This window comes from Thermobia domestica, chromosome 6 (genome assembly GCF_964235325.1).
Source record: "Thermobia domestica chromosome 6, izTheDome1.hap1.1, whole genome shotgun sequence".
NCBI classification, from domain to species: domain Eukaryota; kingdom Metazoa; phylum Arthropoda; class Insecta; order Zygentoma; family Lepismatidae; genus Thermobia; species Thermobia domestica.
This window is the reverse complement of record NC_137459.1, coordinates 290727623-290799711: the sequence shown is the minus strand read 5'-3', so window position 1 is coordinate 290799711 and position 72089 is coordinate 290727623. Positions and strand designations below refer to the sequence as shown.

The window sequence follows — 72089 nt, the reverse complement described above, 5'->3', positions numbered from 1 at the left end:
TTCTCGGGGTTATCCAGTTTCCTCCCACTTTCTTCATTTAACCATTTCACTTATTTCCCATTATCACGGTCTCATTTAGCCTAATCGGCATCATTGTGGGACGTTAAACTTAAGGATTTCATTTCATATTTTTCTTACTTTCTGGACTTAACGGGTTTTTGCCCCAATGTTTGCAAAGTCTTCAAATGTAGAGCTTATACACTATTCACTTGCGTAGTTTAGTATATTACTCAAGGTAGCATACGCGTGCTATCAGAAGAAATGTATATATATATATATATATATATATATATATATATATATATATATATATATATATATATATATATATATATATAAAGTTTGATGGCTGTTAGTTTGGCATATTGCTCAATATGTCGAATTTCAGGAAATTAAAAGAAAAGCTTGCATGCACACCACAAAATATGTCTTTAGGAACCTGTTAGGATTGCGTGAGTGTCTTAACAAAGCATCTTTTTATTGTAGTCCCATGTTATGCTTTTAGAGGATCGATAATCCATTAAAGTATATCAGAAGTTTACAGGCTTACGTGAGCCACTCTTCATGATCGGCGACAAGGCTCTTACATCAATTGAAAGTGTCTCTTAACTACCATTAATAATAGCACATTGAAAATATGTTTGCGGAACAACCGTTTCGTTGAGCATCTTCCACTTGAATTGTATAGATTCTCAGGGGCGAAAGAGTTGCAGTAGTTGGAAGTTGTTTATGTTTTTTTATGACATAATGAACGTTATTGATTTTTCTTCTCTCTATTTGGACAATTCTGCTGATCAAGTTGACATACACCTTCTATTTTGCAATAAAGTTTAAGAATTCAGTCAGTGTAACAAATATAACAGTAGATACACTAATATACGCCAACCCTGAATGCAAACACAGAAGATGTTTCACCAAATACAAGAAACGTAAATTTGATAATACAGTAATATCATCATGAAATTATATTAATTTGATATAATTATCAAATTTTGTGATCACATTTTTATTGCATCCCATTCATTCAATCGATCTGAAACTTTGTGAACACATGCATGCCAAATAACAATTTATAAGTCAGTAAAGTAATGATCACTTATTAGTCTTATGCAGGTGCATACTGTAAGATCGAAGAGTATGGAGCTCCTTAAATAGAATGAATTACTTAAATCCAAGACCCTTTTCAGCACCGAGACTATACGATAATATACATCTTGCAGTAAGTCTTAGTTGAACCGGTACTTGGGCTTTTATTTGAGCACTGAGAGAAGATGAACTTTTCACACTATTAATGTAAAATTTGGCACTGTTATTGAGAAAGATCTAAATTTTTCAAATTTTTAAACGAAATAGGAGAAAATTGCTGTTTAGTCCCCCTTTTGGGGCTGTAAACACAAAAATGCATTTTCTTTCAGGGAGATTCAATGTTAAATTTTGGAAGCAGTTTTCTCCAATAATTATTCGTAAAGATTTTGGGACAAATGAGTTGTATTTGTTACAAAATGCAAAAACACTCATTCACAAAGCTGTAAAGCCGTCTCAAACATTATTTTGGAGGGACCCCTTTTGGGGGGCAAGGGGCGTAAAAAGGTGGTGGGTGATGTGTTACTAAAATCCCAAAATTTATTTTCGGAGTGCCAGTAAACGTCAGATTAATCACGAATGTCACAGAATTAGGGCTCCAATCCTCCTAACATGTAAGAGTGACTGATAATGGGGCTACAGCCCTCTTTCAAAAATAAGAAAACCACCATAAATATCCTTTGTAGGTACATATGAGAAGACGGTATTGTTTGTAATTAATGTGAAATTTTGCGTCATTGTTGCAAAAGAGTACGCGTTTTTGAAATCTGGAATGCTATTTTGGTAACGCACCGCCTTAGGGGGCACAGGGGGCGAAGCATTAGATGATGGGTCTTTATAAAAAATCAAATTTTTGTTCCGGAAATGCCAGCGAGCGTCAGCTTTTTCACAAATGTCACATAATTAATATTCTAATGTTCCTTGCATGGTCAATGACTTATATGGGGCTACAGCCCCCTTTCAAAAATAAAAAAAATCACCATTAATATCCCTAGTAGGGACATGCGAGAAAAGGGTATTTTTTTCAATTAATTTGAAATTTGGCGTCGTTGTAGCAAAAAAAAGTATGCGTTTTTTTATATCTGGAATGCTATTTTGGTAACCACCGCGTTAGGGGGCACAGGGGGCGAAGCATTAGATGATGGATCATAATAAAAATTCAAAATTGTGTTCCGAAAATGCCAGTGAGCGTCAGATTATTCGCAAATGTCACCGAATTAATATTCTAATGCTCCTTGCATGTGACAGTGACTTATATGGGGCTATAGCCTTCTTTCAAAAGTTTTAAAAAATCACCATAAATATCCTTAGTATTGACACACGGGAAGAATGTTTTTTTTTCTCAATTAATGTAAAACTCGGCGTTGGGTTAGCAAAAAGTTATGCATTTATGAAATCTGGAATATTATTTTGGTAATGTACCGCCTTAGGGGGGCAGAGTGGGTAAAACATAAGTTATTTGATCTTTATAAAATTTCAAATTTTATTTTGGAAAACCCAATGTGTGTCACATTGATCACAAATAATGCAAAACTAATATTCTGATGCTCCTTGCATTTGCCAGTGACTGATATTGAGCTACAGCCCCCATTTCAACAATTACATTAAAAATGTAAGATAAATATATGTTAAATATCCTTAGCAGAGACATACGGAAGCAGCTATATTTTGTCAATTAATGTGAAATTAAGCGTTGTGATAGTAAAAATCTGGAATATTATTTTGGCAATAGGAGGCACAGGGCACAAACGGTAATTTGGTACCTTAGGGGGTCATAGGGGGAGGAATGATAGAAATTCCAAATTTTATTTTGGGAGTGCTCATGAATATTCAAATTGCAAGATGCACAGAATTCATATTCCATACTGCTTTTATGTACCAGTGACTAATGTGTTACTACAGCTATCTTTGAAAAGCATCATAAATTCAATATGATTATTCTTACGCAAAGACCTACTGGTAGAAACATTTCTTTACAATGTGAAATTTGGCATTATTCTAGAAAAAAAAATTGTGACCGAAATATAATACCCATATGTGGATTTCTTTTTGCGGCGTGGACTCAGAATTTATTTTGTTTAATGGTAGTGTCACATGGGTAAATTTGCATGTTTAATTAGAAAATACAATAACACTCTTTCGCTTGTACCTATGATGGTGCATGCGTCTGGAATTTTATTACCGCCATTCCTCCTTATTTGACAACATAAAACAAATAATTGTCCAGAGCGTAGTCATCCAGATATGTTGGAGAAGGTGTTCACACTGGCTCTAGTAAATCGCATTAATTCATTCATGTCTTGCTCGTTCACGAGGGTATGCTGAATAAAAGTAAGTTCATTTTATTTGTCTTATACTTAGATTAATGAAATCTTTAAACAATTTAGTTAATGACAACTGAACTAAAAGAAAAGTGTTGTTTTTAGAAAGGAATAATATGTTTTCTTGGGTTTATAGTATAGCCTTACTCAACCTGATCCAAATTCCTCCCGAGACATTTGTTTTTACTACAACCATGTGTCCATAGTATACGATTTCCTAACGTGCTTACATGTGCAGTATATGAGTAGGCTACTGCGTGGAAAGTGGGATCATAAAGTTATTGTGGAAGAAGTAGGGAAAAAATACGCTTTTTCTATGAATAAAGAAAACAATATTCTATTTTTTAAAATATCACTTCTCATTAAGATTTTTTTTTAAATATTACTTCTCATTAAGATTTTTTTGTTCGCATTTTCCATTGTCATTTTGTGTTTTATTTCGAGCTGGTTTGCTTAGGTGTGCAGAGAATATGCTGGTGACTTTATCTGTGATTTTATGCTATAAGAAGAGTCGAATTTGGTCTTTAAAAACGCATTTTTTTTTATTATATTCCAGTAATGTCAAGAAACGAAGCTATATCCCAGGCCTGCCCATGAATTGGCTCCCGGAGCCGAAGCGTGAGCGACAACGAGCGGAGATAAGAACAGGTGAGCACAGGTGTTGGTAGCTCCGCCCCTTCCACTGCATCCGATAAGTGTTGCCAACCACACATGATGGAAAAAACCTACGGCCAAGCCTGGTCACAAATTCGCACGATGTTGAAGCATTGAGCAGACGCAAGCGTGAAATGTGCAGGTGTGCTCTCCCCCTCCCCATTTCGAAAGCAGTGACGCGAAAACACTGAAGGAAATAAAATTGGTACGTTTTTTGATCTAGGAAGACGCATGATAGAGGTTACAGTTAGCGTTGAAGTAACTAACAAATGAAAAAGAAAGAAAGAAACTAATATTAAACATGTCAGCTTACAGACGTAAAAACGACTGCAAAAATCGGAAACGAATTGTTTCAGGCCTTTTTTTAGCTTGCTTACACAATTCGTGACATTGTATTACATTAGCACTCGGTCTGTAACTTGTCACTCGCTTCACGTTTGCTAAGTTGTGAACGCCTTTCGTTGCTAGATTGATAGCAGAACGACGGGAGGTTGAAAATAATAATAATAATAATAATAATAATAATAATAATAATAATAATAATAATAATAATAATAATAATAATAATAATAATAATAATAATAATAATAATGCGTATTATTATTATTATTATTATTATTATTATTATTAGTAGTAGTAGTAGTAGTAGTAGTAGTAGTAGTATTCGGACCAAAGACGGATAAAAATGGGGATTGGAGGAAATTCATAACGAGGAATTGCATAGTTTATACCGCTCACTTAACATTGTTAGGGTCATTAAGTGTAGAAGGCTCAGGTGGCCATTCCGTGTAGCCAGAATGGAAGAAATTAGAAACACTTTCATAATTTTAACTGAAAACCCAATTGGAAGAAGACCACTAGGAAGACCTAGACGTAGATGGGAAGACAATATTAAGATGGATCTTGCAGAAATAAGAGTACAGAGTAGAAACTGGATCCAGTTGGCTAAGGATAGAAGTTAGTGGAAATATGTTGTAGACGCCGCATTGAACCTTCGGGTTCCATAGGCCATAGAGTTAGTTAGATATTATTATCTAAAAGAAATGTTCAAATGTTGTTAAGATACAATTACACAGAAGAACTGAGTTCCGACCAAACACTAATTTGCCGGAAGGAAATTCCAGTGCAGTTCAGTCCACTTTAAGCGTTATCCGTGCAATCCACGTTTCATGTTCAAGACATTGGGAATAATTGTTCGTATCATTCAGTTGGAACGTTCCCTTCCAAGTTTACGCTGTTACAGTAGGCCTACAACATCGTGACTTTCAAAACCAGTCAGTAACTATCGAAGGAAGACAAGCATGTAGCTTCAGTCGTTGATATGATTTAACATTCTTTTTCACTTTTAACAAGCCACCGGCAAGCAACCAGCCAGGGACAATATATTTTTCCTTATTAAAAGACACTCCTTGTTAAAAAAAAAAAAAAAACCTAATGGTACCCACTAATGGTCACTCTTAAAAATGGAAAATCTCTTTGGCTCTCTTAATATTTTGTTTGATTCTTTGCGATCAAAGTAACATTAAAAGTGGAAAAAATGAAAAGAAATCTTTGGGTTTTACGTCCCACGGTTATACCGGTTAGGCTAAAGGAGACGGTGATGATGAGTAATGACTGAAATGATAGAACGAAGAAAGTGGGAGGAAATGGGAACCCCGAGAAAACCCATGCATACGGTGTTTGTCCACCGCAAAGTTCACTTGGCGGGGGCTGGGATCGAACCCGGGACCCCAAGCACCAGATGTGAACGTTCTACCACTGAGCCACCGCGGCCCCACTTTAAAAGTGGAGTAAGAAATACTATTCTTCCTATTGATAGTGTAATAGTGGCTTCTAATCTCCACAACCAACCCCTTGCTAAGCCTATTCGTACACACATACATGCATAAGCTAATTTTCTGGAGATAATACTTAGATAATTACAAACAAGTGCTACAATGTTTTTTTTTTCGTATCAACAGATTATCTCTTTTCCTAAAAAGCGAAACAACATACCCACACTCGGATTAAGAACTTGATAATATATATATATATATATATATATATATATATATATATATATATATATTGAAAACTGGTTTTCCATTGGGCAAACTGGCAAATTTTTATAAATGTAAGCGATGGTTTGGTTCCACCACATCCTTCTTTAACAAAAGGAAAGAAAAAAGAAGAAAAGGAACGTACATAGTTTATCATTTGATTGCTGTTACCAGTTTGTGTTGTCTATAGTTAACGGTTACCACATTGTAAAAAACACTATACACTAAATGGCAATCAGTTACCATACATACTTTTTTTTATTTGGTAAGCTAGTGATTACCGCCAAGGTTGACAACACTTCCGCTCCTCTAAGGACAAAACCCGAAGATTCACGAAGCACGAACAACGGTATTTGCTCGTAGAATGCTCGTGAGCGTTCACGAGGAGAGTTTCCACTATCTGCTCGCCGTGGCCAGGGCTGCTATATCCTCATTCTGTTACTCTGACAGACGATATTCATTTACCTAGATTCAAAATTTTTAAAAAATCAAAACACCTACAATAATGGCAAATTGCAAATTAATTATAAAGCATATTTACCTACTTCCCGTACGTCATTGCTAAGGATATTTACCGTATATTATATGATTTTTGGAAGGGTGGCTGTAGCCCAATATCAGTCACTGGCACATGCAAAGAGCATCGGAATATTAATTTTGCATTATTTGTGATCAGTCTGACACTCACATTGGATTATCCAAAATAAAATTTGAAATGTTTATAAATATCAAATAAATTATTCTTCACCCCCCAATGCCCCTCTAAGGCAGTACATTACCAAAATAATATTCCAGATTTGATAAATGTATAACTTTTTGCTAACACGACGCCGAGTTTCACATCAATTGAGTAAAAAATCATTCCTCCCGTATGTGAATACTAAGGATATTTACGGTGATTTTTTTTTAAATTTTGAAAGGGGGCTATAGCCCCATATAAGTCATTGACCATGCAAGGAACATTAGAATATTAATTCGGTGACATTTGTGAAAAATCTGACGCACACTGGCATTTCCGGAACAAAATTTTGATTTTTTATAAAGATTCATCATCTGATGCTTCGCCCCTTGTGCTCCTCTAAGGCGGTGCGTTACCAAAGTAACATTCCAGATTTGAAAAACGCACACTCTTTTGCTACATCGATGCCAAATTTCACATTAATTGACAAAAAAAAATACCTTCTTCTCGTATGTCTCTACTAAGGATCTTTATGGTATTTTTTTATTTTTGAAAGTGGGCTGTAGCTCCATTATCAGTCACTCTTACATGTAAGGAGGATCGGAGAATTAATTCTGTGACATTCGTGATTAATCTGACGTTTACTGGCACTCCGAAAATAAATTTTGGGATTTTAGTAGCACATCACCCACCACCTTTTTACGCCCCTTGCCCCCCAAAGGGGGCCTTCCCAAAATAATGCTTGAGATGGATTTACTAGATTTGTGAATGAGTGTTTTTGCATTTTGTAACAAATACAACTCATTTGTCCCAAAATCTTTACGAATAATTATTGGAGAAAACTGCTTCCAAAATTTAACATTGAATCTCTCATAAGTAAAGTGCATTTTTGTGTTTACATCCCCAAAAGAGGGGCTAAACAGCAATTTTCTCCTATTTCGTTTAGAAATTCGAAAAATTCAGATATTTCTCAAGAAGAGTGCCAAATTTTACATTAATAGTGTAAAAAGTTCATCTTCTCCCAGTGCTGTAGAAAATTACACGAATTATGGAACAGTCCGTATTCATATATCATCGGTAGTAGAGCTTGAAACGGGAGCAGGTCAAAACTGCCACACTCAGAAAATGTCAAAACCTCCACACAAGACTTCGTAACTCCCACACAAATAGACACATCTCTTAAATGCACGAATGGTCAAAACACCCTTGAACTTCTTTTTATTATTTTCAGCGTGTGGAACTTACAAGACGCGCAACCAAGATCATTTAAAAGTGTGGGAGATTTGTACGATTGTGTGGGCGTTTGACATTTCTTGAGTGTGGGGGTTTTGGCTGTGGGAGTTATGACCGTTCGTGCATTTGGGAGATTTGTCCGTTTGTGTGGGAGTTTTGACCGATTGTGTGGGCGTTTTGACATTTCTTGAGTGTGGGCATTTTGGCTGTGGGAGTTTTGACTTAGACCCCTTGAAACCATGAACTTGAGATGTATGCATGTTATTTTTTTGGCCGCAAAAAAGGCAAATAAACTGAATGAAATCAAAATTTTAAAAAAAGCAAAGTGTATAGGCATTTCACGAATAGTGAGATATGAGCAATAACGAACTTGGGGGCCGGTTTTGAATATGCAATTTGGATTTTGATTACAAAAATAAAATTATCCAGCAACAATGGATCTAATGGATAATGGGCAACGTCTAATGAACAATGAATCCGACGAATTGGCAATATTTCCACAAAGTCAATGGTCACTCTTTATATTTTAGTATAGTTTACACAATATGAACAAAATCACGCATAATGCAGGATTTTAGACTGTGTAAGTCCTTAGAGTAAGCTACTCGCAGATGCATGTAATATATACTGTCATAACGTATATGTCAAACGCTCACCTTCGTTTTCAATTTGTTTCATACAAATTTAGGAAACAGAGCACTAATGTATGATTCTTATTATTGTAGCTTATGAATAATCCTATGCTGAAAACTCTATCGCCAAATTTGAGGCAATTATATGTATTTGCAAAATAGTATATTACTGTTAAGAAAAACGTATTTCAAGAAAAAAAAGATATTTAGTATAGCAATTTAAGACTAATATATATATATATATATATATATATATATATATATATATATATATATATATATATCATACTTACATTAGTAGTAGAACTAGTAAATGTCCTTATAGCAGAAAAAAGTAGTCTTTTTTTTTTTTTACTTTTAGCCCTTTGGGTATCTCTTGGTACAATTTTTACCATACGGGGTGTTTCATGGTACATTGCGTTATAACTCTCCTATTTGAGCTTTTTCGTCCCTTTTTTTTGTTTTGTTGTTTTGATTTTCAAGTCTAGAGGCATTGCAGAAGACAAGTATATTTTCGTGTAATATTTTTGGGGGGGGGTATGTAAAGTATTTTTGGCGGGCTTATTTTTGCACGTAGAAGATTGAAATTTTGCACAAACATGCAGTCCACCGAGTAGTATTTACCAGATTTTTCTTCATATTTCTGCGTTAAAACAGGGAGGGGGGCCAGAAAGTCAAAAAGTTGAAAAAAGAGATTTTTTTTACCCAAAAATCCCGTTTTTTTCATTTTCCCGCCTTAGATACATGATGGAGACAAGTGAATGGTACCGCCTGAAAGGCAGTTCTATTCTGAAGAGAATGATGTGCGCCACATGGCCCTAGGGTAATTAGGGAAGTGCCAGGGTATTTTTTATAAAAATATACTTCTATATAGGGGAATTTTGGACATTTTCGGTACTATTGTTGTGCTGGCTTATTTTTGCACCTAGAAGATTGAAATTGTGCACAAACGTTCAGTCCACCGAGTAGTATTTACTAGATTTTTCTTTTCAGATTTCTGCGTTAAAACAGGGGGGGTACAGAGGGGCTAAACGTTGAAAAAAAGAATGTTTACCAAAAAATCCCTTTCACGGGATTTTACCGCCATAGATACATAATGGGGACAAGTGAATGGTACCGCCTGAAAGGCAGTTCTATTCTGAAGGGAATGATGGGCGAAACATGACCCTACGGTAATTAGGGATGTCTCAGGGAATGCTTAAAAATTTCCCTCTGTATACGGGAATATGGGACATTGTCGGTATATATATATATATATATATATATATATATATATATATATATATATATATATATATATATATATATATATATATATTGGCGGGCTTACTTTTGCACCTGGAAAATTGGAATTGTGCATAAACATTCAGCCCACCGAGTAGTATTTACCAGATTTTTTTTTCAGATCTCTGCGTTAAAACAGGGGGTCCAGGGGGGCTAAAATTTGGAAAAAAGGATATTTAGACCCAAAAAATCCCGTTTTTCCTCATTTTCCCGCCTTAAATACACGATGGAGATACGTGAGTCATACCGCCTGAAAGGCAGTTCTATTCTGAAGAGAATGATGGGCGAAACGAGACCCTAGGGTAATTAGGGATGTCTCAGGAAATTTTTTTGCCTGAGATCATGGTGCTTTACGGTAATTTGGGGCATGGTGGAAATTCCTGATAAAATTTCTCCCGCCCTTGGTATTCAAGATAGAAACTTGAAATTTGGCACACACATTCACTATACCAAGTACTATTTATCAGATTTTTTTTTAGATGGCTACTGATTTGACTCTTGATTTATGGCTATAAAACTTGGAATTTCGACTCAAGTAAATCTAAACCCCAACTTAGATGGAAACTAACTCGGGGACCAAAAATTTGCGGAACATAATATTTCGTATGCGTACTAAACTTATGAAGGTCTACAACCATGCTAATTTTGGGTCAATGTTGGATAAGTTTCATCATTCGTTTTGTGAAATTTCTTGCTTTCGCTGACAAGGAAAGTACTTGCGCTCGAACGGGTGAATACGAACGAAAAAGAAAGCATGTGTAATGTTAGCAGTCCGCAAGCAAAAAGTGATGTCTGTTTTTCTGCAAGATGCTGTGAACGTCCGCAAGAGCAGGGCAAAGTAGAGCATGTTGCATAATTACAGGGCGTTAGCTTCCATAGCTCGCACTTCAAACTTTGCTATGGTGCCCTGCTTGATTGTCTTTAACTGTAACGTACGATTTCCCTTGAACGCAATCGTGTTTTGCTGATTCGTTGCTACATATTGAAACACGCATTTAATATTGCTTTTTGTCTTCAGTTTCTGGTATCGCTGCAGGAGTTATTTTTATGAATTGAATCTGAGCACATGATAATCCACGAATATTTTCTCTAGTGGGCATCAGTACACTGTTTGATCACACTGTCGACATTACACCTTTTCAGCGACGGTTCGTGTTCACTTTTACTACTTTCATTGTCCCTTGCAGGACTTACAGTGTCATACGTTTTCACTTCTTCCTCTTCATTCTCTACAGAATCTTTACTACTGCGCTCTAACGTTCGGAGACTTTCGGTTTCTAACTGATTATCATATTTTTTCATAACTAATTCTTCCAAAAAACATGCAAATATCTCTTTTTCCAGACCAATTCCTGCCTAATGACGTACCTTGCAACGCATTTTCACAGCAACCGATCGCACTACATTCATTGGATTGATCACTACTCTCCTCACCATTTGGCGTCTCACTACACATTCAACTTTTCCTCATGGGAACAACTAGCGTTTGCAGCTTCACTGTTGGAAGTAGTGTAGCGGTAGGCATGAGGTGCCCCTGCGTAGCGCCATCTATTGGTGCAATTTTGCACCACCTTGCAGACAAACTGACATCACCTATCGCTTTAGGGGTACTAACACTATTCATACTCTTATTTCTATGTGTATTTTTTGGTCAAGTTCACGTACTTTCCTTGGTCAAATACGCACAAATATGAAATCATGTTTAATGTTAGCATCCCTGAAGCAAACACTAATATCCGTTTTTTTCTGCAAGCTGGTGTAAACGTCTACAAGAGCACGTGCATGCTGACAGAGCATGTATAAATTCTGATCCCGGGTCATTTCTGCGGAAATGTTTGCGTGGATGGAAACATCGGCACACACGTATTCCACTATTATTTGAAGCACACATGTTGAATGAAAACGTATTGTCCCAGGGACCTCCGAGGGTCCAAAACAGGGTTCACCTCACAATTTTCAAATGGTAAGTCGGTGAATTAGTATATCCTTTGAAAAGTATTGTGAAAAGAAACAATCTGCATCAAATATGCGCACCCTATGCAAAATGGTGGTCATAGACTCTTTCATGGCAACCATAGATTCTATTTTGACTGTCTACCATTCTCTACAGGGTGAGCGTAAAGATTCGGGACTTGCTTTACCTTGTTTCTTTTCACAATTCCTTTCCAATGATATACTACTTGAGCCCCAGTACCATTTGAAAATTTTGGTTGGACCCTGTTTGGGACCCTTCGGGTGACCCTGGGAAACTATTTTTTCATTCAAAAAGTGTACATCTAAAAACAGTGGGATACGTGTTCGCCTATTTTTCCATTTACTCAACCTTTTGCTGCAGAAAATGGCCCGAAGTCAGGCAGCATCAACCTGTAATTATGGTGCGTGCTCTATTTTGCCCTGCTCTTGTGGACGCTTACAGAATCTTGCAGAAAAACGGACATCACTGTTTGCTTCCGGGGTGCTACCATTACACTTGCTTTCCCTTTTGTGCGTATTCATCTGTTCGAGTACAGGTACGTTCCTTGTGAGTTGAAACTAAACTTCATTGGTCAATTAGTTGATGTTTCACACTATGCTAAAATATGTACAAAAGTCGTCCACTTTTTTGCCATGCTAAGTTTGGCCAAGATCGGATGGGCTTGTCGATCGTGCTTTACTGAAATTTGTGCATTTCACTAAGTTCAAACACAAATTCGGTGGTCATAGCTGAAGCACAAATTACCTGCATATCATAATACTTCATGAACGAACTAAGCGGCACACGTTCTACGACTTGATTTGAAACTGGTAGTCAGCCTGAATGTTTTTTATCTGCTCAGACATGCAACCTTCATTAGCAAAAGTTTTGTACCACTTCAAAAATGATTTGTTTGTAGGTAGACTTACATTAAATTTGAGCTTGAAAGTGCGCTGCATTAACATGATATTTTTTTTTGTTTATTGAATTAAATTGTAATAAATAGCAGCTGTGTTGCTGTCGTGCGAACGCCATCTTGAAGTTGATGTCACTGTCCTATAGCTGGACAAAGACTGCAAATAAACAAGAAACGCATGTTCTGAATACACGGATTCGCTGAAAGTGTACTTCAACTTGCTCCAACAAGTTTTGATTTTTTAAAACAATTTCAAATCAGGGAATGTTTTGTGAGCACACAACTCGTGCGCGTGATTATAAAAGTTGCCACAAAACTGTATGTCTCACTTGAAGTGTGCATTTGTGTTAATGCATCGCCGCAATTGAGCGGTTCGTGGAAACCTAATAATATACCACAACATATTGCCTAACTTTCAAGTAAACTGGGAAAGAAGGTTATACATCCTCACGCAATTCAATGTAATGACGCATAGCGACATAGGTCCTACCAAACAAGCTTCCTCTGCCATCTGTAACTACATCTCTGAAACTAAACTCCATACATACTGTTCTATGTTTCAATCCCAACTTATTCCACGTAATAACTCAATTTCAGCGGAAGTGGCTCTTCTATTATGTTCGCTGAAATCCCTCAGCTTATTCGATTTCTGCTCTACTTTGCATATGCAATTAAACAAACTTAATTTAATGTTTTAACCATTAGTATATTATATTATTATTATTATTATTATTATTATTAATAATAATAATAATAATAATAATAATAATAATAATAATAATAATAATAATAATAATAATAATAATAATAATAATAATAATGACAATTTTCGAAAATTGCAATCTAACGTTATTTTTCATCTTTTTTGAGTAGGGCAGAGTGTGCACACTGGTGAATGAATTAGTACTCACTGTAGCCTTATAGAGGCTATGGGAAGGATATACATTTCTTCGCGTATAATATAAATTATATGTGTAGCGTATAGAAACAAATATAGATTGACAATCAAAGGTTCGTAAAATTAGAATGTTATAGAAGCGTGGTTTTCTCTCCTTTCTCCATATAAATATTGTTCTTATGTTCATGTTTGTTTCTATGAGTATTTTTACTAATTTAAAGTTCCAAACCGGAAGCTTTCTTTCAATCCCTTTTGTTTTACACTTACTTTATATTCTGATTTTCAGGAAAGACCCTTCGTGTATCAACTTAGCACATCTGTTGTCATTGAATTGTAATATATCTACTAGTCAGTTTCCCTCAGTTTCAACTGCTTTCGATAAGAATAAAAAAAAAGTTTTATTATTTTTTTTACAACTTTTAAAGAACTATAACGCAGGAAATTAGGGGGAGACGAGTATATATAATAGCAAATCCAAAACGACTATCATGGGGATATTAAGGAAAGCAAATGCAACGAATCCAATTTCATAAATATTCAAATGCAAAGCGATAAGTAATGAAGCATAACCACCCTCTTTCGCCAGAAGCAGAACAATCAAAAAGATCTCGGGGGGACGTAAATAATATAGAGCTTTTAATTGACTAGAAATTTACTATTATCAGTTGATAAGAATGTAAGAGTTTAAATTTTAAATATTGTTTTTCATTTTATGAAAATAACAATAATAGATAATAGACCATGGAGATACAATTGATGACCACATATAAGGTAAAAACCTGAAGGGTTAAATGTTTAATATATATTTCGTAGTGATAATACATGTCCTCCTAATGCAACGTATATTGCTCTACTTCTACGTTAAGGCTTTTACGCATATCTCAATTAAATTTGCATTGTTTACAACGCCAAAATTATTCTAGAATCTCTCTCTCTCTCTCTATATATATATATATATATCTCTCTCTATATATATCTCTCTCTATATATATCTCTCTCTATATATATACACGAGGGTCATTGCAAAAGTTATAGAAACTATTAATTTTCTCGAAAATGGTAATGAATAGAAAATTCTGAAATGTGCAAGTGAAAGGTTAATTCATATGGAAACATTGCATGTAGGGAGATGAATGAACATACACACTACCATAAAGATATAGCACGAGAAAAAAAAGCGAAAAAAATTGCCGTCTCAAACGTGTTTTACTGTCAATTGCAACAGTATACAATAGTACAAGGTAAACAATCTGTGTGTGTGTGTGTGTGTGTGTGGATGTATGCATGTATAAAAGCGACGTTCAAAATGTTTATGAAGAAAAAAATGCTGTAGAGGATCAGGGAGGAGCAGAGCTGTCTTCAACATTGGGAGGCGGGCAGATTTGAAGCTTGTTCTGGGGGGGACATCAATTTAATCTCACTTTCCTTTATGGTAATCGAGCAAAAATCATCGCATTTCTTGTCAAAAAACACATTTCAAATCGGATTATTGGGAGGACAGTCCCACCAAGTTCCAAGATTGGAAGGGGCAGGTCTCCCTCATCCCCCCGGGGGCGAAAGTGTGCACATACCTTTGTATAATGTAATTTAATGAAAGTCAGAGACATGTTCATACGCGCTAAAATTATAATTCTCGAAATTTATTAAGGCACTCCGAGTTGATATAAGTTGCGTATCTTCTAAGTGTGACATTTGCTTGATTACATTTTCTTAAGTACATTATGTTTTATGCAAAAGTAGTATTCTAAAAAAATCGCGTTCTTTAGGTGGACACATATTGATTGTTTTATTCCTGGATTTTATGCAGACTAACCGCTATCACTTACATAAACCAAGCCTCTTCATAATTCTGCTTGTCCGCGAAAAGTTGAGTCGATTTGCTCATGCGGGTAGCATTCATAAGTCCTAAACGGCACCAGACCTAAACGGCATAAGTCCTAAAATATAGGCACTAGTCATAAATTTTAGGTCTTCTGCCTTTTAAGACTAGTGCCGTTTAGGTCTTTTGCCGTTCAGATCTTGTGCATTTTTCATTCACCTGCTTTAGTTCTGAAATTCGCCAACACCACACAACATTGTGACGATGCAGTAACTAGTTGGCAATAATGTTACGAATGTAGCTAATTCCAACGATAACAGCAATATTTGCACTACTAAAATTATTATTATCTGTTCTTGAGTTATACATGAATTATATTATATAACCTAATTCATTCTAAGAATTAATTATATAATTGGTTAAGAAATTCCTTTCTTTGAAATTGAGATACGAAAATACCATAACAAATTTCTAATAATAATAATAATAATAATAATAATAATAATAAAGAAGAAGAAGAAGAAGAAGAATGTTTAAACAACATATTTTACCAGACTTTCTGAAACTAAGCAAGCATTCAAAATTGAAAATATATAATTTGTGGAGTGTATTTTATTAAGAGTAGGGCAAAAGCACATTCTAACTTTCCAAAGTTAGGCCAAAAGCCCATCACTGTTTGCTTAATTAGGGCAAAGTTGACATTAAATACCGACTATATACAATAAAAGCGCAAACAGTTACTATATTTAACAGTGTTTTTTGATAGAGTTAATACGTATAAGCAAGAAAAAAATCAACAAATAACGCTAAATTACTAACGTAATACGCAATACAATACGATTGAAGAAACCAATACATAGTCATATAGGGGTGTAGCCTTCTAACTTTTCCAGGGGAGCAGGTTTTTTTATATAAAAAGTAAATCAAAAGTATATTTCCAAATTACCAAAGCTTCAATAACATAACAAATATATACATATTGAACATGTACGTAAATATATAAATGATGATGATGATGATGATGATTATTATTATTATTATTAGTATTATTATTATTATTATTATTATTATTATTATTATTATTATTATTATTATTATTATTATTATTATTATTATTATTATTATATTTTCAGTTTGTTACCTTTTTTTGAAACCTGGGTCTTAACAGTGCGTGAATTTAAAACTACAGCTTGTGGGAAATTTACGAATAAGAAATCGGAAACTGTTCAGGAAATTCCATTTGGTTGAATGCTTTCATCCTCTGTACTCTTATATAAAAGAGTTAACTGACTTTCTGGGTATACTACTACAAGTAGAGTCCTTAAATTTTAATTTAAAAAATCATTTTTATAAACTTTCCACTGTAAAACGAAGAAACAAATAAAAAAATGAAAATTCAACATATAAAAGAGAAAGAACAATGGGTGCACTTTTTAATGTTCAAATTCCCCATTATTTATTCAGAAAATATTTATAAAGAACGATTTGCTTAAGCTGGATGCGGAAACTCGGTATTTTAAGTTTCAACTAAAAGTAATAAAACATACGTCTTAGCGTCTTGAAAATTGTATTTGTAAAATGGAAGGACTGTCAATTTCTATAATATTAAAATTTCCCACTGGTTATGAGATTTGAGCAGAAAACTTTTCCTTTAGGTCTGTGTTCGTCCAGTTAAGCAAATGAGAGTACAAAGTGGATTATTAATTAGGTTCTTTTAAGTATTTTAACATGTTGACACATTTTTTTAATGTTTCTTTCACATTATATTATAAACATTATTAATTTGCTGTAATTATTGAACACAGGCTAACCCTTATTCGGGATGCCGAGAGTTTGTTTTGGGTGTTAAGCCATCATTTGCTGTCCGAGACATAACATTTGATTTTAACTTCACGTACAATCAAAGCTCAGGTCTCAAAAATGTAACATATTTGAATTATTATTATTATTATTATTATTATTATTATTATTATTATTATTATTATTATTATTATTATTATTATTATTATTATTATTATTATTATTTTTTTATTATTATTATTATTATTATTAATCGTTAATTTGAACCTTAATAGCTATGTTAGTAATACTAAAACTATTGTTAATGATGGTAACGATTAAAGAGTAGTTAATTACGAGTATGACAACTATTTGCTTCGGAAAGAGTTGAATATGATAAATAAATGCGTAAAAATAATTTACTTCAATCAACACAAAGAAAGCAAAATTATGACGTATATAACTAAAACACAGCATTATGTTACTAATACGAAGTCAATGGTGTGGAAATAGAAAAAAATAAATAATAAAAAAAACATACATTATGATAGATCCGGGAATCACATTTGATAGGTAGTTAAAATATTGTCACCACACAAATGCTATCATGCAAACTGCAAGAAAGAACAATAGGCTTAATTTATTATTATTATTTTATTGCAGAACGATAGAATATGTATTTATACAAATTGTTGCTAGAGAACTATGCTAGAATCCGGTTTTGTAATATGAAACCGTATATCTAAAACGGGTAAAATTCATAAGTCCTAAACGACACAAGACCTAAAACGTCATAAGTCCTAAAAAAATAGGCACTAGTCCTAAATTTTAGGTCTTGTGCCTTTTAGGACTAGTGCCGTTTATGTCTTCTGACACGAAATGATTTTTAGGTTCTGTGCCGTTTAGGACTTCTGTTGTTTAAGACTAGTGCCGCGAAATGATTTAAAGGTATTGTGCCATTTAGGTCTTGTGCCTTTTTCATTCGCCTCCTTTAGTTCTGAAATTCGCCACCACCACGCAAAATTGCGACGATGCAGTAACTAGTTGGCAATAATGTTACGAACGTAGCTAATTCGAATGGTAACAGCTATATTTTACTACTAAAATTATTATTATCTGTTCTGGAGTTATACGTGAATTGCATTATATAACCTATTTCATTCTAAGAATTAATTATATAATTGGTTAAGAAATTCCTTTCTTTGAAATGGAAATATGAGAATCTCATAACAAATTTCTATATAATAATAATAATAATAATAATAATAATAATAATAATAATAATAATAATAATAATAATAATAATATTTAAGCAGCATATTTTACCAGACTTTTCTGAAAACGGGCAAGCATTCAGAATTGCAATATATATACACTGTGTATTTTATTAAAAATAGGACAAAAACAAACCAAAGTTTGCTTAATTAGGGCAAAGGTCCACTATGTCAGTGGTTCTCAAACTTTTCGATAACGCGGACCCCCTGTTGATTCGGAAAATGATCTGTAGTCCCCCTGCAATGCTATCTGAAATTCACATGGTATTAAAAAATATATACTAATTAGAATTACCACTGACAAGACAGAGACCAAGAAAAATAATGGAAGAAATAATTTATTCTAAAGCTAAGATAATTTATACGGACTGATTGCCAAGGGTGCTGACTGCCACAACCAATTATTGGTGCTGATTGCCACGACTGTCGCTGATTGCAAATATGAAGGTGCTGACTGCCACGACGGCGTGCTGACTGCCACGAGTCTGGGATAAACTGTATTTGCAGAGAGGAATTAATCCCTCGTACTAAATTTATGATTACTAATTAATTTAGTAGGGATTAATTAGAGATAAATTTAGTAATCATCACAGCAAATCTATGTGACATCCTATAAGTTACAAAGTTGCTCACTAAGTGGGACGACATACACTTGGATATTTATAAAGAGATTGTATTTTCTGTTATATGCACAATTTGCACATTTCATTGTTTATATTATTTGTTTTATTGTATTATTTAATTGATATGATGGTCTGAAGCCAGCTGACAAGGGAAGTTCGGGAGAAAGCACTCGCCTGCAGAGAAATAAGCATGCCATTTGAAGGACCAATTCATGCTAATTACAACAGGTAATAAAACTCCTGTACGTTGAGGACTGTTCGAGATATTCAGTTTGGAAATTTATATGAGAAAATGAGTGGATGCACGTTTCAACGTGTTAAGTATTCTCTTCTATGGCGAAGCCTGATAGTTTGATCTTGCTATTGCTTGATCACTGGGGTCCATTCACAGACAAATTGTCCATTACAAGTTGCATGATGGATGGCAAAGGCGTAATGGTTGAGAATATACCAAAGAATTGCACACGATTTGTGCAACCATTTGATGTGTTTTGATTCCGATCAATCAAAGATTATGGCAGGAGATTTGTACATAATATGAAACTTCTTCATCCGGACGTTATAATGTACCAACGAAACAATCAAATAAAGTTCGTGTCCATACGAATCACTTCCGATCACCGCGATACATTGGATTGTTTCAGTTTGCGTTCTACATGGCAGGATACGAACAAATTATAGGCCTATAGCTTTTGAATCACTTGTCGAATTTGAATTTTGCTTTGGTTCTGCGAACTGTTCCCTTGACGGATGCAACGCAATTGCATATATAAAATGTTCATGATGCAAGGGAGTCTTTTGTCTGCGTCATTTCTTCATAAAACAGGACAACAATGATCAATTTTCATCTCTAACCTATGATTATTGTGAACAATGTAACGAATAATTGTATCTAACAAACCCGTTAGTTATTGTGAAACACTTTTTTTCTGTTACTTCCGATAGCTTTCAATTCGTATGTCAATATTCGTTACTAATTATGTTGTACTTAATGCGTATAAATGCGTATATCCTCATTTTCTCATATAAACTTCCAAGTTGAATATCTCGAACCGTTCTCAACCGTACAGGAATTTTATTAGTTTGTTGTAATCGTCATGAATTGGAGCTTCAAATGACATCCTTAGTTTCTCTGCAGCCGAGTGCTTTCTCCTGAACTTCCCTTGTGAGGGACATCCCAGCCAGCAGTGCTTTTTGATGGAACTTTCAGGAGCAGATCGAAACAATTTGCGCAGCTGTACACAGTTCATGCTGACATAGGGAGTTCAAGTGAGAATACATAAATCGTACCAATTTTGTACGCACCGCTCCCTGACAAAACTGAAAGTACACTCATGTCCAAAATTATTGTCGCATATCTAAAACTGTCTTCTTGTTCGAATATAATTTGATAATGATTTTGCAGAGTACTTTTAATACCGATACTATGTGTATAATCAGGAAATGGATATTTGTGGTAAATTTCATAGGAAAAGAATTATAAATACGAAAATCATAATGAGTAAAATAAAATGTAACTAAATGGACAAGATAATTTTCTTTTCTTTTCATTGTTCTTATTTACTGCTCCTTTGACATTAAATTTACCACACACTTGTCTTTGCCGATTATACACATACTAACATTATAAGAAATACAGGGCGAATTCATTATCAAATAATATTACTAGAACAACATATTTATAGTCATGCGACAATAATCTTGGACATTAGTGTACACCAGATACCTGTTTACCTTTGTTAGGAGTTGATCTGAACAGCACGATTATAAGGTTAATCACGTTTCTTTCATACTTCTTGGTGTCCGGTTATGTTACGTCTAGCAAAATTCTCTCAGGGTCGTGGCAGTCAGCACGCCATCGTGGCAATCAGCACATTGATATTGACATTCAGCGCCAGTTGTGGCAATCAGCACCAATAATTGGCTGTGGCAGTCAGCACCCCATCATTTATTCTAGATGATTGTTTCCTACAGATCGAAATTTTAATTGAAAATATAATAACTTTCAAGACTGAAAATCATTTTTGTTTAAATAAAGGAAATCCACTCAATAAACTACGTTCTCAGGTGTGGAGTCCCTAATGTGAGGAATTAAATAATTTGTATTTTTTTCCATAATTGCATTGAAATCTGAAATAAGTTTTGTCTCCGTCAATCTTACGTCCGATTTCACATTAAGATGATTTCTCTTTAAGATTTTAATACTGCAAAGAGCAGAAAATGACTGATTACATAAGTAAGGGTTAGGGAAAGACATCAAATGTTGCAATGCCTTTTGAGATAGCTCTTCATATTCACAGCGCACACGCAACCAGAAGCTACAAAGTTCATTTTCTTTGAAAACATTTTTCCATAAAGTATCCCAGTATAGTTCTAATAGCTGTTCTTGTTCTATGTTAGAGAGATTTATACCTTGTATGTCATGGATTTCTATATTTGTGAAAGGAAATCCAATCCAAGCATTACCAGGTTGTGGAACAGGGAAATATTCTCAATAACTTGCAGTGAATGCTTTCAAGTGTCCTACAAATGTTTTGTGCATTTCAGCAGATAATTTTTAACCTGAAGCATCAATTAAGGGGGGATGTCCGTGTTTTGGCGACTTACAAGAAATTTTTCAGCCCGCGCTTTGCTATTGCTTACAGAAGTTTATTTATTTATTTATTTATTTATTTATTTATTTGTCAGTAGATGCATATAGAAATTCAGCAAACCTGTGTTAACTTTCTTCCCTCTATCTTGCCTTTCACTTACATTACATGGGGTTAAATTTTTAGCCCAGCTGTAAAAGTGTTTCTACCTTTTTCTTGAAAACGACTGAAGGGATTTTTTTTTATTTTTTATACCACAGATAATACACTAGATGGTAATGCTACTGAACTAGGATCATTTTTCTAAGTTACACAGAAAGACGATAATTATATTTTCCTAAAAATTCGAAGAATTTTATTAATGTCATTTTTTTTATGTTCACCAAAAAGTAATTGAGAGAAATAAAGAAACTATGCTATAGTTCTAGTTCAGTAAATAGAGATACATATAAGTAAGTTTTGTGCGAAATTTGACTACTTTAACATTAATTGTTTGTGAGAAATTGGTACATTTATGTCCAAAAATGCAATTTTCAGAATTTAATAAATTAGTTTAAAATTTACAAATGGATTTTCATTAATAGCATTCAGTAAGCACCAAAACCATATTCTTCGTCTTCGTATATCTTCTTCATCGTTTCCACACATTCTTTTCTTTATTCTTCGTTTCTTGGTAAGCTTCAGGATTCCCAACTGAGATTTTGTTATACTCTTGCTGTCCATATCTCGCAGTAATTTGTAGGTAATTACAGGCAGGTACCGCTTGTAATTTCCATCTTTTCCATCTTCAGTTCCAGTTATTGCTTCACGGTCGCTATTAAAACAGTGAACAGCATCACACACTGCAATTTGTAGAATTTTAGAATATGCAAATGTAGTTTTTGCATATCGTTGCCATACTAGTGCATTGACTCTCTATTTTTTTTGTGTGTGTGTGTGTGCTTTCCCATGCAAACATTTTCCCAAAAGGGTACGATCCGTAAGAGCTCTGTAGATAGGTATGATAGCATCTATCATTAGAGCAGGCAAACAATGCTTATGTTACCAGTACTCACATCCCATTTCATATGCAGCCTGTTTTTCTTTAGGTCATTACCAGTTGCCAAGCTTTTTGAAATATTATAGGCAAATTATGGCTGGAGACGGAAAAACATATTAAGAAGCAAATTTTCATTTTAACACGTTCCATGGCCTCCCCTTATACTCCACAGAAAGAAATCCCCAAAATCCCACGTGGACAGCCATCTGAAATGACGTCATCAATATGTCGGCCACGCAACTACGACTACTTATGCCTATGCGGTAATATCTCATAACAAAACTGAGATGCAAACTTCATTCTCGTGTCAAATTAAACATAAAGCATTTTTAAGTGATTTCATTTAATATCGTTCTTAAGTGTGGTCTCCAGTTTTAAATATGGCGGTTTTTGTCTTAAAAAACATAATTTTCTCCGTTTCATTTTATTTGCTTTATAATAGATTACTATGAAACTATCAGATATACGGAAAAACACCCTGAAGTAAACATTATAGAGTAGTGTCTCACCTTTCTAGAGATATCAATATTATTACTGTATCTTAACAATTAAGCGAATTAGTAAATTTTGTGTAGCGCAAGGTGTTGAATTTTCAGCACTTAGTTTACGTTAAAAGTGTGAGAATATTTTTACAATCAAAGGCGGAAAAACGTTTGGAAAACAAAATTTTAAAGCATTTTTTAAACCGCTGAGACTTCTGAGAAAATCGCAAAAAAAAATAGTACATGGGCAGCCACCTCAATTGATGTCATCAATATGACGGCAATGCGAATGCATTAATTTATGCGTATACGAAAATATCTCATCACATAACTGAGATAGGAAGGCCGTTCTGGCGCCAAGTTAAAGGTTCATGATTCAAATTATTTAAGTTAATATCGTTTTCATGCGTCACCGCCATTTTTAAATATGCCGGGTTTTATCTTTTAAAAAAAATGTTATCCATTTCATTTCATTTGTTTCAAATCAGATTAATGTGAAATTACAAATACATACATACATACATTTTTTTAGCATTAAAGTAATATTGATACCGCTAATTTACTTGGCTTTGTAATGGCAAGAAAGTCTACATTTTGCATTATGACGTTATCAAACAAATATATTATTTACAATAGCAAATGTTAAACATTTTACTGTTATAAAGTAACATATATTTAAAATTTTGTTTAACAACATAACACATATATTTAATCAAAATTTAGAAATCATTTACTGCATTACAAATTACATAACCTAATTCTCTACAATTGCATTTTAACTGTTTTATTCATTAATGTTTCTAAGTCGTTTAGAAGATGTTTTTGAAGCTTGTGATGAAGGGTAGACATCCCCTTAAGCGTTAGTTTCGTAATGTTGGGGACGCGAGATCGATTCCGGGTGTGGCAATTCAATATTTGTTTTTTACAGTCTACAAAAGTGATACTTCTGATTTATACTAACATGAAACATATTCAATTTCTCTGGGTCTAAGAGTTGAGACAACTTCCTTTACAGCTGAAACTTAAATGACACAGAATTACGTCATCTGTATCAACCTTCGTAACTGTTTGGCAAGTAACATGTTTGGACAAGAATTGATGAACGCATAAGGGCTAATCACGTCCTTACTGCTTTAGAATGGCCAAAACTGAATTCCAAGGAATTGTTCCTAGCTGTGCACAAATTGCTAATAGTGATTGAACTTATAATAGGGATCGCTAGTCTCGAGAAAGATCTTATTTCAGATGCCACCCATCCTTTCTACTTAGAAGAAGGGCGAAACAAAATGCATGACTCTCATCAGCTAACAAATCTTTATATTCCACTTCTTGTCATAAAATGATAATTCTACACTCTACCCCAAAACCACAAGTATCTCCACTTTGGATAAGAATTGATGACCGATGGTTCCCAGCCTCTAATCTGTCCATCGTACGCAGGGTAACGCCTTTGTTATTAATCTGGGCTTTCCGCTGTCTTCCATCAATGCTTGGAGCAGCCACCAAGCGAGAAGATTACCCAGTATCTGTCAACTAACATAATCTAGTGCTGTGTTTGTGTTTTGCACTTCACCACACCATATTATCCCCTCTCATGTTCACCTCATGATTGTGACCTAATGATCACAATGTCCAACCTACCAATGTTTGAAATAAATAAATAAAATAAAGAAGAACCTCTCTATAATTGCCCTACGCCTTCCTCATTTTATATACCTCTCTGCTAACTCAGTAAGACAAATATCGCATTGACCAGTCGCAACTACTCATTTTCTTCCCCTTACGCCGACACCCACCTCCCAATAGACGGTGTAACCCTGGATTGTTAAAAAAAAACATACTTCTAAAATCCCTTTGGGGAGAAATGTTTAATGAATACTTAAAACTAGAGTTACGGAATATAATCCGTAACCCAATAACGTGGTTGCGACCGTTTGTATTGTATGTGTTCTGTTTAAAAGTACAATATATATATTTTATTGTTATAATATAGTCATCTGGTAACCCTCAGTTTATGAGTCAATTTTGTTTAAATCTTCACGATTATGATATAAGATAAATCAAACATAACAATACCGAGGCAAACAACACCAAAATCGAGTCGTCGCAAACGACACCCTGGCAAACAACACATAATATCGTGTACTTTATTCCTCGGTAACTATTGCGCAGACCTGAACGGAACTTGATGGATGATAGTAGTCCATCACATGATTGATAATTACTGCTATATTTAGTGGCCGAGTTTGACAAGGAACAGGTTCTACTTGCAAACAGATGCTGTGTTCCACATCTTCGCACGCCAGGAGCTTTAGAGATCAGTTTACCTTGGCTTGCTAAATTATTTTGTTTTATTAGTTATTAAAAGCATCTATTTATAATGCTCCCAATAGTAAAACTGTCCGACCAATTAAGATATAATTTCGTGACACACTTTAAAATTTGTATTCCTCGAAGTCTATAATGATATAGTATTAAAAAGAAAACAAATCAAATAAAATATTAAAAAAAAAAATCCTTCCGGATTATAACATCTTACTGCGCCAATGGAGACCTTAAGCTAAATTGAACATATAGGGTTTAAGATGCTCTTAGGAAAAGAAATCAAATTAAACTTAATTTTGAATTGACATTTGTTTGATCTATGTATGAGTTATAATATTAAAATTGATTCAATATTAGACATGGCATTTAATATCATGCTTCTGAAAATTATCTGTATGCAGGAATCATTGATTATTCTTTGTACCGTATACATATAACTAATTACGGAAAACTTAAATTGAACGAGACATTATCTAAATAATAATGACAATAAAAATGATAATTCTATTTAACTATTCTAAACCTACATGACTTCTTCAAACTTTGAAGTTTAATCCAACTAATCATGTTCCGCTACGAGTTGTTATTACGGTTGAATTAGTATTGTAGTTTTGGACTGTTGTTTTGGACAGTAAACAAAGTTTAATATAATCAAATTAAGAAATAGTTTCATTTGTAAAGGGCTTTATTCTTTTTTCTTTTCGTATTTTCAATGTGAATCAAGGAGTACGAAGGGAAAATTTGCGTTCAGTATATACAATTTCTCATGCACGACTGGAAATCAATACTATATTATCTGTCATTGTTAAGTTGTAATTATACTATATAACTAATTAAAACATTTCTTTTTCTGTCCTTCAAATTAAATTGTGTGGTTTCAACTAAATGACAGGTGTTGAATTCATTGATGAAAACCGAAAAATCCCATCAGTATCTCTCTCTTTTTTTTTCCGACATACCACTACACATTATAGTAATGTACACTCACGTCCAAAATTATTGTTGCATGTATATAAATATGATGTTGGTGAAATATAATTTGCTAACGAATTTGCCCGGTATTTCTCACTATGTTAGTATGTGTATAAGCGAAAAAGACATACAGGGGGTAGACAACAATCTAAAAACACTTCATACAGGACACGTTAGTTTGGCCCTCCACTGTACAACACGTGTTGCAGGTGCCGATATTTTTTTCCTTCAATGTGTCATGTGGACCTTCCTCTTACTGGTCAGCAGTAACCAGTTCACCTGTGAGTGTCGTGGTGTGAAAGTAGTGCGGTAAAAAAAGGCGACCTGACATACTTCAAAAGAGGCATAATCGTTGGTGCCCGTCTGGTTGGAGCTTCAGTGACAACAGTGGCGAACATTGTGGGCGTATCGAAAGGCACTGTGTCCAATGTCATGAGGGCATACACAATTCATGGGCAAACGACATCTGTAAAGCACAACAGTGATCGAAAAACAATCCTGTCAGATATGGAACGGAGGGCATTTAAAGGGATTGTAGCAGCTAAAAAGAAGAACACTGCCATGAAAACTACGTCTGTACTAAACTTCGACCTACAGAACACGGTTTCATCGAAAACAGTGTGACGGGAACTTTATAAAATGAAAATTCATGGCAGGGCCGCTATCGCCAAACCCTCGGTCACAATAGTAAATGCGAAAAGGGGTATCCAGTGGTGCAAGGACCACAAGGCGTGGACTCATGAGCAGTAGAAACACATAATGTGGTCCGATGAATCGACCTTCAACTTGTTTCCAACAACCGGTCGTGTTTACGTATGGAAAACACCGTCGCAGGCCTATGATACAGACTGTCTGCTCCCAACTGTAAAGCATGGGGGTGGTTCTGTTACAGTATTGGCAGTGGTATCGTGGTTTTCCCATCATAGCCCTGCATGGAATGATGAATGCTAAGGCGTATGAGGCCATTTTTGGGGACCAGGTTCTTCCCATGGCCCAATTATTGTTCCCTGATGGTGATGGTACCTACCAAGATGATTTGGCACTCTGTCACGCTGCAAAAAACGGTGAAATCATGGGTTGAGGAGCATGACCAGGAGCTATCACACCTCCCCTGGGTCCCACAATCACCAGATCTGAACATCATTGAGTTATTGTGGTCTCAGTTAGAAAGGCGTGTTCGTTCTTAATACCCTCCACCAGCATCCCTTAAGAAATTGGAGCATGGTTTGGAGTAACAATGGTACAAAATAACACATACTACAATTCAGGAGCTGTATACGTCCATTCCACATCGGATCCAAGCTGTTTTTGACGCAAAAGGAGACCCCACTCCATACTAGATATGATTTTCACACTTCTGCGAACGTTTTAGATTTTTTTTTTTTTTTTGTTCAACCTTTGTATATGTGGCAAATTTCATGTCAAAAGAGCAGTAAATAAGAACAATAAGACGAAAATAGAACTTTCGTGTCTATTTAGCAACATTTTGTTTTACTCATTCTAATTTTCGTATTTATAATTATTTTCCTATGAAATTTACAACAAATATATATTTTCCGATTATACACATAGTATCAGTATTAAAAGTACCCAGCAAAATCATTATCAAGTTATATTCTTACAAGAAAAGAGTTATAGATATGAGACAATCATTTTGGGCATGAGAGTACATGTGTATATGCATTTACTACCTACTTAAATGCAACCTAGCGGCAAATATAATACCAATAGGTCTACTCACTTTTGTAGAATCATAGTTCACAACACTTTACTTGGTAATTTGAGTTTGCTGGTATCTTCTAGTTTATTTTGGACAACAGATACACAATACTCAGCAATTATATTTTGAATTCGTTTTACATTAAAACACTCTTCACATCTGACATTGTTCTGGCGAAACCGCTCTCCGTGTTCATCTCTTAGTGCGCCAAGATTTTCAGAGAAAAGCACTGTTATAGATGTGGGTAAAAAATGTGTAATTTAGTGTCATCTTGCATCCCATGAGTTTGAAACTTTGCACCATGTCACTAAAAATGACTTCATAATGTTCAATTATTACATTTTAAAAAAAATCAATATATGAGGGTCATCTAGAAAATTAAGCCCGTTTAGTCTTACAAGCTTAGGAACAGAACATTTTTTTGAAAAAAACAAAGGAAAACAAATATGTTTCATACTTGAAACTTCCCTCACTTTTGTATGTCCTCGTCACCTTCATTTAAACATTTGTGTTTTTTGTTCATGAGCTTCAAAATTGCCATGTTATACTTTTCTAATGTCAGTTAATTAAACCATGTGGCCACTTTTTTCAAACGAAAGACAGCTCGATCACTTCCGCCGTGCAGCTCTTTCTCTTTTCAGAGTCAACTGACTTCCGTAGCAGCTGCTCTCATAACATTGTGAATGGAGGTTGCAAGAAGTCGTTCTTGTGCAGTTGGAGTGATGAAAATGAAATGCGTGACTGAAAATCACGCTGACTTTGCGGTAAGGAGCGTTATTTTATTTCTGAACGCTAAAAAGGTGAAATTGGCATATATTTACCAGCAACTGGAAGCGATGTATTGTTATAATGTAATTAACGAAATAAATGTGAGAAAATTTTGTGAAATGTTCAACAGTGGACGAACAGATGTACACGATAAAAATCACCTGGACGCTCATCACAAAAGACCTGAAGACTGAAGTGAATAACAGAACCTTGAGAGACAGGTGCGTAAGTCTCGATGACTTGCGCATTATGTTTCTAGACACTTCTCGTTCTTTGCTTGGTAAAATGGTGTTGCAACACCTAGTAGTTAGGTGGCTTAACGTCAATATAATGCCGAATCGTGCAAAATGTGATACCAACATGCCACATTCAGGGGTGATGTGTACTTATGTAAGGACAAAATATGGATATAGACCCAAACTTCTGGGGGCGTGGTGTGCCTGGTATGACGTCATCAACATGGCCGCCAGCTGAATTAATTTCCTTAAATAAAAAAAAATAACTTGGCTACCGTTCAACATAGAAACTTCGTTCGTGCTTTATTTGTGAGAACATATTCCAGATCTTGAATTATGTAGAAAATGTCTTATTTATATGGCCGCCATTTTTAAAAATGGCGTCTCAAAGTAAAAAGAAAGCATTACTCGAAAACAATTCTTGCGTTTAACGGTGAATAACTATGAAACGAATAGGAATTCACAAAAACCCTTTGAAATAATCAAAATCCCGCGTTTCAAGAGCTTTCAAACGACACCTATATCATTGCTTTATCTTTAAAACTAACGGAGATATTTAATTTTTGGTAATGCTAAGTGGAATACTATAAAAATAACATATTGTCAAAAGATGCCAGATTGCAGGTAGATGTCTCAGAATCCTGCAAAATATGTTACCAACATGGCACTTTCAGAAATAACGGGTACGTACGTAAGAGAAAAACTTAATTTGCAGCTATGATAAGAATTATTGAGGCTGAAGCACTTCAACAGTGTTCTTTTTTAGTAAGAACATTGACCATCACAAGCACAAAGTGCTGTACACTTAAGTGTCAGATTTGCACATTTACACGAATGAGTGCATAGTGTTTTACAACCACATTGCACAAGCTCCTGGCAGTGTTCTGATGCATCTGGCAGCTGAGTCCAAAAAGGTTCATACTCATCATTCACTTCTTTCCAGCCCCAATGTTGAGGATCTGGAATAATGGGAACTGGTTTATACCACTGCGACCATATGTAACCAGCTTGTAAAACTGCACGTTTGGTGTGTTCAAAAAGTGCTGCTTCTGTAGGGGGCACACTCTCAATTGTTCGGCTCTTCTTTGTCACTAGAAATTTCCTACATTCATTTACAGTTTGGGTAGTGCTATTGCGATCATACCAAAGAACTGTAAATTGTTGAACTTTCTCGAAAGCAGATGGCGAAATACTAGGTGGACAAGAAGACAACTCCATTAATGCTTTATTAATGTCAGGATTTTTCCGCCAGACATCCCATGCGGATTTTTTCCCACGTCCTGCAAAGGCTGAGGTGTTATCGCAACCAGTGGATGCGTCTAAGAAAATAAGGCCAATACACATATTTATTCCAAGATTATCCACGTACTGATGGATGGGAAGGTACCTGCGATTTTTTCCAACACCATACTCAATCCAGAGACTCTGTAGCTTTAGTTCGTTAAATGCATGAACGGCAATTACCACAACATCAGAATCGACTGTTCGGATCATAATCGAGCTATGGCCGTGCTGACTGGCATGATTTGCATGCAGTAACATGCGTGTGTCAGCTTCCTCGTGTTCACAGGGAGAAAGAAAAGAGAGATCAAGACTGGAATTACAAGATACTCCACAACCATTGGAGAACATAATACTCTTCTCTTGTGGTATTTCAATTTCACTCACACCACTAGCAAGATATCTGAAAAGGTCTGATTTATTCTCGGCGTTTGTAGGAAAATATACCAGTTTCTAGGAATACGTGCTGATCCGCTTACCTTTACTCGTGGTCCACTACCACGCTTTTTCCGCTCGCTCAGTTTCAAGCTACACTGCAAGTAAACGTCGAAGATAACATCTACTCTTTCAAACTTGGATAACATCGCTGCAATATAGGGATAAAATATTGTGTCTCTGTATTCTTTGAATATCTGCTGGGGCAGCGGTTTCAGCATGTGGACGATCGCTGGTCCATCCACAATTATGCATGTAGCGATTGGCTCCACGTGTTGAGAATCTCCACAATTTTCTAAGCATGTGATGATGTCAGATTTTTTTGGCTTTACGGGGAGTTCCATCTTCTGATAGTGATGGAGGAAACTCAAGGTTTTCATGTGTGAAAAAGTCAGAGAGGTCGCTTTCTCGTGTCTGACATGCTATGAATAGGCGGCTAAATAGAGCACAGTCGTTTTTTTTTTTTTAGGATTGTCACTTTCTGCTGTCCTTTTGTTACTTTTCGTACAGGTCGATCAAATGGAAGAAGGTTGTTCCTGGGAATTTTGTCGTAAATTAACTTTTTACGTTCTACAAGGCGATCCTTCACGTAATTTTGGTATTGCTCTTTGCCGAGGGGTTCAGCAATACAAACACAACGTACTGCATCATCATCGGCTACAATTCCATTCGATAGAGAGAAAAGCACATTATCTTCTTGAGTGAATGGATTTCGATCATCTCGCTGGAATACGTCCATTAGGTTTTTAACGTTTTGAAAGAATCGCTTGTTAGCGGATGGCGTGTCTTCATGGTGGACTTCGATGTCGTCATTTATGGTGCTGCATATACCACTGTCATTCTCAAACTGACGAACCAGGTTCATGATAACGGGTCCAGAAAAGAACCACTTCAACAGAGCTCCGGGATTGTCAAACAACCCAACGGCGCCCCCATCACCCTTCAGATCTTTATTACACTGTTCATGCATGTGATCATGCGACATACATGTGTAGGGACGTCCACTTGTAGAGCCAACAAATCCCCCTTGCCGAAACTCCTCGTAAATAGATGGATGTTTTGTCCTTAATTCTTCCAAAGTTTTGATGAAAACTGGCATCCACCTAGCATAATGTGTGTGATCAGTAGAAAACATCCATGGGCACAACAACTTTAGTGAAAGGATGAACATTTCAAAATTTGCTGCTCGAATGCTGTGGAGAAGAAGGAACAGTAAAGACTGCAGCTGAAACACTGTGTACCAGTATTTGAACTGGTAGGATTCGTTCAGGCGAACTGTAATCCACTCCTCAAAAGTCGGTTGCTTATCACTTTTTGTAGACAAACTATTTTGATATGCTTGCCTTAGAAGTAGATAAAGAGTTGCGTATGTAACCTCGTGTGCATATCTCGTTCTTTTAACATGAATACCTCGAAGACACTGCTCAGCTTTACCAGAAGTGAGGACCTCTGATTCTGAAAGAAGTTCTGCCCATCCACTCCCTGTGAGCCAGTCCCCTAGCACTTTCAGCACAGCCATTTCAATGTGAAGTGCACCCATCATTACAACCACCATGTCTTCTCCATACACATCACTCATGGACCACTGCACCTGTTTTGCAATAGCATACACTGGTTGATCACACGTAATCACAGGAACCTGGCCTGAATTTAATGACAACAGTGCTTGCTTAATGATATCAAAGCAATGACGAACGACTGCTGGTGATGTTATCGGATCATATAATACGGGAAGTAATACACACGCACTCTTTGATGGAGGAGGAATGTCAGAATCTGTAGAATAGAAAGCACTCCGCGCAATATGCTGAATGGTTTCAGAACTTTCGAGATCAATTTCTCCTATCGTTTGCAGCCATTTGTCACAAAAATGATTGTGCTCTGCACTAAACGTTAAAATTTCATTTTCAAATGCAGTGATTTCAGTAGTTTTCCTCACTGATGTTGTAGGGATGCGAGTGTACCAATCAGGTAATGTGCTAGTGATCTTCTTTGTCCATTCCTTATCACTTACCAACAAATGGGGAGCACTGTCATCGTTGGACACTTTTTGAATTAATGATATGGCAGTTCCATGAAACGCTTCCTGGGAAGTGTTCGAAGATGGATTATGATCGATATAATCTACAGCAGCACAGATAAACCTATTTGGAACCAGACCAGGAGAGTACACGGCATTCTGGTCCTTAAAATAGTGACAAAGTTTATTGGTTAGTGTTGCTGATACTTCGCGAATTCGATCGTATGATACACATAATCCAAGTTTGTTTAGTCGTTCTATAAAGCTTTTCTTCCGTGTTTTCGTGTGAATAACCAAGCCTATGTACAGTGGTAAGGGAGTTTCATTTTCCAGGGAATGACGGGTTTTCAAATGACACTTATTATTTCGTCTCCGCTTTACGCAGTTGAACTTAATTAGTTGAGATAGAGATAATGCTGCTGTACTCGCATCCACACATTCCTCATTTGAAATGTTTGGCCCTTCCAGAACCATTCTCATAAACGTTGTCAGCACTACAGGAACGGACTCCATTTGGCTCTTGCTAGTGAAATGTCCATTAAATTTTGGGGTAGATTTGAAAATATGGGTCCTTAGAATAGATGCTGCTCTAGCTAAGGACATTCCATCCTCTTCAGAGTTATACATACATGCACTGTGAACAGCATCTCCCACATTAGACTGATTAATAAGAAGAATATCTTTTCCTTTCTTTACTTCTGTTAGGTCAGGTATATAGGTAAGAATTCTCTCCCGAAGCCTTGAGCTGTGTACCGTCTTCTCTGCATCAGCAACGCCAAATTCGGTCAGGCGTCGAATTACAAGTCTTTTAATGTCAGCTACTTTGAACACTGGGAGGCTTTCTGTCTGCAGCGCATCTTGAAGATGGGAAATCACTTCCGAGAGCACCATCCCATATATTAATGCATAATTTTCTTCTTCAGTGCTCTTCCTATTACTTGCTACTTTACGTACACGATTGTATAACTGAGCCAAACACTTTTTATGATATTTAGCTTCCGTAGCGACCATATCACCGCTGCTAAGTTTTGCCAATAACTTAGTGTCACATAAAGTAACAGCAGCATCACGAACTCGGTTACTTAATGGGGCCGCGGTGGCTCAGTGGTAGAGCGTTCACCTCTGGTGCTTGGGGTCCCGGGTTCGATCCCAGCCCCGCCAAGTGAACTTTGTGGTGGACAAACACCGTGTGCGTGGGTTTTCTCGGGGTTCTCCCGTTTCCTCCCACTTTCTTCATTCCACCATTTCATTCATTACTCATCATCACCGTCTCCTTTAGCCTAACCGGCATAACCGTGGGACGTAAAACTCAAAGATTTCATTTTCGGTTACTTAATTCAAGAGTACGAAGTTGACCAGTGTATCAGATGAGGCGTCTGCATCACAGAAGAAGCAGGTGTACTTGACGTCACCTGCGTGGAACGTTGAACGAGTAGATGGGGCACTATCAACGATTTCATCTTCGTTATTTCGCTTTTTTGTTATTATCCTCTGTAGTTTGCTTCGATCGATTCTGTTTCTGCACGTTTTATGAAATTTACCCTCATTTCTGGTAATGGTTTCCTCGAGTCCACTTCCGTCATCAAGTAATTCAAGGCGGATGTTAGATGGAAGCCCGTTGTTTTCTTGATATGATAGTAAATCATTACACAAAGTCCTGTATCCGGCTCCAACGTCTGATCTTTTGGTTTTCGCTGGACACACGAGCTTTTCAGATGAATGTTCTTGACACAAAATACATAGGTTCCAGTTAATAATGTTTTCAGGTCTTCCACTCACTACACGTTGCAAATCTTGGTCAAGACTGATTAATTGACACTTCTTTCCCTTCGACATGGTTTCTCTGTGAAATGTGTTCCAAACAAATCCCAAGCAAAAGTTAAATCAAGGGCGAACCTAAAAAGACACAAAAACAAATAAAACCATTAATTTTGTAATTGTTAATGACATTGATACAACAATAATAAATGCGCTATTTGAAAGCTCTTGAAACGCGGGATTTCGATTATTTCAAAGTGTTTTTGTGAATTCCTACTCGTTTCATAGTTATTCACCGTTAAACGCAAGAATTGTTTTCGAGTAATACCTTCTTTTCACTTTGAGACGCCATGTTTAAAAATGGCGGCCATATAAATAAGATATTTTCTACATAATTCAAGATCTGGAATATGTTCTCAAAAATAAAGCACGAACGAAGTTTCTATGTTGAACGGTAGCCAAGTAATTATTATTTTTTTATTTAAGGAAATTAATTCAGCTGGCGGCCATGTTGATGACGTCATACCAGGCAAACCACGCCCCCAGAAGTTTGGGTCTATATCCATATTTTGTCCTTACATAAGTACACATCATCCCTGAAAGTGGCATGTTGGTATCACATTTTGCACAATTTTTTCACTAAGCCACCTAACTATAGGCTACAACAAAATTTGCGCACGGTGGATTCCGTGGCAACTAAGGGACCAACATAAAACTCAGAGAATGAGCTCAACATTGGTATCCTTGGCACGATGTAACAAAAAATTGAGACGCCTTTCTTGATCGGGTTGTGATTGGCGATAAGAACTGGGTGTATCACATCACTCCAGAGAGCAAATGCCATAATCCCTCATAACCCAAAAACCCGATAAAATTGAGACTCTCTCAACACTAAAGATCATGCCAACCGTCTTTTGGGATAATAAAGTTTTTGTATATATATATATATATATATATATATATATATATATATATATACTAGCATCAATTGCCCGCTTTGCTCGGTTAAATTAAGAAAAAAATAGTAATATGTTTCGTTAGTCAGTCACTTTTTACTATTACTAAAGCGCTCCTTGATATTAGTCATTTTCGACGATTTTTATATATTCCCTCTCCTCTCCAGGTTGCGGGCCACGGCACCGGAAGTGCCATTGATCATCTCGGCGATCCTGTATGAATTCGACAACGATATTCCCCTTCCCTCCCACAATTTTTGCGGGGCTCTTCCTCCCCCACCATAAGGTCTACCGTAAAGTGATATGACAACAAACACTACAGGTCCGAACTTCATCCATATTGAATATTTGATTAAGATCGGTCATGTGGTTGAAGCGTGATGAAGTCACAAGGACGGTCAGTTTTATTTTTATTATGTTTACATCTATCCTCCCCCCTAGGTTGCACCGTAAAAGTGAAATAATGAATACGTCCCAGGCCCAAACCTTATCTATGTTGAAAGTTTGGTCAAGATCGGCCGGGTGGTTCAAGAGTTACTAAGTTGTATGCATTTTTATAGATTGCTCTCCTCCCCTTAGTTCTACAGTTAAAGTGATATGATAAAAACCATCTCATATCTGAACGTCATCTATGTTGAAAATTTGATTAAGATCGGTCGGGTATTTTAAACGTGATGAAGTCACAAAGATAGTCATTTTTATTTTTACTTTTTAACATGTATCTCCCTCCTCCCCACCCCTACGTTGCATTGTAAAAGTGAAACTAAGAAAACATCCCAGGCCCGAATTTTATCTATGTTGAAAGTTTGATCGAGATCGGTCGGGTGGTTCAAGAGTTATTCCGCCTTACGCAGAGTCGTTTTGACGTATGATTAGCGGAGTACTAAAAGCCTGACTACTGTAGGAAACATATGTTATTCGAACTCTTTAGTATGGCACTAATCATACGTCAGAACGACTCTGCATAAGGCCCATTAAGTTTTATTTATTTTCATATATTTCCCTCCTTTCCGCTCCAAGCGTAAGATTTACTGTCAAAATGAAATGATAAAAGAAAACTTTCCAGTTTGAACTTTATATATGTTGAAAATTTGATTGAGATCGATCGGGTGGTTCAAAAGTAATTAATTCATGAACAGAGTCACTTTTATTTTTATAGTTTTTATTGATTTTTGTAGATCTTCCCCTCCATCCCCCTCCCTACGTTACTCCTTCATCCCAGTCCCGAACCTCATCTACATTGGAAATTTGATCAAGATCGGTCGGGTGGTTCAAGAGTTATTAAGTTTTATTTAGTTCTTCTATGTCCCCTCCTACCCGCCCCTAATTTGTACCGTGAAAGTAAATAGCCAGAAATACTCCCAGGCCAGAACCGCATTTATGTTGAAAATTTGATCGAGATCGGTTGGACGGGTCAAGAGATTAAGAGTCAAAACGTAGTCACTTTAAAATTTATAATATATATTAGCCTTTGGCTAGCTCGGGGCTCCGCCCCCAAGCCCTCGAGTCTGCTCGGTTTACAGGCTCGCATTTTTTATCTACACTGTTAAAAATACTTACTTAAAAATGAGTAAAATTGACTCAAATTTGAGAACATTGTGTTCTCAGAATAGCTCCGAATACATTGTTCTCAAAAGTGAGAAAGTGTGGGTGTTCAAAACATAAGAACAATATGTACTCAAATTTGAGTAAATTTTACTCACTTTTGAGTAAAAATTCTCTTAAAAGCGAGATAAAATATTCTTAAATAAAATGAGAAACTGCTATTTCTCAAAAATAACGAGAACATATTTTCTCAAAAATGAAAAAGTTAACCGTAAAAGGAGATGAATGTAATCAACATTGAGAAACTCTTTGTTCAAAAACTAGTAATGCTCTCCTCACAATTGAGAACATGTATACTCAAAAGTGAGTAGAAAAGTATTCGAAATGCTCAGATAGCCGCAAAATTGAGAAACACACGTTCTCAAAAATTGAGAATATTTCCTCTCAAATTTAAGAAAAACTCTTCTCAAAAATGAGAAGTTTTTTTTTTTTTAAATGAGTAAAAAAGTACTCAAAAATGAGATTTTGTTAGTATTCAAAAATGAGAAAAAAAGTACTTATTCTGCTGCTTTGCTGGCACAGGGAAGGTTTCCTGGAACTAGAAATGTAGATTACTCTCACACTGCACTGGACAATTTATAGTAAGTACGTCTTCTACACATTAATATTGAAGTTAAAACATTTTCCTCTTAAAAGTTGGAAAATAGAAATCAGTTTTTGAAAAAATACGAGTACTTCAAAAATTACTTCTATTTCCCAGCTTTGAAGATGAAAATGTCTAACATCAATATTAATGTGTAGAAGGAGTACTTACTATAAATTTTTTAGTGCAGTGTGAAATTCATCTACCTTTGTAATTTTGGGGAAGTTTCCCTGTGCCAACAAGGCAGCAGAATAAATACTCCCCTTCCTATTTTTGAATACTAATATAATCTAATTGTTAAAGTACTTTTTTACTCAATTTTGAATCTGCAAGGTTACATTTTTATGCTGATACCTGTTGTTTCCATAAATAGCATAGATGAGAATTTTAATTTAATCAACACACAAGCTCCTTGTAACTTAAATTTTTCGTGATGTTGGTTTGCGTAGTTTTAAACAAGTAAGCCTGATATGGTGGACAAATTTTATGTGCACTGGTTTTCTCGATGTATTCTCGTTTCCTCCTACTTTCTTCATTGCATCACTTCATTATCATTGCCTTCTCCTTTAGCCTTGAAACATAATCATGCGACGTTACACACACACACACACAAACACAAACACAAACACACAAACTTAAATGTATATATATTAGTTTCATTTTGATTAAAGGAAAATATGTTTGTACATTGTATTTTTTATTTGTCAAATAATAAACTAAGTCTATACATGAGCACAATTTTTATAACAACTTAGATAAGACAATGAGGATACATGAACCCTCTGAATATGCCTACAAAGTACTATGACTGATGTATGCGTTCGTTGGAAAACAGTCTGTGTCGACTGCCAATGGACACGAGATCCTCCCAGAAGTTTTTCATTTGCTATAAATGTGTCTATGCCTTCATCCTCCTGGAAACAAAGAGATTGTGTAATTAGTGACAATAGAAATAAAAATAAAATGAAATACTTATAAATCTTATTCGTGTATGGCGATATCTCGAATAATATTAGTGTTGCTACGTTCTAATTTGAATTAGTATCAATTGAAATACGATAATATAGACTCCGGTAAAGACAGTAAAGAGAATTACGCAATATTTCTTCAATTAATATTGAAACCAGAAGTTGTAGTAGATCTACCATTTAGTGTTTTAGCAGAGCGATTAGAGTGGAAATGGAATATATTCTAGGGACGCTTAATCGATTAAAAAATATACAATGTGAGATTACTGTCTATGCTCTATAGTGATCAACGTTAACCGGAAATGGTTTATTTCTATCACTACAAGTAGGTGGATCACATCCATTAACGAACTCCTCCGAGATAATTATCTAGCTGTTGATTGCAGAAAACAATTTTAAAATTATCTTTTGTTGAAGAGTTATTGAGCGGTGTAACGGACGTACTAAGCCAGAGGTGTTTACCCTTGCGAGGATGGCCCTCTCGAGGGCATCCTCACCCTCAAATTCTCTCTCAACCATAATGACGCGAGGGCGAGGGCCAACTGTCACTGTCAGGGCTAGAGCGAGGACAAGTTCCCAACACGAAGGCGAGAGCGATGGCCAACTCTCTTCGAAGGTGAGGGCGAGGGCCAATTCACTGTGAGAATGAAGGTGAGTGAGGTCGGAGTAAAATGAACACCTATGGTACTAACATTACAATATTATATATATCCCACTTGCGTGATCCTAATAAACATCAAATGAAAGACTTAAGACCTGACTCGTCTATGGCGATTTTATAATAATAGTAGGGTTGTCACGTTCTGGAAGGATTAATATCAATTGAAATAAGATTATAAAAATAAGAAAATTGAAAGGTAACCAAAAACATTTCGATCTGTTTCATCTATGCAAGACAAGGAAAGTCAAAGTCGAACAGAAAGGCTATGAGTCACCAACTTAAGTAAAATCCTCTGATCAGTTACCTTCACTGTTTTCCTTCCAGGAAAAAAAAAAGAAAGAAACAATGAATCACACCACAAATTCTAAGTTATATAAAATTTCACCGTTATTCGATTTCTACTTTTTTAGCAATTGTTAAACAAATTACTAGAATGCTTTGAGAACACTAGCGTAACTAAGAATGCATGCCCCCCTCCATCCGCGAAAATGTCAAAAGGGCTCTTCCTGTTTCTACGTTCATGGCACACGTACAATTTATACAGTAGTAGAGTTATTTTTCCACCTAGTCAGACACTACTTGCTAATATACAAAAATTGCACATTATTATTATTATTATTATTATTATTATTATTAAGCAATTACATGGGACTAAAAAGTTTCTTAAAATAAATAATTTCTAGGAATTAGGAATTAGATTTCTGGGCTGTCGGCATCTAAGGCCACGTTAGCCCATCCCGTATGAAGGATGACGTCCCTCAGCGAGCCCACTGTACGATGAAAGGGAAGGAAGAAAGGATTGGGAAAGGAAGGAAGCAGCCTGGGACCATTATATTAGGTACCTCCATCCCGGCATTTGAATGGTATGAATGAACGAAACCCAAGAAAGACTTCACTCAAGATGGCAGGTCTGAAAAAGCTGTTACACTCTTTCGGCCGAGTGTCCCCACCAGGAGTCGAACCTGGGACCGCTCACCTCAAAGGCAAGAGCAGAAATAATTTCTTCCTAACGTTCACATTACAACTAACATATGAAAACTCGTCAAAACTTGTGGAACTTGCTCACATATTTCTAAACCGGCGTATTTTTTTTTTTTCGGAGAGTAATTCGCTGACTACTTTCTCAATATCAACGTGGTGCCATTCTTCGCTTTCAGTGCTCAGGATTGGCAAAGGGCTCAACCAATGCCGTAACTTTTGCGGGGGAATGGGGAAACTCCCTCCCCCCCCAATTAAGCTTCCAGTTGTTTGATAGGATTCATTTGAGTTAAAACTTTGTTGCTTTGTATGATGTGATATGAACAGGAACTTATAAATAAAGCTTGGAATAGGTTTACCACATAACAGGAAAAAAAAATGAAACGAAAATGTGTTCCGAGCCTCATTTAGTAAAATGTGTCCTATTAGAGCCCCAGACAAAATATATATTTAGTAAGGCTTTCAACATATTGTCTCATTTAGTTAACTTGTGAAGCACCGTACTATTTTCAAAAGCATTGCAAATAATTTAAGATGTTTCTGCTGCCCCACTATCTGAACGAAATACATTCCTTTAAGATGTAGCACATATGTAATCTGGATCTTACTTTAGTAAACCATCAACTGGCGCCCCAAGAAATATCGAACACGTTTAGTAAGGATTTTACTTCAAATGCCATCATTATTCTAGGGGGCCTCAACTTGACATATTTTAGGAGGTCTAATTAATGTTTGGTCTTCCAAGAAAAAGCCCAAGTTACGGGGCTGAGCTCAATTTCATCTTCGACCTTGTTCTACGAATATAGTTTGATGGCTTTTAGTGTACTGAATGATCGCTCAGGATTGACTTCGTCAGAGGCACAGTGAGATACAGTTGCAAAGAAGTACACAAATCCAGAACACTACTAACATTGGAAGTTATCTACGACTAAATAATTGGCTAATTAATTCCAAGTTAAAATTTCACTAAATTGTTTCTTCACTACTCATCAGAAACTTGTTAGTTGTTGCAACAAAAGACGATACATTTTCCGAGTAGAATTCACTAAATCTATTATAGCTGGTTCCGTGATTTCTTTTTCCTCTAAGTAGAGTACTCTTGCAGTAATATGAAACCTGCAAAGTGCTTTTGAATGGTGTTGAATTTCAGTTTAGCGTCCCTTTCAGCAGCGAGGCTATGTGAGACGTGGACCTACTGATTAACGTGGAATCCGAACCACATGAGCTCCCGCCGGGAATCGAGCCCGGGTCTCCCGCGCCAAGAGCGCGTACGCTAACCGCTTAGCCACGGAGGAACTCTGCAAAGTGCTTTTAACATCCAAACATTATACAGTTATACTCCGAAACTTAAATACCGGGAGCCTGTTAGTTACGCCACTGCTTGAGAATACAGATTCTTTATTCTTGGCTGGTTTAAACCAATATTTAAAGCAGCTGTTTTTTTTCAAAAAAAACAACTGGTTTAAACCAAATAACGAAAATGTTCGTAAAAGTGTAAGTGTTTGTAAAATCTTTATGAACACACATTTGTGGGTTATCACGTTTCACTCCCGTATATTATTCGTATTATATTCAGACCTAAATTCCCCATTCATTACTCAAAAACATTATACTACAAAAGCAACTTTTTTTTTTATGTAAGTTTATAAATGTTTGTTTTGTGATTTTTTTTGTAGTTATTATTGTTATGTAATTGCAATCAAAGAAACATTCTAAATATTGTTTTGTTTACTATTGATAAAATACATCGAAATGCCGTACTTTGTGTGTGTGGGGGGGAAGGAGGGTCATACAGACCCCACGAGAGGCATTTAGTGAAATGAGAAGTATCTTCGATATCTATTTATGTATAAATGAGTCTGAGCCAAAGTGGACTCAAATAATTCGTATCTTTGTGATATGCAAATTAAGTCGTTGTATTTCTTTAATTTGAACCAATAAAAGTCGTTGTTAACTAACTTGAATTAAATTAGTTCGTCTATACTCCGTAGTACTTTGAAATTGTCCATATGTAATTCAGTATAATGGTTTCACTTGTGCACTGTTTATCTTTTTGTCCTTCTGAAATGACTCTTGAGAGCTATATTAAGAAGCATGTAAAGATCAGTACAACGTATTTTTTATCAGGATTCCTTCGTGAGTGAGTCGGCAGACGTATCGCATTTGTGGCCAATTAGTCCTGGTTCCGAGTTCAAATGGAGGACAATTTTTCTCGGATGTAACTCGAGAAGCAGTTTTTATTCCGCTTTAAGCTTATGTGACCCCTTCCAGCATGACCCGGCTGTTGCATAATAACATCAAGGCGAAACAAACTTATTTCTGTCCATATATATGAATATATAGAGCAAATTATTTAAACCAAGTAAACCTGATTTAAACCAAAAAAAAAAAAAAACTGGTTTAAACCAAAAAACCCGTTTTTTTTGTTTTTTTCAATAAAAGCCATGGTTTTTGCCAACCCTGCTACATATACAGATGACGTTAGAACCATCCATTAGTATGCAAATCAAATTATTTATAAAACCATCCTTCTATTAATATATTTCCAAAACGTATAACCTGGAAAGTAAATGTATTAACTCTGTAATTATGAAACTATGACTACAATTGAACGATAATGGACATATTCCTAATCAGTAAGGTATACAAAAATTATGTGTCCCAATGACATATTCGTGGCTCCTGTAAAGTGCCGGCCTTCTCCTTACTATTTTAGCTCCTTTCTTACGTATGATTACACCTTGTGGCAGTAGAAATGGAAGCAAATGTAGTGCGCAATTGATTGCTATAGAGAGAAAATATGACTAAGTCAGTATATAATAATGTTTGGAATTAGTAGATATTGCTATTGTCTGCCAAAATATTTTTTGAAGTACAATGTAAATCACACTAAATTAGTCAAAAACTACTTCCATGAGTTGAAATAAGGTTTTACGTAAAGTGTACTGCTTTCTAAAGCCCTAGACAATTGTTATACTCCTTAGCACAATGATGGGGAAACATTTTGGGCCGCAGGCTAAAGAAAAACGAAAAAAAAAATATAGGTGGACCAATATAATTAAAAAAAAAACAACAGTGATTGTATCACTTGTAAAACCAAGCTCTATTAATACTCGAAAGATCATGAAGGGGAATGTGATAAATGGTATTGTGAATGCATTTTTAAACATTTCTCATAATTTGGCTGGAAGTATACATTTATACATGCAACCTGAAATATGATAAAGATACACGAAAACTTGATCTTACTCACCAAGAACTTTCTCTAGCGAAACCTTAAAGAAAATTATCACTGCCAAACAGATGACATTGAAAACAGACTCTGTCGCGCCGAACAAATTTTTAAATTCAGCATCCATCTGAAATATAAAGATTTAATTGTTATACAAATATATTCTATTAAATAATATATTTTACCTTTTTCTAGTCATGAAGTTCCAAAGTAGTTCATTGTCATAATGTTTTACTGCAATGTTAGAAATGCGCATACATGAATAATGTGAAGTAGCAATTAGACTCTTCTTCAGGCAAAGTAAACTATGATAAAACCAGGCAGATCGTGCTGTTACTGGTTGTACGTACAACTAATAAGTCAGATATTCCCGAAATTAGTATGATAAATTTTTAACTAATAACATTTAGTTTTATATTAATTTGGAAATAAAGGAAATGGGGGAATGAAGAAGTGGGAGGAAACGGGAGAACTCCGAGAAAACCCACGCACACGGTGTTTGTCTACTACAAAGTTCACTTGGCGGAAGTTGGGATCGAACGAAGAACACTATGCACCACCTCGGCCCTTGGTAAGACGGATTCAAAAGCACTGTACTGTCAGATTCATATCCTGACTGAAATGTACCAGCATAAAGTCCCAGCATTGTACGGACAAGACATTAACCAGGTTGAACTGCACCAATCCAAAGAATCTAACCAGACGGTAAAGGGAGACAGTGATGGATGAGACGTATGAATAATAATACAAAAATAGGTACAATGAAGGAATTGACATGAAACTCGAAAAAACTAACCTTCTGTGCAACTCGCATACCTTCATTTTCAGGCTCCCACACTTCCCAATGAGTAACAAAACCAACACCCGTGTTAAACAATAAGTAATTCAGCTGAAACAGCCACCGTAGTGTTCGTAGTTTGAGGGAAAGTTCCCTAGTCTAGGGAAATTTCATAGGTAAATTTAGCAAAAAGGAACAAAGGGAATTTTTCGATAAAACGTGAAAAATTCAGGGGAATTCTCTAGTTGACTGATTAACGAACATCACTACTTAAATTGTTCTTTGTTATTCAGAAATAAACCAATACAATTGCAATAGTTTGTGTGTGCTGCAAGTAGCATAATTTGCACCCATTGTTAGCTAGTGGGGTGCACGGTGGCTCGTGGGGAGCGCTTACTTCAGGTGCATGGTTTCCTTGGTACGATTTTCACCCAAGCAAGCTTGTGATAAACAACATTGTGTTCGTGGATTTTCTCGAGGTACTCCCGTTTCCTCCCACTTTCTCATTCTTCCATCATCATTCACTTGCTTTAATCATCGTCTCCCTTAACCTAAAGGCATAATCATGGGATGTTAAACTGAAAGATTTCACTATATTTCATTTTGTTGGCTGTGTGTATACTTTTGAAAAAAAAAAAGTAAAAATAGAAGGAAAAAGTAAATGAATAAAACAAATGTGGTTGGTAGCAGAAGCGTCATTTCACATTTTGCTTGTGGGAGGGCAAGACCCCTTGATATAAGAAAATTGTGCGTTTTTCACTGACTACTATTCTACTCAAAAAATCTATATAAATCTCAATCTCAGGGGGTGCAATTACCTCTCCCTGCCCCCTAAATGACGCCACTGATGGTAGTTCCCTTAATATAGCTAAATTAAAATTATTACATAACTTCTGTCATAAGTATTGGACACTCAACAAACAACGGAAAATTTGACAAAGTGAAAATTTTGTGTCAGTCGAGGGAAATTTTCTTAAAGAAACCTACGAGTAAATTTTGTGTTTTTTACGTGCTTCTGGACCCCTTGTACTAAACATACTCCCTACGAACAGTGCCACCAGGTTCGTCCTGCACTGACTCGGTTAGATAGCATTCATGCTTTTTTATTGCCACCTAGCACAAGTTCGTTCGTGTTTATGCCATACGTCCATACTGTATTTACATCGAGCTCTTCTGAAGTTAATCTGTATGTAGTACTGGAGCTTCTTATTTAGTGCTGCTAAAAAAAAAGAAAAAAAAAAGAACTTTAACCCAACCTGAGAATGTAAGAAATGTGTCAAAACTTGATAGAACAGTCTGCTCGAGTAATGCCTATGTTTTTATTACATTGTAGCTTTTATGCAACAGATACGGAATCCGTATTTATATGGCAATCGTAAAGGAATTGCAATTTTTCAACTAATACTTCTGGTGGTCCCTTGAAATTTTATCTGTGCAAGTGAGCAGGCCGGTAGCCAGCCCAAAAATGTAGGGGGGGGGATCCAACCATATTATAGTTCATTTGCAAGTCTACCGTGAACATTTTAGGCAGGCAGTAAAAATTTAGGAGCCCGACCCCCTAGACCCCCCCCCCGCGTGGATACGGGCCTGCAAGTGAGGGCAAGGTTCTAGATTACTGGTCCCCCATCCCATTGAGCAATAATAAAGACAGAAAACGTGCCCTGCGGGGCTCTAACCCGCCTTCACTCGCTAACGCTCGCTCGGCAATGCTGTGTAGATTAAATGTATAAACTTTAGTAGAGAAAGAAACCAACCCAGCTACTAACCTACATGGGGGACCAGTAATCTAGAACCTTCCCACAAGTGAGTTTTTTCATGTCACCCACCACAAATCTTTTAGGGGACAATAAGAAGGAAATTGTTAAAAGAATTGTATTTTTCCAACAGTTATTTAGAGTGCAGCGCCAAAAGTAAACCTGTACGCCCCAATTCACCAAAAAAAAAAAAAAAAAGAGTAAACCATTTACTGAATATATTGGAAAGCGCATATCATTAACACAACAACTTTGTCTAAGATATAGAATGCCCAGAAGCATAGAGTGAGGCTACTAAGCATTACTCATGATTTTCGAAGGAAAATAATGGATTGTCGTGATTAATCGTCAATCGATTATCGCACACAAGCAATGTTGCATTCACACTTAAAACTAAATTCATGTTGCTAGCAGTACTTACCTGCGAAATCCTCTATCTTCTTGTCTTATAACATATTGTTAATAAATAAACAACACTGTTTTGAATGATCTCCATGTTGCTTTCTAACTTTCTCTTTATCCATCCGCTAAGTAGTTCCTCCATCAGCCAGAATGAGAACATATAGTTCAGGATTATAAAGGACTTTTGTGCTCTTATGTTAGCTTGTTCGTACTTGTTTTCCATAGTCTTGCATTTGCAAACTGTCTTTTATATCTCACGATATTCAATGATATATTTATATCATAAAACAATATTTTTTAAGACTACATTATTACTCGTTTTTGAGAACCAGTCTCTGACTCAAATATGCAACTAAATTTTCTCATTCTCATTTTTTGAGTTATTTTCTCCTCAAAATTGAGACTAATTTACTCAATTTTTTTTTAGTAGTAAAATGTATTCATTTTTGAATAAATCATTTTTAACAGTGTATCGGACTTTGCATCAACAGTGAAATTCGTGAACTTGCTCTTCATATTTACTGAATGTGCACATCCGGGGGCTTCGCTCCCACACACTGTCTTTGCTCGGCCTACTGCCTTGCGCCTCGAACCCACAATTCTATCGTTTCTTTTCCTATTTCAACTGTCTAAAATATAAGATTTTGTATTCGAAGAAAACGCCCATTTCAATAGCATGGGAATTTCTTCATCCCCCTTTAGACCCCTAATAATTTTAAAATATTAACTTTTGGCATATTTTCTTGTCGGAAAATCCTGGAAGGCTACAATTATGCCAAATTTCGTCATTCTAGTCCTGCCGGAAGTACCTAAACATCTTGCGGTGTAGAAGACGGCCCATATAAGTAACATGGTAAATATTTTTCAGTTCCCCATAAAACCGCTCTACGGTTGTTGTTGTTGTTGTTGTTGTTGTTTTCTTTGTTTTCTGTTGATTCACTTAGGTAACGCTAACGAAAACTTACAAGCATACCGAATTCCAAGTTTCCATTCCAATTCTAAGTACCTAAAACATGAGATTATAGGTCCAAAAAAGGTCCATTTAAATAACATGGGGAAATTATTTATCCCCTCTTTAGACCCCCTAAACATTAATATATATATATATATATATATATATATATATATATATATATATATATATATATATATATATATATATATATATATATATATATATATATATTCACTTTTGGCAATTTTCCTGTGAGTTTGTCCCGAAAAGCTACAATCATGCCAAATTTAATCATTGTAGATCCAACCTTGAAGAGTAAAACGTAGCAATTCTGCCTTTGTTTTATAAATATGCAAGTTCTGTACAACATTGTTACGCTCTATTTGTGTTATCAAATCAGATGACATTGACTGGGAAGTAGATGACTGAAATTCTGCATTTTCACTGTTATTCGAGTTGTCTGAGGTATCTTCCTCGGTGTTATGTTCTGGAGCTTTTAAGTACAGTAATATGTTTATTCAACGGAACTTGCAAAAACACAATTATAGATTAAGATACTGAATCTAATGCTTATTTTTGAGGAAAATCCCTGAGCATTTGTTAAACAAAAGTATGGTGCATAATATACAGGTAATTGTTCGTTTCAATTAGTAAAAACACCAAATTTCGTTGCAATAACTTTCCTTGTAGCCAGTTTTCAAAATTCCTCGAACATATAATACAGCATTTGTATTGTGCACAGGACTTATCTTTGTTATCAACCCTACAACCAAAAATCAGTTCCTCCCTAAGCCTTTTAAACTAAACGTATAAGAATATACTTGTTTTATTATTATTGATCCTTTATAGAGTATGAGCGTTTTGTGGCAATTCTTGAGACATTTATTCACATATCTGCTGCTTTAAAAGTCTTAATACGAATTTATTGGTTAGTATGTCATTCTTTTAGAATAAAAGAAGTTCTTAAATGGAAGATAGCGCACGTCCATGTGGTGTACAACGAATTGAAAATTTGGGGAAGTCCATGAAATTTCTCTGAAAAATTCTCTCTTCCTAAGTTTGGCGCCCGCTAGAGCGGACCTGGGTGAAAGTGTTCAATTCTAATGCACCTTGAAAGCCAAGTAAACTTTAATATCTTTCACAACGCATCGTAAATTCTCAGAAATAAGCATACTGTTTTTATTATTTGACTGTGGAATAAATAACGTCACACAACAATCGTTTGAGTCACGTGGATGTCATACGAAAGAAACATGCTTGTTCGTCCTTTATGTGTGACGTTATAGCTCCTAGTCTTCACACCTGGGCTAGACAAAGGATTGTGATATATATTTCAGTATAACTTCCAGAGAGAGAGAGAGAGAGAGAGAGAGAGAGAGAGTAAATAAAATGGTGAACGAAATAGCTTCTATTGTCAATCAATACAAAACGAATAAAAAGAGGAAGGGAAGCGTTAGGAAGAAGAAATAATATAAAGAGGAAGAGTGAAATGATGGTGAGAACATACAACAGTCACTGTAATTGGTCAAAGTCAGTTCTTCTTCACGTAGTCTCCGTGCAGAGTGATTTATACATCATTTGTCCGAATTCACATTTTGCTTAACATTTTAACGATTTCGCACGGTTCAGTTTCACATGGTGCTCATTATCGAACAATTCCTTATCTGAATATTCATTCTGCAGGTGTGGTGCACTTTCACACGGCCCATCTGTCAATCATGTGATTCGTCCTGAAACCGCTTTCACTATAGGGTGTTTGGAGTGCAGAACAAATGTCAACTAAATAAGAACAGAAACTGGGCAAACACAAGTTAAACTAAATACGTGCAATTGAATTACTACTAGCTTATAGTATTTTTACAAATTGTACACCATAAATGAAAATATAGGAACCACACATGATAATACATTGGTTATACCAGTCGTGTATGCATTGCTGCCAGATAAAATAGAACGAACAAACGAGGAACTGTTTACATTTCTTAAAATGTGGTCTGGAAAGAACGAATCTCGAGTTCTGAAAGTGGATTTCGAACTTGCTGCAATCAATGCATTGCGTGCGGTGTTTCCAAATTCACATGTTTCTGGCTGCTATTACCATTTTAACCATCCATTGCATCTAATGGAAACTCTTCATGTCTCGTCGAAGGATATCTCCACAGTGAAGATGTACGTCATCATGTTCGTATGTGCAGTGCCTTAGCATTAATATCATCAAGCATGATCGATGAAGGTTGGCTCATCATCACTGGGGACTGGACATCTGGCCAGAAAATCGAAGAGTTAAACGATTATTTCATTGAACAATGGATGAACATTCCAAACATTCATAAATATATATAGAACTGCAATGGCCAAAGACACAGAACAAACAATCCAGTGGAGAGTTGGCGCAATAAATTAAGCCGCAGCATATCTAATTGTACACCACGCATCTTGAAGATTGTGAGCGTACTAAAAACATATGCGACGTCTAGTTTTCAGGCTTTTCCGAAACAGGACTTAAAAATTGCAACACGGAGAAGCGTAGAAAATCAACTTGCATCCATCTTGAAAACAAATTGCAATTAATCCTGGAGAAACTGTGAAATGGCGTGGACTTTAAGCAAACGCTTGTGAAGCTTGAGTTTAAGGATAGGCACGAGTCGAGCCAAACCTCGCTCGAACTCAAGTTGAGTTTCGAGTAGAGTCAAATATAATTTTCTCGAGTCGAGTTTGATAAATAGTTCGCTCGCTCACTGGAAATCATGGCCAGATTACACTGGAAAGTGAAACTATGAGATTTGAAGCAGTAATGTCCAAGAGTTTTAGTATTGCTCACAAGAGGAGAAACTGCTCGCATCTCGTCTCGTCGCGATAGACGATTTGCGATTTGCCTCCTAGACTTCACGACTACCGAGGTCGGCAGTCAACTAGTTTTTGGTATTCAGATATAAACCGCATGTCCTTCATGTTTATTCGCCGTTTTGTTTTAATAATAATAATAATAATAATAATAATAATAATAATAATAATAAATTGTAACATTCGTGATATCATTGGTAGTAATTACATTGTCTACGTTGAATACTTGCAGAGAGTACTCGAGCTTGAGGAAATTTTTCGAGTCGAGATCAAATATGTCTGCTTCGAGTCGAGTCTAGGTTTTCTTTTTTATTTTTATTTTTTTTTTTTTTTTTTACTCGCTTGAACTTGTTCCTGCTAACGAATTGCACAAAATGAATTAACGATGTACACAAGTATGAAAGTTCTGCCTTAACTATGTCTTGTTTGCTCGGAAAATAACAAGACGACAATGTTCTTCTTTAAACCGTCTTCGAGTATGGATCTAATGTTTTGTGCTTCACAAATCACAATGCTTTTCTTTGTTCTGTGGCAGGTACATTTTTTTTTTCGATTTTTGAACTTTCTGTCTGAATTCTCTGATGTGCTGCTTATTTTAATATTTATTTATTTTAATTTGTGATTGTTCTAACTTCTGTTCCTAATGATCACAATTGTTGATTGTTTCTTTTCTGTTCTTATGTATTGTCATTTGTTATTCCTTTTTGTTGTTTTCACCTATTTCAATTTGCAATAGCTTTTGTTACTATTTTTTCTTATTTATTTCAATTTCATATTGTTTATGTTATCATGTTCTCTTCTTTTTACTATAACTTTTGTTTGCTTATCATTTTTCTGTCTTGTTCTTAGTTATTTTAATTTTCAGTTATTTTTATTATTGTTTTTGTGAATCTGAAGCATTTCCTAAGCTCTACTTCTCCATTATTAATTACAGTTTTTCGTATTTATTTTAACTTGTGTTTGCTCTGTTTCTGGTCTTAGTTGACACTTGTTCTGTGTCCTCCCTCCCGTTATAGGGAAAGCGTTTTCAGGATGAATCAAATGATTGACAGGTGGGCCGTTTAAAAATGCACGGCACCTGCAGAATGATTAATTTGAAGTACAGGACCGTGTGAAATTGCTCGATAAAGAGCACCGTGTGAAATTGCACGGTAAGAGACTGCGCGCCACTTTGAAGCTAGACTAGCGATTTTTTTACACACGGTTTAACTAAGTACTTTGCCTGGGAGTACGTATAAATAATTTTTGTATTTTCATTTCTCAAAAAAGAAATGAATGTGCTCTTGCACTGCGTTTAGTGAATGGAGTGGTAGTATATGAATGTGGGAAAATGAACTGACACAAAGGAAAACGTGAGATATGACTTGTAACCTCGGTACTTTATAAGCAACACTGCAAATTGCAGAGTTGGTGCCAATTTTAACGTATTCTAAAAAAAAAAAAAAAAAAAAAAAAATGTGAAATTACTCTCCAAGGTAGAAACGAAGAGTATGAAAACGTGATTTTTTTTGTTTGTAACCTAGATATTTGATGAGAATAACTGCAATACATTCAGTTGGTGCCAATTTTAATTTTGATAACAATAAACGGTGCAATAAATTACAATAATAATCAATCTTCACCACTAGATTGGCATTACTTAACAAAACTGACGGTTTCTTAATGTTGTATGTAATTCTGCTTTGTAATACAATTCTGCCAATCACGGACTATCTTTTGTTCACATTCCAAAAGTTAAATAAATTGTGAGTAGTGATTGGCTAGTGGTCGTGACTGATCAGTTCTTATTACTGATAATAAATTGCCATCATAATGATATGTCAACTCTGAATTTATTCTATCAAGAAAATACACACAATATAGACTTTTCCAGTAATCATTTTATTCAGTTTTTTTTTTTTTTAACTCTTTATTCACTGGTGTTCATTTCAGTGTTTGTTCATCGGCTGGAATCGAATTAGGTAACTCAGTTGGTTTAGAATTTAAAATATATGGCAACAAGCCTAACATATCACAAGAAGGTCGTGGATGTTTATCCTTAAAGTACTCATTTTAGTATTTGTTATGCTAGGTCAATTAATTACACCAAATCAAGTGTAAATATGAATAAAGTCTTGTAATACTGAAAAAATGAAATCAAATAAAAAAAGAAAGGAAAGGAAAAAAAGAACAAATCAAGTAGCGATGATGATTAGTGTGATATAGGCCTACAACACAATATGTAACCAGGAACCAATACAAAGTCATTCCACGGCGTAGGCAGCAAGTTGTTATAGTAATTTCGCAGCAATTTCTTCTAGTGAGTGTGCCATTTTCTTTGTTGTAAGTTATTTTTCGTATGAAATAGATGTGTACATATGAAATAGATAAACTTTGCTTTTGTTAACAAAGGCATTTGTATAGTATTTCCTTCCTGACAAGATCATTAGGCGTAATATGATTTAGCCAAATGGGAATTGGTATTTCACCTAAAATCGCAAATGTGATTTGTATATGTGATTGACAGCTGATAAAGTGTTAAGCAAGATGGGAATCAGGCAAAGTGGGAAAACACCCTGCAGAATCACACTTTTTCCTCAGTGTTTCTTCACCGTTCTTAAGCTCTCTTTGTAGAAGTCCTCCGATTTGCTCGAAAATAACTGTTCCACTTCGAAAATGACATCCTCTCTGTCCTCAAATCACCGACAACGAAGTAGTTTCTTCATCTCGGGAAAGAGGAAAAAGTCACGCTGCGCAATATCAGGCAAATAAGGTGGATGGGGCAAGAGTTCATTGCCTAACCGGTGGGGCATGGGAAAGTCGTGGCGAGTTTGCTTCTGAAGAGGTGTCAACAAGCGAGGAACTCGTCGTGCAGACACCTTATTCATGTGCAAATCCTCATGAATAATCTTCCACTCACTTCCGTAACTTAGTTCGGTCTCCGCTATCACTATTTCCATGGTTGATCTTCTGTCTTTGAGCCTCCACTTTCTTCACCATGGCAAGGTCATCCTTGATTGAGGGTCTCCCCACTCGTGGCACGTCTGTGAGAGACATGCGATTACTTTGAAAGTTCCTCTTCCATCTCACAACCGTGTCATTATGATGGGCTTTCATCCCCATAGACAGCATTAGTTTCGTCGTGGATTTGGCGTGGGTTTTGTCCTCTCAAATTGAGGAATTTTAAGATACTTTGGGCTCGAATTTTGTTCGTCATGCAGGTTGATGTCTTCTACAGGATGTGGAAATAATATATATATATATTATATTATATAATTGCATATATGTAAACAAACTAAACAACGAAAGAGCAATTAAGAAACATATTTGAAATTGGATCTATTTTGTGTGGATGCATGTCCGACAACGTAGATGTGTTTTCAGTGGGATGACTTTAATAGTGAACACGGTTTATACTTAATATAACAATTATATTAACTAATCATTACTTTCAACCACAATAAAACAATTAGTACTCAGCGTCCACGAACACTATGGATTTCACACTAGTATCCGTCATTTTCCATTATATTTATATGTCTCGGTAATTCACCTCCCCCGGTAGGTGACCCCGGCCCTCATACAATGGTGGCTGAATTTGAAAGTCAACGCTAATGGAAGTGTCACCATGGATCTCAGCGACCGCGAAAATTATGGATTTCACATCAATATCGGTCATTTTGTATTTTTTTTACATGTCTCGGTAACTCCCTTTATTATGGGCCCCGTTCCTTAGCTGGTGGGGACTAAATTTAAAAGTAAACGCGATCTTGGGTTTCACCATTGAGCTCAGCGACACCGATAGCTATGGAATTCACACTAATATCGGCCATTTTCACTTACTTTTTTTATTAAATATATCGGTAATCCCCTTCGGTGACCCCTGGCCCCTAAAGTCACCGCTAATGGAAGTGTCACCATTGATCTTAGCGACCACGAAAACTATAGCTTTTATACTAATATCGGTGATTTTGGATTATTTTTACATGTCTATATACCCCTCTTTATTATGGGCCCCATTCCTTAGCTGATGGGGCTAAATTTGAAAGTAAACGCGATCTTAAATTTCAGCATTGAGCTAAGCGACTCCGAAAACTATGGATTTCACACTAATACCTGTCATTTTTTATTATTTTAACACGTCTTGGCACCCCACCCCTCGCGAGTGTCCCCGGCTTACATATAATGGTAGCTGAATTCGAAAGTTATCGTTAATAGAAGTGTCCATATTGATCTTAGCGACCGCGAAAACTATGGATTTTAAACTAATATCGGTGATTTGGGATTATTTTTACCTGTCTCGGTCCCCCCCCGGTGATCCCCGGCCCCTTAAAGAATGGTGTGAATTTGGAAGTGTAATGCGATCTGAGTTTCATCATTGATCTCAGCGACCGAAAAAAATTATGAGTTTGACAGTAATATCGGCCATTTTCTACTAGTTTTGAGACCCCTAGTTCAATTTTGAAAAAAAAAAACTAAGTCTTGGTCAGGGGCCTGGACCAAGGTACTCGTGACCAAAATTTGGTAGCTCTCGGTCCACTCGTCTGGTCTCCAGGCCGCACACAGACAGATACACAAACAAACTCTTTATTTTATTTATATTAGATTTGCACATGCACGCATAGGAATGACACTGATTATGCACAGAAAGTTTCATGTAAGTATATGTATAACTTCTTTATGATAATTAACACTTTTTGATAGCTCCTCGTATTTAATTTCCCTCCTTAACACTACTAAAATAGAAAGTAATAGAAATCCACTACAACCTCTGATTTAGTCATTGATCTACATATATCAAAAGTGACAACGAAAACAGAACATATATTAGATTTAGCGTTTAAATCTAAAATAATAATAATAATAATAATAATAATAATAATAATATCTCTCAAACCTATATTTAAACTGAGGGTGACAGAAGTACATCTTTTATTTAACCTTGATCACTGTAAAGTAAAAACTTCAATAAAAAGCCAGTAAAGGCATTTTGTAATCAATTATGTTTTCCATCTGTTTTCCCAAGAATGTTTTCCATCTGAACTCTAATTTTCTACTAAAACTAGAATTAGTAAAACTGTACTACCAATTCCAGGTTAAACGCTAAAAAAACAATTAATTGATAAAATAAAAAAAAAAATATCACGTCATACAAAGCAAACCTTTTCATGCGATGTGCGCGTTCATATGGACCTGTGGGGAAAATTGCATAATTTCAGAGCTAGCGAAATAGTCAAATTTTAACAGCCCCTATTTCAAGTTCCAGAAACTGGGTGGTGGTCTTTATCAGCGTAAAGCAAGTCACGCATACACAATCCAAAAATGCATATTTCATTAAATTTCAGTGGGTGTATAGAGTATCTCATACAGAGTGAAATTCCCAGTCATGCCATCAGCCGAACTTTGAGATATGCTCTGATTTCATGATTGATCCAAAGTATGCAAACGATAAGACTTGTTAGCAGTGAACAAGAAACCCTTTGTCTCGATGTCGGAAGTGTTAAGGATCGTCAGCAGCACGAGTTTTTCGTAGTCGAGAAACGTGTGCTGCAATACTTTCTTTCACACTTATAAGTGAAGAAAACGTGGAATTTACCTTGACGAAATACGTCGCATCACACATTATTCTGAAGATGCACACACACACACACAAACACACAGACGTGGAGCTGCCGGTTCCTAACAGTTCCGACTTTCCTCCGAAGCATTGGATGTCAATTGTTGTCAAGGATTACGTTCTACCTACTTTGAACCCTCCTTGAAATCAGGGTATATCTGAAAACATTATTGAGAGCATATCTAAGAATTTCACCCTGCAGGGAATACCCTGTATACCTATTGAAAATTGACGAGATATGCAGTTTTGGATTGTGTATGCGTGGCTTCCTTTACGCTGATAAGGACGACCACCCACAGTTTCTGAAATTCGAAATAAGGCCTGTTGAAATTTGTTTTCTTTTCACGATTTTGGACAGCCCTAGCTCTGAAACTATGCACTTTTCACCATAGGCCCATATGAACTGTTTTCTCTTCTTTTGATGTGAAAAATCACCTCTTATAGTTTGTCGGTATAATTCATTAACACCCTTTATATATCATTCGGTCCTCGTCTGGTGACGCAAATTGCACAATGTGGCAAGTCGCAGGTACAAAACCACATGGAAGACGTACCAATCTATCAAATCGTTCCAACGATTCTTTCCAGATTGAAGTTAAAGTCTATATACGTTGACACTAGCACACTTATTAACATGGCAATGTATGTAAATGCTTGATAGGTTCGTAGAGCAATGCTAATGGTTCCAAATGGATCGGCGACGTTACCACATGGCGAAATTTTGATTCCTTATAGTAGGAGATCCTGTTATTATATAGGGTTTTTGCTTTATTTTGACCTGAGAAATAACGTTCTGTTGTTCATCAGCACCATTTTTAGAACACCTGATTTATATATATATATATATATATATATATATATATATATATATATATATATATATATATATATATATATATATATATATATATATATATATATAATTAGTTTGATACTATGATATATCCTTCATTTTAAATATTTCGTTCAATCAATATACAACGGTACTCCTTCAACTAGTTAAAATTGTGTTGTTTGTTTCTGTAACGAAAAAAGTGTAAGTAGTTTTCGTGTTTGTTCAACATTTTGTTTATTCAATAATGACCGTGGAATGGGAGAATTTCCTTTGATATACTCCGTGGTTCATGCTTTGGTTTTTGAACAAAGGAGTAATTTGCTACAAGCATCAGTCAATGCAATTATTCCTTGCATCGCATATTATTTGACAGAAAGTTGTTTCTTTTGGTATGATTGAACTAACAGTGTGAAAGTTGACTAACCCTAGGCTATTCTCTTTCAAAAAAAAAAAAAAAAAAAAAATCTATTCAGTTTAAATGTACAGGGACCGAAGTTTCATTGAATGGTCGTAATTGTCCCTAGAAGATGATCGATATATCGACAATAGCATCTGCAGTAAGGAAACAATTTACTCTCACATTTCCTATGTTGGCTTTTATATTGCTGTTTTTACAAGGCAAATTGCAATGCCCGTGGTATGTGTGCCAGAGCCTGCAAACTATTGAATCAGGGGTATGTGTTTTGATTAGCACTATTCAATAGACCTTCTATCGTCGTCACATATGTACAGAGCTCTTGTATTGGTAATAGCATACCTACGATGTTACATTTCATGTTGATCAATACATGTTTCTAATGGTTAATTAAGAACGGAAAATTAAACTGATTAAATATACAAAGTGCTGTGTCGCTGGTTCAACTTAGTTTAATGAAAGTTTAAACACATTATCATTGTTTCATGTAGATCGATGTTAAGCTACATTATATCTATCCATATATATATATATATATATATATATATATATATATATATATATATATATATATATATATATATATATATATATATATATATATATATATATAGATAGATAGATAGATAGATAGATATAGATAGATAGATATAGATAGATATAGATATATAAGGTATATTCATAAATTTGTATCTACAACTATATGTATCGACACCTAAAAAAAAATACCTTTCATTTTTCAATAAGTAAACAAATAAATTATGTACTTCTCATATTTGCTGTCTCTAAAGGTCGTGGACTATGATATTAAAATCGTGTGAATGTAAAATGATTGCTCATTGGCTGGCTTAAGTTGGACCTTCGTGATGAAGTGACAAATCCCTGGTGCCTATCGCTTTTGGATGTGGAAGAGGTAAGGCAAACATTATTAAAAATAGTAATTTTCAAATCATATAAGATCAGATGATATTTTCAAGGAACCTTATTCTTTGGAGCTAGTAAATTTTAAATTTATTCTTGAAATTTGTTAAGGTAGTTACAGAATAGGACATTTATCTTCAGGGGTAAGCATGTTCCCTACTGATTAAGGTTTAGTTTACAATGACATTTGTTTATATCGTTATATAATCGAAGATGTGTACATAAACAAATATGCTCGTTAGGGGGAAATTAAATATTCATTTTGTTAGATAATAAGTTAGTGCTTTGTATTGCAGTGAGCAGCCAAATGAATATTTTCTGCTGATAGTATTAGTATACGAGTTAGTAATGTAAATAATTTCTTGGCGTGAACAATACATAACTTGAATTCAGTTTACCTGTCAGATTTATTGAAATTCTCAATTGCTGTATTGCAAAATTCTAAGTAGCAGAATCTAATAAGTACTTCATACTTTAGGCGATAATTAATAAATGATAATTATAATTCTTAAATTCATTTCATTTTTACACTTTCAAATTATGCTATGCAAAAATGTCGGATGTTTCATAGAATTGATTTGTTCGTCCACCCTTTTGTCGACATACGTATATCAAAACAAAAATGGTAACAAGTATCGAGAGGCAGTTTATTTTAATGGGTTAAGTGTTCAAGAATACATTTCATCACCCTGTTAGCTTCTATTCGAACCGGAAGTACTTGACATTAGTAACTTCCTAGTCAAACGTTTGTAGCCATGGAACGAAAACCGAAACAAATAACGATATACAGGGTGTTTCAGAAAACACCGACAACGTTTGGGAGGTGATTCCTGACACAAAGAAAAAATGAAAAGTATAGACCAACCCGGGTGCACAAATGCTTCCTTTCGAAGTTATAGGCTGCCGAAAATAAGAAAAAAATACATTTTAAAGGCCCATTGCTCCAATAGTATGGAATCTACCGTAGTCGGCTCAAGACTTTATTTAGGAACTAGATAGTATGTGTTCTATTCAAATATACAAGTTTCACAATCATGCTGTATTTCCCCAATATTTTTATAGAGGTAGTTGGTGAGTATTTCAAATTATATGCCCGTAGCCAAACTGCCTGTATAAAAATTGTTACGCGAGTACCTTAGGATTTTATTATTATTATTATTATTATTATTATTATTATTATTATTATTATTATTATTATTATTATTATTATTATTATTATTATTATTATTATTATTATTATATTTTTATAGCGAACACATTAGTTCCTAAGTGAAGTCTTGATCCGACTACGGTAGGTCATATAGTTGCGAAGCTATGGATCTTTAAAATTATTTTTTTCATTTATTTATTATTTATTTCGGCAGTTTATAACTCCAAAGAAAGCATTTTCCAAAGAAAGGGTTGGTCTATACTTTTCGTCTTATCTTTGTGTCAGGAATCACCTCAAATGTTGAGGGCGTTGTTTTCAAACAACCTGGGGCAAAAGCTATAAAAATATATTAAATGAATAATCTTGCAATCAACTCAGCGTCCCAAGAATAGGTTCGATCTCCTCCATTAGCATTCTCTTCAAGCAGGAAGTGGTAGAAATCAGCCTCCTTTGTATCCAACGCTGTTTCTCATAAATCAAAAAGGGCAATAAACAGTGAGAGAGTTTTTTTCCTATCAATTCAGCGTCTTAAAATAACATATCACAACCACCCGAAATAGTCTACCAAAACCTCAAGTGCTTGAAATTTACTAGTAATTTTGGTTTCAATACTCATGTGCATAGAGCAAACAACAAATCGAAAAGTTATTTTTCTTGTTTTTTCACAGGTTCAGCGACCAAAAAGAAAAATGAATTTTTTCTTCTTGTGGTAAACTGAAAGTGGTAAAAGCTTACAATTTTTGGTTAGAACTGATCGCATAATGGGCACAACAGAAATAGATAGCGACAATCAGTTTTTGATATGGATTCAGTAACAAAAATATTTTTATCTATTATTTTATTCTTCTATTGCAACCGAAATCGCTACACATCAATTGATACTTCCGGTTTCAAGGTCAATTTCCATAAGAGTAAGGCAGTAAAGAACAGCGAGTAATGGAATGTTGATGTAAATTCATCATCCGATGAGCATGTTCTATCTTTGGCAGAATCCTTATTTTAAGTAGTTATAAATGTGTCATTTTAAGTTTTTAATTCGCATGGTCTGAAAGGTTATTGTAGTTGACACTATGAAAGAACAATCACTTGTTTCAACTTTCTAGCAACGTAAGTGAGAAAGAAAATATTGCGAATGAAGAAAAATTGAATGGAGATTCCAATGAATTTACATGTTTCATAGCCCCTACATGACGAAAAAAGTTGTATTTATTTATATCTAGTTGCCTGTTCTTCCGTTCGTCCTAATGTAAATATGTTCACTCGCGTAGATTCCGTACCGTTAAACATATCCACACCATTTTTTTAAAATAAGATTCTTCAGAAGGAGTTTCTCAATTTTCTTCTTACTTTTATAATAAAGGGTAGTTTTTTTTTTTTTTTTTTTTTTTTTTGAAGGTGAAAAATTTCGATTTTCTTAAAAATAGCCCTAAGGAATTAATTTATAATTCAAACTTCCAACTTTCATTAGCAATCATATACTGTGGTGTAATTTATTTTTCTTAGAATAGGGAACTCGGGTTGGACTCCCGGCGAGAGCCCATGTGGTTTAAATCCTACGTTAAGCTGTAGGTCCACGTCTCATAGCCTATAGCCTTGCTACTAAAACGGACGCTAAACTAAAATAAAATAAAATCAAATTCATTTATCTTGGAAAAACCTACAAAGCATACTTTACTCTTCGGTATGAGCTATTTATTTACTAATTTATTTCTTGATATCTTCCTCCCTCTGAGACAATTTTGTTCGTGTTTAAAAAATAAATGCGTCAGTAATAATCTCGCAAAATGTCGTAACTCACTTGTCCTGGAAAGTTCACAAAATGTAGTTTATTCTTAAGTCATTGTTAGACAATTAAAAAATTCACAATCGGGCGATTTAGTTATTTTATTAAGAACATTCAGATATGGCCTAACTCATTTTTTCTCGAGTAAACTCGAAAGGGGTAGTTTAATGATTAAACTTTAATCTTGGGCTTGTGTTTTCCAGGAGATTTTTCTAAATAAAAAAAAGGCTATTGTCCTCACATTTCATAAATTTATTTCGTTAATAACCTAACAGTACGACATATTTAATTTATTCTATCTGCAAATTCGCAACTGATAGTCTATTTTTTTTTTGGTAATTTTATTTTCCGACAATTTTCTCAATAAAATAAGTAAATGAAATAAAACAGACGATATGGCTCCTATTTCATAATAAATGTTGCATTAATAATATGACAATCTGCCCTAACTCGTTTGTTCTAGGGAAGAAAAGAACAATAGAGTGGATAAACTGTTCATTCGATTTTGTTCATACTTCATAAATATTTCATATAGGCCTATATATAGGCGCGGATCAAAGGGTGGGCTATAGGAACTATAGCCCCCCACCTTTACGCTCAGGTATAAACTGGACAAAATGGTCTTCAATCCTACTTTACACTGGACAAAGCGGAAAACTATGGTTTAAACTCCTCCCTTGATCATATTCAGGATCCGTCACTATATATATATATATATATATATATATATATATATATATATATATATATATATATCGTAACTATATACGAACTGACATAAAACAAAGGGGTACTTCCGGTTGATGTGGAAAGTTGAAATTTGGTATGATTGAACCTTTCCGTAATTAATTCAAAAGAAAATTGCCAAAACTGAATATTCTTTTTTGGGGGGTCTAAAGGAGGCATGAAGAAAATCCCCATGTTTTTTAATTGGACCTTTTTTGGACATATAATCTCGTGCTTTAGGTACTAGAAATTGGAATAGCAACTTGAAATTTGGTGTGCTTGTACGTTTTCATTACCGTTAAATAAGTAAATCGCTAAAAGTAAAAATGTCCAACTTTAGAGTGGTTTTATGGGGAACTGAAAACTCTTCCCCATGTTATTTATATGTTATACCCTTTACACCCCAAAATTATAAGGGCACTTCCTGTAGGGCTACAATGATTAAATTTGACATGATTGTATCTTTTCGGGACTAACCGACAGGAAAATCGCCAAAAGTGAATATTTTTAAATTTTAGAGGGTCTAAGGGGGAATAAGAAATTCCCCATGTTATTTAATTGCCCCCCTTTTCAATCTTTAATCTGTGAGCTCAGTTGAGAGAAGTGAGCGTGAGCCAAGTCGAGAGAAATTAGTGCGAGCCCGAGTGAACGCGAGTCAAGTTGAGAGAGGTGGTTGTGAGCGCAAGCTCAGTTGAGAGAAGTCAGCGTGAGTCGTTAAGAGAAGTGAGCGTGAGTCCGAGTGAACGCATGTCCACTTAGGTTGGTGAGCGCAAACCCGAGTGAGCGCGAGCCCATTCGAGGGAGATGAGTGTGAGCCCGTGTCAACGCGAGCCCAGTTTGGTGAAGTGATCATGAGCCCAGTTGAGAGAAGCAATCGCGAGCTCGAGCCCGGTTGAGGCAAGAGTGTGCGTGCCCGAGTGAGTGCGAGCCCATTCGAGGGAGATGAGTGTGAGCCCGTGTCAACGCGATCCCAGTTTGGTGAAGTGATCATGAGCCCAGTTGAGAGAAGCAATCGCGAGCTCGAGCCCGGTTGAGGCAAGAGTGTGCGTGCCCGAGTGAGTGCGAGCCCATTCGAGGGAGATGAGTGTGAGCCCGTGTCAACGCGAGACCAGTTTGGTGAAGTGATCATGAGCCTAGTTGAGAGAAGCAATCGCGAGCTCGAGCCCGGTTGAGGCAAGAGTGTGCGTGCCCGAGTGAGTGCGAGCTCAGTTGAGAGAATTCAGCGTGAGACCGAGTGAGCGCGAGCCTACTTAAGAATAGTGAGTGGAAGCTCAAGTGTGTGCAAGCCCGAGCGAGTGCGCGCCCAGTCGAGAGAGGTGAGCGCGAGCGCAAGTGATCGGAAACGCGAATGATTGCGAGAACATTCGAGAGAACTGATCCGGAGCGCGAGCCCAATTGAGGCAAGCGATCGTGATCCCAGCTGGAAGAAGTCTGCTCGAGCGGGATCGAGCCTAGTGCAAGATGTTCATGTATGGCCTTTGCCCACGCTGTATTTGCTTGCTCTTTTCTGTATGTTTGCGGTTTTTGTCCGCGCTGTATTTGCATGCGTTGTTTTGTCTCTTGCGGTTTTTATCCATGCGCTGTGTTTGTCCACGTGTGGATTTTGTCCATGCGCTGTTTTTGTCCACGCAGTATTTGCATGCGCTATTTTTGACCTTGCGCTGTTTATGTCCACGTTGTATATGCCTGTGCTGGTTTTGTCCATGCGGGTTTTTTGTTCATGCGCTGTTTCTGCCCACGTTGTATTGGCACGCCTTGCTTTCGTTCAACGCTGTTGTTGTTCTCGCGGTTTTGACCTAGAACCACCAAAACATTCGTGGTACCCAAAATGTCTTCGTTCACGGTCACAATCGGCTTTATCATATAGGAATGAGATGTTGCAGTCACATATCTCACTCTTGTTCTGATCTTAACTAATTCTTTCTACCTCAACGTCCAGTACGTATACAATTCCTTCTTGAAGCGACTTTGATTCGCATTGAAGACATTGGCAGCTGGAAATATCATCAGTGATAATCAGATCGCGTGCAGAAGTAGACTATAATATGCATTTCCATGTGACGTTCTAGTGCATGTATTTCCTAAACCCTTTGAGCTATGCACCTAAAATTTCCTTGACATATTGATCGCATTTAGTGCTACTTTATCACAAATGTCTCAAACAGTAACTTGGTTCACCCAAACGTGACCTTTATTTGTGAGTCCTAATCATATTACCAACGTTTTATATATGAGATATTTCTGATTAAACGACCAAGCTTTCTTCGGAAGGAGCTTTCTGAAAACGCCTTATACTTTCATACTTTTATTACATTGGATTAGTTTTTAAAAATTTTATTGATTAGAGATACTTTGCATGTTGAGCTCCTCTATTTAATTCTTATTATTATGATCATCACTTTGTTTTCTATTTTTTTTTTTTTTTTTTGTAATTGAAATCGACATATTTTATATTCTTGATCATTGTACGATGATACAATGTATACATGCGCTCACCCACATGTGTTTGTTGGGAGGGGTCCAAACTTTGGGGGATTCTATTGATTGAATAGGGAATTTAATGGGGACGTCAGCATCAATGCTATATGTCCCCGTCACGATTAACACGGTTGCTCTGGACTAAAAGATGTAAAGAGAAACAGGTTAAAAGACTAGAGCGCAATAAACAAAAGTGCTGCTAAATAAAAGGAGAAAATGAAAAAGAGAAAATAAGAGAATAAATAAAGTAAAAACAGATAACAATAACAATATATAGAAAAACAATAAAAAGCTAACAGAAATTTAAAAAAAATAGCAGCAACAAAAAAGCGACAACACAATAAAAGAGCTCAGAGAACGTGAGCAACCCCAGAAGCTTTAACAAAGTCAAGTATTTGGGGGATTCGAATACTACAAGTCATTATGCCTAGGTACTATTGAAAGGGTATTATCCGAAAAGACGATAAGTAATTGTAAAATACGTTTCCAGAAAAATAAAAGTGTTCTGAGTTGAGTTTTACGTCCCACGGTTATGCCGGTTAGGCTAATGGGGATGGTGATGAGTAATGAATGAAATGGTGGAATGAAGAAAGGTGAGGAAACGGGAGATCCCCGAGGAAACCCACGCATATGGTGTTTGTCCACCACAAAGTTCAATTGGCGGGGGCTGGGATCGAACTCGGGACCCCAAGCACTAGAGGTGAACATTCTACCACTGAGTCACCGCGGCCCCGCCTGCACAACACTATTTTGCATGCTTTTATAGCAGGCTCAGATATGCCTTCGTGGCAGGCTCTATGCTGATTCTGGTTGTGATGTAAATTTTTGTTTTCTTTTAACATGACTCGAAATTTTGTCGTCCATAATTCGGGAACATAAATTAAGCAAATATAATGCTTATCACGTTTACGCAGTACACGATCTACCACCATGCCGATCTTGACTCCAGTCAGATGAGTTTGTACGATATATATTGTTTTTGCTTTAAAAGATATGGTTAAAAATTTAATCGCCTATGGCTTGGAAATCGAAAATCTTGACAACATAATATTTCGCACTGTTATATTATATGTTAGCATCTAACACCATGCAGGGTCAGATTAGGCCATCTGGAGGGCTAAAAAAATTGTGGCACTTATGACTGCGCCTAATGCTTTGCTGAAAGTATGAATACACGTAGTTCTATGACATTAACCTGTGATGTGTTAGATGATATTATACCTAATGGAACTTTCCAAATGTATAAGAAAACACACAACGTTCTCTATTATATCTAGAAGAACGGAGGAAGACGCCATACTTTTTCATTTTCACAACTCTCTCTCTTGAATAATCCGGTGATAAAAGGCAAACTATACAGCAATGAATAGCTACAGGGTAAACGCACACTTGCTGTAGATATCACATGTTGAACTTCTATGGTGCACTGACAATTTATTGAAGAAATGACTAATAAAATTTGTCACCTTACCCCGATATGTCGGGGAGAGATGCCTAGTACTTCGGGAAGGGACGCAACGATAATAAAATTGAAGTAATAATTAACAAAGAAAAACATTAGTTATTTTATATCAGTACAAACACATATAATAAGTTTGTCATGTCCCAATACAATTTTATGTTGTAGTAGAAGCTTTCTACTATCAAAAAGTAATAATAATAATAATAATAATAATAATAATAATAATAATAATAATAATAATAATAATAATAATTACAAGAGATAGGTCGCCAGCGGCAATAGAAAATAACTACCGCAAAAGGAAAATAATTGTGCAATCAGACTAAATAAAAAAACATGTAAGTCAAAATTGATTACAATGTTCAATTACATATCTAGGCACTCTCACATCTTAGTGGGTACTCTATAGCTGTTTAAGAAAGTCAAATTGCTATATAAAACTGAATCAATGCTGTTTAAGAAAAAATATAATTCCTTTTTTTTTTTTAATACCATTTTATTGTGACAGTCGAAGTTCATTAAAATCAGTAAATTCTGCTTTTGCTATTTCATAACTGAAGTTACAGAAATTATTAGTTTATAGATTTCCAAATGGTAAAAAATAAATGAGATTTTTAAGCATGCACAATTTTCAAGAGATTTAAAATTATTGCAAAATAATGTAGTTGAAACACATAACAGTTATGTCTTTTGATACAACATTCAAAATTCATAGAATTTGCGTATTATCCAATTGTACAGATAATCATGTGATCAAGAAGGAAAATTTATACTAATTATAGGTACAGATTTACTTTGCAGTGGTCATTAAATTATTAACAACATGTTTCATATATACCTTTAGGAAAATTGTCCTACGTTAGGTTGTCATAATTCTTTTCTTTAATAAATTATTCATTTTTCATACATTAAAAATTAACTACATTTTCATTTCACGAAGAAATCCTTCAATTACTCTTATTGTTTTCGTAAATACAATTATACCAATAAAATAATCGTAAGCCACATATCTTGCGAAGTTCATATTTTACCGGTAATCAGAAATAGAAAGAAATGTTATTATTGAAGAATTATTCTGGTATTTTAGATTTGTTTAGGAAAAACAGTAAGCAAAAGAGAACTGCAATTCAAAACCGTAAGAAATGATTGACTGTAGGTATTTGCTGAATCATTAACATTTCAGATAATTTGGAATACGATACTGATTTGAAATAAAACGACATGCAAAAATCAACTAGTAAATACTCATACTCTTAAGATATATTTTACAGAAAATTTTGAAATAACCAAGATATCTCTGTTTCACATTGCTTATTAGGTTAGTTTAACTAATCGAAAACATACTGTAAAATTCGTACTACAGAATTAATCGGATGTACTATTACAAAATATGCAGGTAACCGGTATTAGGTTTGAAAGCGAAAGCTGTAAATTTCCTTACACGAGCGTTGTGTTTGCTACGTAAATATCAGGAAAAAAATACTGTAAATGTATTTTTCATATTTGAAGAAAAGTATACTGCCAACACCAAATCAAACAACTTCTTAACATCAATGCTTATATTGCTCTACTCTTACCGCTAAAGATGGATCATGCATAGAACACTCAGTCACTTAGTTTATCTCATCGTAATGTGTAAATTGACAAATATTAGGCAGTACCTTATGCCTAAAGCAAGAAAACACTTCTTTAACACGTTCGTACATTTATTTATATCAAAGTCGAAGCTAAAATTGAAAAAAAAAAATCATTTTTTCCACACATCGTTAACTTTAGTGCCTGATTCATTTAAAATCTGCTAAACTAGTCCGTAATCCTAAACCCAATATTTACTAATTCTGGTACTAAAGGGGCTACAACTGTATAAACAAGGGAACGCCCACCGAAACATATGGAATATAGTTAAATAAATAATTTCATATTTCATTTAATTCGAGAGGTTGATTTAGCTGTTATAAATAAAAATTAGTTACGAAATTATATAAATAATTCTTTCAAGATAGGGAAAATTGATTAGTCTGCAAAAAAAAAAAATGGTAAATTAAATCTAAATGAATTTGAATTGATTGTATTCCTACTTCGGGCATAGTATTAAATCACGTGACGTCATCATAGCAGGAAAAATATAAAAAATATTTTAAATGATATAAAACGAAATAGTAAAACAATTGTGGGAAAACGAATAAATATGAGGTTAGCCACAATGTAGCACAAACAAATACATAGAAATATAAATATAGTTAGTTTGGAAACTTTGCACTCCTCATACAAAATTAAACTTTATGAATTAAAATAAAAACAGTATTATGTAGAAACTTCTAGTCTAATATGCTTTGTAGGATTAGTTTATATCCGTAGAACAAGTATTAGCTACATTCTAATGCAATGTTTGTCTTCATGTTTACCTAATAGTTAGTATAAAACACTGGAAAAATACGCGTACCTTACAAATCAAACAAAATTAAATCCACTAGTCATGATAAAAATTATGGTCAGAACGGTGTTCCCTACCATATCAGTACTTACATTTATAACATTTGAACTCATTTGTAGCATGGGACACATGCATCAGGAAACATTGTACAATTTTCATGCAACCACATATTACAGATCATACACCTGATCCATGTCATGTTTGGATCTTTTGGATCGTAATAACATCGACCGCACATACAGAAATAATCACAGGGTGAATATTATTTTTGTTATTAAGGAATAGCCTTATTTTTGCAGCTGATATCTTAGGAAGTTTCTTCAATTTGCAACCAGAGCTTCTTCCAGAAGGGGAAGAGGACATAAGAGGACTTTGTTTCTACTTCAGCATTTACTTGATGTTTATCCATATTGAGTTTTGAGAGTGTATGTTCAATGTCGTTCAAAACATGTGCTGCTCTTTTTGGTTTCCGTTTCCTACCAGTTGTTGTTTCTTCACAATCTAGAGGATGAATTAGACATATGTCTTCAAAAGGTGTTTTCTGAGGGAGAGAGATTGAACGTACAACATTAACGGAAGATTCAGAAATAGAAAATTGAGAAAAGTCATTTGAACAGCTAAGACTTGCAAAACCTCGAGAAAGGTGTTCAGAAAGAGAGCTACCGTTTGATGGAGAGGGACAAGCAGAATAATTTCGTTTGTTAGTAGAAGCAACACAAATCTGAAATAGCAAAAGCTTCATCAGGGATGATATTAATATCATAGGTACCTGAAGTACCGTTTCTATGTTGCAGCTTTATCCCAGGCCTAGCGAAGAAAAGTAGGAAATTGTTTCCTGAATAGTTTTCTTTTGGATATGTTCATTGCCACTGCGACACAGCTCTGTGGAAAAATGCTTCAATGGGATATATCTGTCTGACAAATAGTAGCCTATTCTTTTATGTAGTACACTTTAAAAAAATCTATTTTCGTTTCGTCCCCTCTCCCTTTCACCACATCTTAATTAATAGTACACGTGACCTATGTTCTAGTCAAAATATTATTCTTACATACATAACATTCTATATTTCTCAGTGATTAAAAAGTCAATACTCATCTTTACCCTAGCAAGAATTAAACTTGCATCTTTACCCGAGAAAATATTACATATGCGTCCTTACCTGACGTTGATGGTGAATCTTACACAAACATTGGGGAAAGATGCCAGTTGAATTTTCGCACCAAAACTACCACAATACATGCTGTGACTCATGTGCACTTCAACACTACACCGCTCTCCATACAGCTACTACGTGTCTCGCGTCATTATTAATTGTATTACAAATTCATGCAGAAAATACAATCTATTTACAAACAAAAACATACTTGAATTGATTGATAATTTCTACATTTTATCGTTAAGCAATTGTATAAGATACTCATGGACGTAATTGACAATGTCCCTTCCTTCTCCTTGACCTCCGCTAACAGCCTGCGCAAACTTGTACCACCTGTTGTTGTTACGACGAAGTTATAGCAAAACTTGCATCTCTCCCCTATAGGCATCTCTACCCGAAGCACTCTAAATATAATAAATAAACAAATGAGTACCTGAAAATTTTCTTATAAACAGATGGATTTTTTTTTACATAAAAGGAACATAGCCTATTGCGTATCTACACAGTGACCTAACTTTTCTGAGGGATTGGAGCTGGATATTCCATAATTACTTGAGACTGCAGAACATTTCTATTTAGCGATAAAATATGAATCACCATTTTCATGCGCTATATTCGATACCCTTTTTAAAAATTTGATTTATGCTACTTTATTAAGACAGTGGATGGAACAAAAAGAAAATGTTTCATATTTTTTTATCATATTTTATCTTATGATAACGATTGTATCTAGTATGATTCTTTTTAGACATACAATTGAGGCCTGGGTCTACAGTCACCCTAAGCCCCTCCCTTAATCCGGCCCTGACACCACGCAAGTTTGGTACTTGTCGGATGAGTTTAGCTGAGCACGTACGATGTAGAGCAGTGCTTCTTAAATTTTCCGATAACACGGACCCCCTGTTCATTCGGAAAGTGATCTGCGGACCCACTTGCTATGCTATCTGAAATTTCACATGATATTAAAAAATATATACTAATTAAAATTACCAATAACAAGAAAAAGATCAAGAAAAATAATGCAATAAGTAATATATTCTAGAAATACATGACTGTTTCCTAGTGAACAAAATTTCAATTGAAAATACAGTGACTTTGAACACTGAAAATTAATCTTTATATCTTTATATATATATATATATATATATATATATATATATATATATATATATATATATATATATATATATATATATATATATAAATCCACTTGGTTAACATTATTGTTAAATAAGGGGTCACTGCCGTGAGGAATGAAATTCTTCGTGTTTTTCCATAACTATTCTATCAGGCCTCGTTTCCGTTTTGTACTAATACACAATAACACACTGAGCAAGGCTATGTGATAATATGTTAAAAAAAAAAAAAAACAGTATCACGTAACAGTTTCAAAACAATAACTGTGTCTTCATCAGACTTCCACTCTGACTAGAGAAGGAGTGGAAGTCTGATGAAGACGCAGTTATTGTGTTGAAACTGTTACGTGATTTTTTTTTTTTTTTTTTTTTACATATTATGACAAAGCCTTGCTCAGTGTGTTATTGTGTATTTTCCATAACTGCATTGAAATCTGGAATAAGTTTTGTCGCCATCAATCTTAGGTCCGATTCCACATTAAGAATATTTTGCTTTAAGATTTTAATACTGCAAAGAGCAGAAAAGGTCGGGTCGCATAAGTAAGTGCAGGGACGTGTAGTGCATATTACCGCTGTTACCGGCGGTAACGGTAAAAATATTACAGTTTTTCGTTGTTTTCATATATCTTCAAATTTCATTATTGAGATGGGAAGATGTTTACATTTTCCTTTTTCTTCTCTTTCTTTCCCATTTTTAAAGTTTGGATGGCCTATGTTTCATTTACATTGTGAACGAATGCAACATGCCAACACCAAATAGGAGCATACTGTTGTTGATACCGCAGATTTCAGAGGTAACGCGAACCCCGATAGCGTTCGTTCACTCCAGAAGCACCTTTTAGCGTGCCAGCCAGAAGCATCCTGCAAGCTCGTATTTGGATTTTTGGAATAGCCCTTATGTTACCGTTCGACTGAGTGGAACAGGAAAAAATAGGAACGTTCCCTGTCAAAACAAGGAGAATCTAGAATATCATCAACATGTATATTCTACTCACCACCCGCTTAGGAGTCTATTCACTTTCCTCTCGCTGTAGAGGATCGAGCGGGCGGTAACTCTACTATACTGTTTCGTTTGCTTCCCCATTCTAATGCTAGAAACTGGAATGCAATTTCAGTATTCATAAGGTTATTTCATTGTCTTAACAGCATACAATTTCGGACAAATATAAGTAGCAGGTTTTTCATACTAATAACATTTAACACGTGCTACTGTGAGACTGATGTTCCAGTGCATTATTTATATGTTAATCTATCATTTTTACACGACTTTTGTATGTTAATACGTTATCTTTAAATTTGAATAATACAGCAACAGTGAACAAGAAGAATATATTCCATAGGATATTCTAACAAAAATTTAATATAGGTTTACTTTGGTTCAAAATAAAGTTTTTCACTGAATGTTAATTTGAGCTTACGGGCATTATTTTTTTAAAAAAATTGAGATTTTATTTCTGTTTAAACG

General features: G+C 35.4%; 1 long non-coding RNA gene across 1 annotated transcript; it reads right to left on the bottom strand.

Moving 5' to 3' along the window:
* Window positions 1-38647: 38647 nt before the first annotated feature.
* On the bottom strand, window positions 38648-47049 carry LOC145687802 (uncharacterized). Its single transcript, XR_014131772.1, has 3 exons — window positions 46752-47049; window positions 43820-43925; window positions 38648-38873 (listed from the first exon to the last, which is right to left on the bottom strand). It is a non-coding gene; the product is annotated as an uncharacterized LOC145687802 (long non-coding RNA).
* Window positions 47050-72089: the final 25040 nt, after the last annotated feature.